General features: G+C 39.8%; 1 pseudogene; it reads left to right on the top strand.

Annotated features, from left to right (window-relative positions):
- Window positions 1-58,928: 58,928 nt before the first annotated feature.
- LOC134367985 (ferritin heavy chain-like) lies at window positions 58,929-60,982 on the top strand (annotated as a pseudogene).
- The last annotated feature ends 11,107 nt before the right edge of the window (window positions 60,983-72,089 follow it).

Genomic DNA, 72,089 nt, shown 5'->3' with positions numbered 1-72,089 from the left:
TTGCTTGCCCACATTGGTACAGGCAGATCTTCTTTACTCAGTCTACTGATTTGAATGTTAATCTTTTCCAGAACCATCTTCATAGATACATCCAGAAATGATTTACCAGCTATCTGGGCATCTATTGGCCCAGTTAAGTTGACACATAAAATTAACCATTATAACATGTATGAACTATTTTAGTATTATTATATTTTTGCCTATAGTAATTCCAAACTATAAATGTCTTCTGTATCAAAATATTTGTTGGCTTATAGTAATGGATTCTTCTTAGGAATTTATAGCCTTTTTATTTATTTATTTTTATTTCAATTTATCTATATACAATGTGGTTGATTTTCATGTCCCTTTATCAATTCCTCCTTTCCTCCTTCACCCTCTCCCCCCATCAACATCATATCTGTTCACTTGTCTTAACAAGTTCAAGGAATTGTTGTGATTGCTGTGTCTTCCCCCTCCATCATTAATTTGTTTCTATATTTATTTATTTTTAGCTTCCACAAATAAGTGAGAAAATAAGGCATTTCTCTTTCTGTGCCAGGCTTACTTCACTTAATATAATTTTCTCTAAGTCCATCCATGTTGCTGTGAATGGTAGTATTTCATTTTTTTAAATAACAGAGTAGTAGTCCATTGTGTAGATATACCACATTTTCCTTATCCACTCATCGGATGGTGGACATTTGGGCTGGTTCCAACTATTGGCCTATTGTAAATAGTGCTGTAATAAACATGGGAGTACAGGTATTCCTTCAACATGATGATTTCCATTCCTCTGGGTATATACCCAGCAGTGGAATAGCTGGGCCATATGGTAGATCTATCTGTAATTGTTTGAGGAACCTCCATACTGTTTTCTATAAAGGCTGCATGATTTTCCAGTCCCACCAACAGTGTAGGAGGGTTCTTTTTTCTCTGCAACTTTGCCAGCATTTATCATTCTCAGTCTTTTGGATATTAGCCAACCTAACTGGAGTGAGATGGTATCTCAAAGTGGTTTTGATTTGCATCTCCCGAATGCTGAGTGACTTGAGCATTTTTTCATGTGTCTGTGGCCATTCATATATCTTCCTTTGAGAAATGCCTATTCAGCTCTTTTGCCCATTTTTTAGTTGGGTTACTTGTTTTTTTTTTTTTTTTTTTTTACTGTTAAGTTGTTTGAGTTCCCTGTATATTATGGATATTAATCCTTTGTCAGATGTATATTTTTTTAAATAATTTTTTTCTCACAATGTTGGTTGTCTTTTTGCTCTGTTAATTGTTTGTTTACTGTGCAGAAGCTTTTCTTTTCTTTTTTTTTATTAAAAGATGACCGGTAAGGGGATCTTAACTTGGTGTTGTCAGCACCACGCTCAGCCAGTGAGCTAACCAGCCATCCCTATATAGGATCTGAACCCGTGGCCTTGGTGTTATCAGCACCACACTCTCCCGAGTGAGCCATGGGCTGGCCCTGAAGCTTTTCGATTTGATATAATCCCATTTGTTAATTTTTCCTTTGGTTGCCTGTGCTTCTGGGGTCATATTCATGAAATCTGTACCTAATCCTACATCCTGGAGTGTTTCCCCTATGTTTTCTTTAAGGAATTTTATTGTTTAAGGATGTATATTTAATTCTTTAATCCATTTTGAATTGATTTTGGTATATGGTGAGAGGTATGGTTCTAGTTTCATTCTTCTACATACGAATATCCAGTTTTCTCAACACCATTTGCTGAAGAGGCAGTCTTTTCCCCAGTGTGTACACTTGGTGCCTTTGTCAAAGATCAGATGATTGTAGGTGTATGGGTTGATTTCTGGATTCTCTATTCTGTTCCATTGGTCCAAGTGTTGGTTTTTATGCCAGTACCTTGCTGTTTTGGTTATTATTGCTTTGTAGTATAGTTTAAAGTCAGGTAGTGTTATGCCTCTGCCTTAATATTTTGGATCAGGATTGCTTTGGCTATTCATGGTCTTTTGTTATTCTACATGAATGTTATGATTTTTTTTTCTTCATTTCTGAGAAAAATCTCATTGGAATTTGATGGTGATTGCATTGAATATGTAGATCACTTTGGATAGTATGGACATTTTCACAATGTTAAATCTTCTAATCCAAGAGCATGTGAAATCTTTCCATCTTCTTCTGTCCTCTTTAATTTCTCTCAACAGTGGTTTGTAGTTCTCATTGCAGAGATTTTTCACATCCTTGGTTAACTTTATGCCTAGGTGATTTTTTTTTTTTTTTTGGTGATTATTGTAAATGGACTAGCTTTCTTGTTTTATTTTTTCTGCTAATTCATTGTTGTAGTATAGAAATGCTACTGATTTTTGCATGTTGATTTTGTGTCCTGCAATTTTGCTGAAATCATTTATCAACTCTAGGAGATTTTTGGTTGTTTGTTTTTTTGTTTTTGTTTTTGTTTTTTTTTTGTAGAGTCTTTAGGCTGTTTGATGTATAAGATGATATCATCTGCAAACAGGGACAGTTTGACTTCATCTTTTCCATTCTGGATGCCCTTTATTTCCTTCTCTTCCCTTATAGCTCTGGCTAGAACTTACATCACTATGTTGAATAGGAGTGGTGAGAGTGAGCATCCTTGTCCTGTTCCTGTTCTTAAGAGAAAAGCTTTCAACTTTTCCCCATTCTGGATAATATTGACAGTGGTTTTGTCATATATGGCTTTAATTGTGCTGGCATACTTTCCTTCTATAACCAATTTATAGACAGTATTTATCATGAATGAATGTTGAATTTTGTCAAATGCTTTTTCAGCATCCATAGAGATGATGATATGGATTTTGTCTTTGATTTTATTGATGTGGTGTATTACACTTATTGATTTGTGTATGTTGAACAAACCTTGCATCCCTGTGATGAATTCCACTTGATCATAGTGTATAATTTTATGTATGTGTTGCTGTATTCTATTAGCTAGTATTTTATTGAGGATTTTTGCCTCTATATTCATCAAAGATATTGGCCTGTAGGGATTTTTTTTGTTGTATCTTTGTCTGGTTTTGGTATCAGGGTGATGTTTGCCTTATAGAACGAGTTTGGGAGAATGGCCTCTGTTTCAATTTTTTGGAATAGTTTGTAGAGTGTTGGTATTCATTTTTCTTTGAAGGTTTGGTAGAATTCTGCTGTGAAGCCATTCAGTCCTGGGCTTTTCTTTGTTGGAAGACTGCTGATAACAGCTTCAATCTCTTTTATTGTTATTGGTCTGTTCATATTTTCTCTGTCTTCTTGGCTCAATCTTGGTAGTTTGTGTGTGTCTAGAAATTTATCCATTTCCTCCAAATTTTCTGATTTGTTGGTATATAGTTGTTTATAGTAGTCTCTAATGATTCCTTGCATTTCTGAGATATTGTTTATAATATCACCCTTTTCATTTCTAATTTTTGTTAGTTGGGCCTTCTCTCTTCTTTTCTTCATTAGCCTTGCTAATGGCTTGCCAATTTTATTTATCTTTTAAAAAAAACAACTTTTTGTTTTGTTGATCTTTTGTTTCAATTTTTGTTTTTCTACTTCATTTAGTTCTGCTCTGATCTTAATTATTTCTTTCCATCTAAAATTGTGGGTTTGGATTGTTCTTGTTTTTCTAGTTCTTTAAGGTGGAGTGTTAGGTTGTTTACTTGCCATATTTCCATTCTTCTGAACTAAGCATTTAATGCAATAAATTTCCCCCTCAGTACTGCTTTTGCAGTATCCCAAATGTTTTGGTATAATGTGTCATTATTTTCATTAGTTTCAATAAACTTTTTGATTTCCTGTTTAATTTCTTCTTAGACCCATATGTCATTAAGTAGAATGTTGTTTAATTTCCATGGGTTTATAGTCTCCAGGGTTTTGTTTGTTATTGATTTCTAATTTTTATACATTGTGGTCTGAAAAAATACATGGAATAATTCCAATTATTTTTTAATTTGTTGAGACTTGATTGTGACCTAACATGTGGTTTATCCTGTAGAATATTCCATGTGCTGATGAGAAGAATGAATATTCTGAGGTTGTTGGATGAAAAGTTCTGTAGATATCTGCCAAGTCCAATTGGTCTAATATGTTGTTTAGATATTGTGTTTCTATGTTGATTTTCTGCCTAGATGATCTGTCCAATGTTAAGAGTGGGGTGATCAGGTCCCCTGCTATTATGGTATTAGTGTCTAACTCTTCACTTAGGTCAAATAGTGTTTGCGGGCTGAGCCCGTGGCGCACTCGGTAGCGTGCTGCGCTAGCAGCGCGGCGACGCTCCCGCTGCCGCGGGTTCAGATCCTATATAAGGATGAGCGGTGCACTCCCTGGCTGAGCGCCGGTCACGAAAAAAAAAAAAAAAAAACAAAAAACAAAAAAAAAAAAAAAAAAAAAAAAAAAACAAATAGTGTTTGCTTTGTAAATCGGGGTGCTCCAAGGTTGGATGTATATATACTTATGATATTTCTTCTAGTTAGATCTTTTATCATTATATAGTGGCCTTCTTTATCTCTTTTTATGGTTTTTGGTTTAACATCTGTCTTATCTAAGAATAGCTACTCCAATTCATTTTTTTGTTTCTGTTTGCATGGTATACCTTTTTCCGTCCTTTCGACCTTAATCTATGTGTGTCTTTACATGTGAGGTGAGTCTCTTGAAGGCAGCATACTGTTGGATCCATCTTTTTAATCTAATCAGTCAGTCTGTGCCTTTTGAGTGGGAATTTAATCTTTTTCTGTTAAAAGTTATTATTGAAAGGTTTTGATTTACTCCTGGCATTTTATTGGTTTTTGTTTGGATGTTTTAAATATCGTTTGTTCCTTTACTTTTTGTCTTGTGTGTTTGTTGGTTTCTTGTGATGGTAGATAAACTTTTTTTCTCTTTATTGTTATCATTTTTATTTTATTGGTGGGATTTGTTCTTTCTTTAGTATTCATGGTAGTGATGGTTGTTTATCAGGTACCAGACCCAGTACTCCCTTGAGAATTTCTTATAAGGCTGATTGTGTGGTACTGAACTCCCTTAGTTTTTGTTTGTCTGAGAAATATACTATTTGTCCTTCATTTCGGGAGGATAGCCTTGCTGGGTAAAGTGTTCTTGGGTGGCAGTTTTTGTCTTTTAGTATTTTGAATATTTCATCCCATTCTCTTTTGGCTTTTAGGGTTACCGATGAAAAGCCTGATGTTAGTCTGACAGAGGCTCCCTTATAGGTGACTTGATGCTTCTCTCTTACAGCTTTTAAAGTTCTCTCTTTTCTTTGAGTTTTGCCAATTTGACTATAACATGTCTTGGAGAGGACTTCTTTGGGTTGAATGTGTTTGGGGATCTTTGAGCCTCCTGAATTTGAAGATCTGTGTCTATCCCTATATCTGGGAAGTTTTCTGCTATTATTTCATTGAATATGCTTTCAGGGCCATTTCCTTTTTCCTCCCTTTCAGATATACCCACGGGATTACTCATGATTAACCTTGAGCACTTAAGGTTTTCTGTTATCTCTCTTAGACTTTTTTTCAATTTTTTAAACTCTTTTTTCTTTTTTGTTCTGTCTGTGTTATTTTGACCAGGCCATCTTCAAGGTCAGAAATTCTCTCTTCCACTTGTTCTAGTCTGCTGGTTAAACTCTCTGTTCTGTTTTTTATTTCATTGAATGAGTCCTTCAGCTCCACAAGCTCTGCTACATTCTTTTTCAGGGCACTGATTCCTTTGTACGTTTCTTTTTTCAGGTTCTGTATACTTTTTCTCATTTTGTTGTGTTGTCTAAGTCTTCCTGTATCTCATTTAGGTTTCTTAGAATTGTTGCTCGAAATTCCTTGTCAGTCATTTCAAGTACTTTCTCTTCTATAAAATATAGAACTTGAGAGTTATTATACTCCTTTGGTGGTGTCCTACTTTCTCGGTTTTTCATATTTCTGTTATCTCTCTGTTGGTGTTTAGTCATTGTGGAGAGGGTTTCACAATCCACTCATTCTACCCTGTTGTCTGGCCTGGATCCTGCAGGGGCTGCCAGTTTGGCACTGCTGCCTCCGGGCCTGGGGGTTGGTGTGTTGGGCCTCTCAGGGGGGCAAGGACTCACCTGGGCTGGGTCCTGTGGCATGGCTGCAGCCCTGCCAATTCAGTGCTGCTGGCTTGGGGCCTGGGAGTCAGTGGGTCTAGCCTCTTGTGGGGCTGGGGGCTTGCCTGAGCTGAGTCCCATGGCACAGATACTGCCCTGCTGGTTTGGTGCTGCTCAGCCTTTTTAAAAATAGTATTTTTTCCACTCAGGAATCATTTTTAGCACGGGTGCCTCCCTCTCAAATGTAACTATAGGAGAGAAAATGGCACCGGGAGGGCAGCTGCAGTCATGGGCAACCTCTGTTCCATTCGAAGAGCATTCTTCTGTGACTGGGAGGGACCAGATTGCCTCTCTCTGAGGAGAAGAGGATGGAGTTCTCCCCATTTGGGGGCCTGGGGTTAATCATAGCTTTGTGCTGTGATGTCTTTCTGGCTTCTTCTGCAATTTACTTCTTCTCGTGACTTTGCAGGCAATAAAGAGGATCATAAAGTCACACAACACAGAAGTTCAAGACTGTAAGGACTTTAAAGTCCATCTTGTCAACTCCTCAAACACGATTCAATGGTATTTTCATATCAAGTGGCTATTTGAATATATCTTTCCCCTGAGAACAGCTCTCACTGTACCTACTTGAGGAGACCTTTATGAGGAATTTCAGGTGTTGCCTTAATTAAATGGGATAAACATGTACTTGAAAGACCTTTATAAACTGTAAGGTAGAATTCTAATCTAGGCAAAGATTCTCCTGGTCTGTCATAAACCTGGACTGGTCTGTCATAGTCCTGAAGACAGGACTGCATATCCGAGAAAATAATAATAATAATGCCAGCTAAACTTCTTGAATCTTTAGTATCAGCCCTGCACGGTAAAAGGTAAAGTAAGAACTTTACCTATCGACTCATACAATTTCAGCAATCTATGCCTGCAGAATGTACCATTATTTCCACGTACAGAGGAGCAAACCAAAGTTTCGAGAAGTTGCAAATATTGTTCAAGAACCTATTATAGAGGCTGCATGGTGACTGATGTTTTTCTAAAAATAATGTTCCAGGTGTATGTAAAAAGTTTAAAGTTTACAAACTTCTTTGATATACATTATTTCTACTTGATTTTCACCCCACATGCTCATGATAGTCTACTTCTAGTGTATGTTTCCTGCCATTTATATTTCTGTACCTGTCATTAGAGAAAGCATACAAAAAGCATATCCAAAGATGGAAAGCATTGTCTTTAGAACATCATCCACATTTTAGAAACAAGGGACTAAAATTTGGGTCTAAATGCTGCCTCAATAGTTTGTTCTGGACCAAAGAAAGTTTCTTAAGTTTTGGTAAAGAAGCAGAGTGTCCAGTATTCTCAATGAGCCCTTAAAATGGTTAGCAATTGAGACACTTAGCATAAACTGCTCACCGCTCCCCCCCACCCCCGCTTCTCACTAAGTCACAGTGAAGCCAGTCTAATCCAGGAGCCTGAGGTTCCCTTTTGACCACTAGAGGCCAGCAAGCCTGAGCCAACAACCTCTGAAATGGAGTGTGCTTCCTCTCACATCATGTGTCTAGTCAGTTCAATAAGAAAAGGATCCTGGAATGTTTTTAGAAAAAGAGACATGTGGTTTCAATGTGAACCACTGAGATGTCTCTCATTTTTAAGGCTTCCTAACACTTCCCTGAAAGTCAGCCTTAAGCAAATTAAACAAGTAGAGAATTTGTGTCTTTAGGGTGTTTCCCTACATCTTCCAAAAGCCCTCTGCTTTATTTTACATCATAATGCTTTTTTCCCTCCCCTTCCCTGTTTGAAACAACAACAACAACAAAAAACAACCAACATTAAGTGTTCCATTTTTCTCCACCAATGATTTAATTTCTGGAAAGCAATAATGTCTTCCCTCCTTCCTCACTTCTCTTGAGTCTATATAGTCTGTCTCTCCCCATTCTCCTTTCTATTCTTTTTATAACTTTTTTTTTAGATTTTATTTTATCTTAGAACACTTAGCATGAGAGCTACCTTTTTAACAAAATTTTTTTTAAAGATGACCGGTAAGGGGATCCAAACCCATGGCCTCGGTGTTATCAGCACCACACTCTCCCGAGTGAGCCACCGGCCCGGCCCTTTAAACAAAATTTTAAATGTACACTATAGTATTGTTGACTATAGGTACTAGGTACCATTCTCACTTTTTTCTTCCCCTTTGTGTTGAACTTTTCAAAAGGAATACACATTTCGTGGGTAGATAAATTCATTCTCTTTCAACTACTACCTATGAGCTGGTGACTCACAGGCCCCATACCTGTGACCCACATCTCTCTTGCAAACTTCAAAGTTCTATTCACACAGACATTTCCATGTGGGTGTCCCACCAGGACCTCAACTCAACCTCTCCTATACCCCATTCATCATCTTCAAGCCACTCGGCCCTTGAGGAAGGACCTCCATTAATACTGTTGAATTAGAGGACAGATCTGCTGCTACTCCTGAATTATTAGTCTCAGCTGCAAACAAGCATCATCTCGCCATGCACCCACCAGACCTGGGAATCGTTTCTTCCTTCCCAAAACCCATTGAATCACCGATCCAATAGCTGTACCCCTCCCTTGAAATATCACTCATATCCAGCCTGTCTTCTCCATTTACACTACCTTACCTAAGGCCCTAATCATCTCTTCCCAGGGCTCCCATGTGACCTCCCAACTTGATTTCCTTCTTCCTTTACTGTTCTTTTCAAAGTCACCATGCACGCAGCTGTACAAGTGATATATAATAAGTGTCAATAGAATGGCATCACTCCTAGCTTACACCCTTGAGTGGCTCCCTAGACCAGATGAGAAGGCAGAAACTCCTGGGTATGGCACCATACCCTTCCTGACCTGAGACCTGGCCTTGCAGACCTGGCCAGCCCCATATCTTCCCATTTGTTACCTTGCTAAAAAAAAAAAAAAAGTAATACAGCTGCAGTTTCCCCAAATATACTCTGCTATTCCTCCCCCTGACGCCTCTGTTTATATTCATCCCTTGGCTTGAATGCTCAATCCTGACCCCTTCCACTTCCCTTCATCTTGGCTATCTTCTCACCACCATCTGAGACTCACATAAAGACATGATGAAAGAGCATCAAGTAAAGATGTCTTGAGACTATAAAGATTGATTACTACTAGACCAGGTCCCAAAGTCATCAAGTCATTTATAAGGTAAAGTAACAGATCATGATTTCCAGCTTGTGTAACTCAGTGATGTAAGTAACCAATCTAAAAGTTTTTTTGAATATAACAAGTGATCTTGTGTAATCATTGGAGGAATGAAAAGGAACAAAAGAAAACTCAAATTTAGGCTGCATAAGGTCTGGTCACACAATAATAAGATATATAAAAGGTACTAAGTAGGTACAAAGAATCCAGAGTTCCCTGTTGTCATATAACATCTACTAACAACTTTAATTAACTTTAGTCTTCATGGTGAATCAGATTAATATTTACCTGCCTTTTAGGCTTGAGAACAACCTAATCAATTTGCTACACAGGTAGCAGAATAAGAATGTATTTTCATCTCTTATAAAGGCTACCTTTTCATTGCTAGGATCATACCTGGGACTTCAGGATAAGTCTTAGTTTGCTTAGTGCAGAAAAAAACACATCTGGATTTGGACACTACAAATTTAAGTAATAAAACAAAAGCACCTTGGTTCTTTGTATAAACTTACAATGAAAATGATACACAATGAGGAAATGTCCAACATCCAAGTGGTCTCTACCAAATAAAAGTGGTGCTGAATTATATTTGGTAATGAGGGAGAGATATGCAGAATCGAAACATTAAAGAATTTTATATCTCACTAATATCGCTAGTTGCCTAACCTTATCAGAGACACTATCAAGAAAATCCTGTGTGGTTTAGCTTTTGCTTAAGGAGTTCCCTCATTTTTGTGGCACATACCAAGGATCATAAAGTGGCTAACAGGCAGATCAATGAGGGAGACATATAGAGCCTGGGATTTGGAAAATGGGTTTTTGTTATACTAAATTTACAACAAAGCAATAATTGGTGTTAGTCAAGTAAGCCTGAAAAATGAAAGGATTTTGAAAAGCAAGCAGAATAAAAGCATTTGAGAGGTATGAAATTGGACTTTAAAAGAATGTTAGCCTGTTGGTCATTATTTGCTCCTTGGAGCATGCCACAAAGAATACATGTGTGTTACAATGAAAATAAACTCAGCATCATTTCAATTCATTTATTTATGAATTCATTCAATAAATATTTATTAAATTCTATTTGCAACAATTGGGAGAAAGAGAATTCTAAAGATAGCAATAACATACCCCTTTGACACTTCTAATGTAGCCACTGTGTTTTCCAAGGGGATTGTGGAGAGGTGTGATGAATAAAAGCAGAATTACATAACAGAATTAAATAATATATCTAGTCAGAAATAGGGTCTCCAAGTCTCCTTTGCTTTCATTTGAAGGTAAGCCACAGCTACAGAATAAAGGACAACAAAATATACATAGATAGGTACATCTAAAGGATTTAGGACAATCTCAATGTAAATATCCTTTCCCATTGTGTTGAAAAGTATGCTTGTATTTGTCAAACCGTATAGCCCAATTTTGATGTAGGAGATAGAGCCAACTTGCCAGGCACAGAGAGAGGGCATCTAATGATTTCCCAGGTCTCCTCAGAAGGAGGACAAATAATAATAATAATAATAATAATAACAAATCAAATTAAAGGCTCCTCAAGCAATACTAAGTTTAAGGGTCACAAAGGCAAAGATATGGATCTGAATACAGAGAAGATAGAGCAAAAGGAGTCAGACTGTTTCCAAGAGTGGAACTATTTAGAAATATTTCCATTTTTTTTTTTTGGCATTTGGAGGGAAATGAAAGTATAACAAAAGGCAGGGAGAATGAAGGAACCTCATCCTAAACTTTTCTTGAAGGTCAAGAAAACTTAGGAAAATTAAATCAACTTCATATCCCTCATTTTGTAGCTCTAAGCAGCTCTGGTGTAATTTTTTCTTGCTTTAAAGGAACAAACCATCCTAATATTGGAAAATGGTCATAGATATTTTACAGGGTAATGCAGGTATTGGTGAAAACACAAATAGATAAGCTCGTTTATACAGGAAAATCTTGCCATTGCAACTATTTTCTTGAGGTTATATAGGAGGGTTCTTCAAAAAGTTCATGGAAAACGCATATTCTGAAAAAACTATCCATGGACTTCAATTTTTTTTTTGCACCAAAATAAGCTTGTACTAACTTGCTATAAAATATCTGAACTGGGTCTAGTTTGAGGCACTAAGAAGGTAAGACATCAGTTTGAAAAGAGCCCCTATCAGAGCAACACAAATTATGCTAAAATTGAAGCAAGAACAAACATCAAATTTATGGTGAAGCTTGGGTGGAAGAATGGTGAAACTGTTGATGTTTTATGAAAAGTTTATGAGGACAATGTCCCAAAGAAATCATCAGTTTACAAATGGGTAACTCATTTTAAGAAGGGATGAGATGATACTGAAAATGAAGCCTGCAGCAGACCATCCACATCAATGTATGAGTAAAAGTTAATCTTGTTCGTGCCCTAATTGAAGAGGACTGATGATTAACAGCAGAAATAATAGCCAAACCATAGACATCTCAATGGATTCAGCTTACATAATTCTGACAAAAAATTAAAGTTGAGCCAACTTTCCACTTGATGTGTGCCAAAACTGTAGCATCCAGATCAGCTGCAGACCAGAGCAGAGCTCTCAATGGAAATCTTAAACAAGTGGGATCAAGATCCAGCATTTCTTCAAAGAACTATAACAGAAGATAAAACATGGCTTTACTAGTATGATCGTAAAGGCAAAGCACAATCAAAGCCATGGCTACCAAGAGATGAAAGTGACCCAGTCAAAGTAAAAGTGGACTGGTCAAGAGCAAAGGTCATGACAACAGTTTTCTTTTCTTTTTTTTTTGGATGTTCAAGGTATTTTGCTTGTTGACTTTCCAGAGAGTCAAAGAATGATAACACCTGCTTATAATGAGAGTGTTTTGAGAAATTAAGCCAAAGCTTTAGTAGAAAAAGGCCTAGGAAAGCTTCACCAGAGAGTCCGTCTCCACCACATCAAAGCTCCTTCTCATTCCTCTCATCAAACAAGAGCAATTTTTTGAGAGTTTCAATGGAAAATCATTAGGCATCCACCTTACAGTCCTGATTTGGCTTTTTCTGATTTCTTTTTGTTTCCTAATCTTAAAAAGTTTTTAAACGGCACCCCTTTAGTTAATACTGTAAAAATGACTGTATTGAATGCTTAAATTCCCAGGATGCTCAGTTCTTTAGGGATGGACTGTATGGCTGGCATCATCACTCACAAAAGTGTCTTGAACTTGGTGGAGCTTATGTTGAGAAATAAAGTTTATATTTTTAATTTTCACCTTTTAATTCCATTTTTCCACAAGCTTTTGGAAGTCCCCTCATTGATGACAGGAGTACACCAAATTTTGGCTGGGTTTGGGGATGGACAACCAGTGATGTTTATGGAATGACTTGTATTCATTCTCTTGTCCAAGGTAGAGATGATGACAGTAGTCCCATTATCCACGGTTTTGCTTTCCATGGTTTCAGTTACCCATGGTCAACTGGTCCGAAAATATTAAAAGGAAAATCCCAGAAATAAACAATTTGTATATTTTAAATTGTGCACTGTTCTGAGTAGGGTGATGAAATCTCACATAGCCCCAATCCATCCCATATGGGACGTGAATCATCCCTTTGTCCAGAAGATCCTCACTGTCCGTGCTACCCACCTGTTAGTCATTGAATAGACTTCTTGGTTATTGGATCTACTATCACAGTATCACAGTGCTTGGGCTCAAGTAACCCCCAAAGTGCAAGAGTAGCGATGTTGGAAATTAGGATATGCCAAAGAAAAGCTGTAAAGTGCTCCCTTAAAGTGAAAAGGTGAAAGTTCTCTACTTAACATACCCCTGAAGATAAGAGGGGGATTACTGTATTTTGAGTCAGAACATCTGAATTTGAACCTGGTCTGCCACTTGCTGACTGTTAGATCTGGGGCTAGATATTTTAAACTCTGAGCCTGGGATTCATGACTTATAGAAAGAAGAAAAGTTTTTCCTTGCACAGATTTTTAAAAATATATTACACAATGGTAAGAGAACTGACTTTAAACAGTCATATACTACAAATCATTTTTACATCTGGGCAACATCAAATTCTATTTACAATGCTAATTCTTCCTTTTTTCCCTATTTATGACCCCTATAGTAAAGATTTAGCATATAAGGATGTTAATGACTTTCTTCCGTACAGTAGATAAAAATGTTTAATCTACCATGGTCTCCATTGCCAAATGAAGTCTTAAAAATAAAGCCAGATATAAGGTTATCATTAAAACTAACAAAGTGTTAAAGATTTCCTCTTGGATGTCACTTGTGTGATATCTTTGCTGTATTCTTATTTTAGGTTTTTACCAAACGTTTCTTGAATACCCATGAAACATACATACTGTGTTAGGTATAGGGGACATGGAGATGATTAAGGCACAGTCCTTTCCCCAAAGGCACTCATCATCTAGTGAGAGGGAGGCACTGACAGTAACCAATTAAAAGACCACGAGTTTTCTGAGAAAGGTCTGAAGTTTTCTGGGAATATAGGAAAAAGATAGATTATTTCTAACTACAGGGATCTAGCAGGGGAAAGTTATTTTGAACAAGGTCATGTAGAACAAGTAGGTTTCTTTTGTCAGATATGGCAGCGGAGGACTGGGAATTAATGGAGTTTGGATGTGTTGTCCCCTCCAAAACTCATGTGGAAATTTGATCTCCAATGTGGCAATGTTGGATCCCCCATGAATGGATTAATGCTCTCCCTGGGGGAGGGGGGATAAATGAGTGAGTTCTCGCTCTATTAGTTCTCGCGAGAGCTCGTTGCTTAAAAAGACCCTGGCACCTCCTCTCTCCCTCTTGCTTCCCCTCTTGCTTCCTCTCTCTTGCTTGCTCTGGCCATGTGATCTGCTTGTCCCTGCTGGCTGCCTGCCACTTTCTGCCATGAGTAGAAGCAGCCTGAGGCCTGTGCCAGATGCCGCTGTCCCACAATCATAAGCCAAATAAACCTCTTTCCTTTATAAATTACCCAGTGTCAGGTGTTTCTGTTATAGCAACACAAAGCGGACTAAAACAGGGATTATCTCTAGACTGAGAAGCAGCTTTCACTTGACCCAGAGAGTGGATGAGAGCCAGATGTATTCAGAAATATTACCTACATGGCCAGAAGAGAAGGAGTACAAAAGAAGATGAAGTTGAAAAAGCATGTCAAGAGAAAATTGTGGAACGTTTTGAACGCCCAGCTGAGAAGCTGAATTTTTTTTCTACATGCAGAAATCTGAAGGGACAATGTTATGATGGGTCTTGGTGCTGGAAAGAGGTACCACTGGCACCAGTATGGAGGATTTATTGAAGGGGTGGAAAAGAGACTAAAGAGAAGCCAACCAGATAAGGAACTATGGCCATAGGTCAGAGTTAATAAGAGCTAGGAGGTGGGCAGTGGCAGCAGAAAGTGGTGAGTTAATAGTAGTTTGCTTTTTCATCTTGTGGTGATGTACTCTGAGGGCACTAGTCTCAGATACTGTGTTAACCTGATTAAGAGTCTTGGGCTAGACTGAAGAGATGAAAGTTATTTTAGTGCAACAAATTTGAACAAATGCTACTTTAAAGATTTGTCTCGGAGAACGGGGAAGGCGACAAACCAGAGGCAGAGAGTGAGCGCCCAAACTGACATAGCCCTGTGAGTGACCCCTGGCCCGGCCCTGCTCAGGGGGGCTGACGCCCACCCAGCTTCTGCCTGCATCACCAGGCCACTCACTGCCCTGGGGCTGCCTCCATTTTCCCAGGCGCTGGCAGCTCCGCCCGGCTCGGCTCCTCACTGAGCCTTCCTACTTGCTTGCCCTGGCTTCCCGGGGCCTGCGGACTGGCCTCCCCTCCCACTCCCTCCGTGGTTCTCTGGCGGGGCTGGTGGTGTGGGGCATCCCAGGCCAGGGATGGGAGGGCAAGGAAGTATGGGCGGGGCAGACTGTCACTCCACCACACTCTGGACTCCAGCTCCGGTAAACTTCCTGTTACTGGGAGGCAGATACCATCCCTGCAGCCACCAGTTCGGAAAAATGCCTAACCAATTTCTGGTTGGGAATAGTGTGGTAGGAGAGTTCCCAAGTCTGCTTGAACCTGCCGGAGAGCTGATTGCAGGTGGGCACTAGACTCGGTCCATGCCGGGGGGATACAAAGGTGAACAAGTCCCGAGAAAGATCTACAGTGCTACAAAGGCACCCAGAGTGACCGGTCGTCTGTGCCTAGCAGAAACCTGGTAGACTTCCTGGACGAGGTGGTGCTGAGCAGGGTCTTGAAGGCCCAGCTGATAGACGACGGTTGCAGAAGACATGTCCCAGCCCAGCCCACTGCACACAGAGTGGGGAGATGTGTGGTGAGGGAGGTGGAGACATGACAGAAACCACACACCCTGTGGGGTCGCCACTGCACGATCCAACAGCCTGGGCCAGAGCACACGGAACAGGGAGAAGTCCTGCACGGGAAGTGAAAGCTCAAGAGAGATCACACACCCTGTGGTACGTGATCCAGCAGCCCAGCAGAGTCCAAGCTGACCAGAAAGGAGGCTCCCCGGAGAGGACCAAGACCCGAGGCAACCATACACACAAGGCACAAGAGGCCAACTGAGCAGTCACAGAGGTAGCCATACCAAATTGGCAACCACAGCAACATCTTAATTAGTCAATAGTCTCAAACCAGTGGACTGTGAAACCCCCTGCCACAATGAAGAAACATAAAAAAAAAAGATACCAGAAATATAAAAAATCAAGAAAGTACACCACCAAAAGGTAATAAATCTCAAACTCTAGATGATATAGAACAAGAAGCCCTTGAAATGACTGACAAGGAATTTCGAGTGATAATTCTAAGGAAACTGAATGAGATACAACAAAACTCAGCTAGACATCATAATGAAATGAGGAAAAGTATACAGGATCTGAAAGAGGAAATATACAAGGAAATCAATGTCCTGAAAAAATATGTAGCAGAACTTGCTGAACTGAAGAAGTTATTCAGCGAAATAAAAAACACAATGGAGAGTTTAACCAGCAGGCTTGTCGAAGTTGAAGAGAGATCCTCTGAACTTGAAGATGGGCTGTTTGAAATAACACAAGCAGAAAAAAAGAAAGAAAAAAGAATCAAAGACATTGAAGAAAATCTGAGAGAGGTATCAGACAACCTTAAGCGCTCAAATATCCAAGTCATGGGTATTCCAGAAGGGGAGGAAAATGGAGATTCCATTGAAAACATATTCAACAAAATAGTGGCAGAAAACTTCCCAGGTATAGGAAAAATCACACATCTTCAGATCCAGCAAGCTCAACGATCTCCAAATGTATTCAACCCAAAAAGGCCTTCTGCAAGACATGTTATAGTCAAATTGGCAAAACTCAGAAACAAAGAGAGAATCTTAAAAGCTGTAAGAGAGAAGCGTCAAATCACCTATAAGGGAGCCCCAATCACGCTAACATCAGACTTTTCATTACAAACCCTAAAAGCTAGAAAGGAATGGGATGATATATTCAAAATACTAAAAGACAAAGATTGCCAGCCAAGAATACTCTACCCTGCAAGGCGATCCTTTCAAAATGAAGGGCAAATAGTATACTTCTCAGACAAACAACAACTGCAGGAGTTCACTACCACACGACCACCCTTACAAGAAATCCTCAAGGGAGTACTGGGTTTGGTTCCTGAAAAATAACTACCACTGACATAAAAACCCAAGAAAAATCTAAACCCACTAGTATAATAAAAATGGCATTCATGAAGAGAAAACAAGCAAACAAAAATGCTATCTACAACCTAGGGAACCAACAAACACAGAAACCAAACAGTAAATCAGAAAGAAAGGTACAAAAGACACCTAAGACAACCAAACAACCAATAAAATGCTAGGAATAAATCAATACCTTTCAATAACAAGTCAATGTAAAAGGCTTAAATTCCCCAATCAAAAGACACAGGCTGGCTGACTGGATCAAAAAGGAGGACCCAACTATATGCTGCCTACAAGAGACCCACCTCACATAGAAAGATTCACATAGACTAAGAGTGAAAGGATGGAAAAAGATTTACCATGCAAACAGAAAAGAAAAACGAGCTGGAGTAGCTATTCTTATATCTGACAAAATAGACTTTAAACTAAAAACCATAAAAAGAGACAATGAGGGACACTACTTAATGATAAAAGGACTGATCCATCAAGAAGACATAACAATCATAAATATGTACGCACCCAATGTGGGAGCAGCCAGATATATATAAAAAAACTCTATTAGACCTAAAGAAGGAAATAGACACTAATACCATAATAGCAGGGGACCTGAACACCCCACTGTCAATATTAGACCGATCATCTAGGCAAAGAATCAGTAGAGAAACAAAAGATCTAAACAAGACTCTAGACCAATTGGACTTGGCAGATATCTACAGAACATTCCATCCAACAACCTCAGAATATTCATTCTTCTCATCAGCACATGGATCATTCTCCAGGATATATCACATATTAGGTCACAAATTAAGTCTCAGTAAATTCAAAAAATTGGAATTATCCCATGTATTTTCTCAGACCACAATGGATTAAAACTAGAAATTAATAGCAAACGAAACTCTGGAAACTATACAAACACATGGAAATTAAATAGCATTCTACTTAATGACATGTGGGTCCAAGAAGAAATCAAGCAGGAAATCAAAAAATTTCTTGAATCTAATCAAAACAATGATACATCATACCAAAACCTGTGGGATACTGCAAAAGCAGTATTGAGGGGGAAATTTATTGCATTAAATGCTCACTTCAGAAGAATGGAAAGATGGCAAGTGAACAACCTAACACTTCCCCTTAAAGAACTAGAAAAACAAGAACAATCCAAACCTAAAGTTAGCAGACGGAAAGAAATCATTAAGATCAGAGCAGAACCAAATGAAATTGAAACACAAAAAACAATTGAAAAGATCAATGAATCAAAAAGTTGGTTTTTTGAAAAGATAAATAAAATTGACAAACCATTAGCATGGCTAACAAAAAAAGGAAGAGAGAAGACTCAAATAACAAAAATTAGAAATGAAAAAGGCGATATTACAACTGATTCATCTGAAATACAAGGAATCATTCGAGACTACTATAAACAACTATACGCCAACAAATTTGAAAATCTGGAGGAAATGGATAAATTTCTGGACACACACAAGCTCCCAAAACTCAACCATGAAGACGTAGAAAATTTGAACAGACCAATAACAATAAAGGAGATTGAAGCTGTTATCAGAAAGCTCCCAACAAAGAGAAGCCCAGGACCAGATGGATTCACAGCAGAATTTTACCAAACATTCAAAGAGGAATTGACACCGATTCTTTACAAACTATTCCAAAAGATTGAAACAGACGCAAATCTCCCAAACTCATTCTATGAAGCAAATATCATCCTGATACCCAAACCAGGTAAAGATATAACCAAAAAAAAAAAAAAAAACTACAGGCCCATATCCTTGATGAATATAGATGCAAAAATCCTCACTAAAACACTAGCAAACAGAATACAGCAACACATACATAAAATTATTCACCACGATCAAGTGGGATTCATCCCAGGGATGCAAGGTTGGTTCAAAATACACAAAACAATAAATGTGATATACCATATTAATAAAATCAAACACAAGGGCTACATGATCATCTCTATAGATGCTAAAAAAGCATTTGATAAAATTCAGCATTCGTTCATGACAAAGACCCTCTATAAGTTAGGTATAGATGGAAAGTATCTTAACATAATTAAAGCCATATGTAATAAACCCACTGCCAATATTATCCTGAATGGTTAAAAGCTTAAAGCTTTTCCTTTAAGAACAGGAACTAGACAAGGATGTCCACTCTCACCACTCCTGTTCAACATAGTGTTGGAAGTATTAGCCAGAGCAACCAGAGAAGAGAAGGAAATAAAGGGCATCTAGACTGGAAAATATGAAGTCAAACTGTCCCTGTTTGCAGATGACATGATCCAATATATCAAACAGCCTAAAGCCTCTACAAAAAAACTCTTGGAGTTGATAAATGATTTCAGCACAGTAGCTGGATACAAAATCACCACCAAAAATTGGTAGTGTTTCTATTCTCCCATAGTGAACATGCAGAAAGAGAAATCAAGAAAGTCGGCTCATTTACAGTAGCCACCAAAAAAAAAAAAAAAAAACTTAGGAATTCAGTTAACCAAGGATGTGAAAAATCTCTATAATGAGAACTACATACCAATGCTGAGAGAAATTAGGAGGATATAAGAAGGTGGAAAGATATCCCATGCTCTTGGGTAGGAAGAATCAACATAGTAAAAATGTCCATACTACCCAAAGTGATATTCAAATTCAATGCAATCCCCAGCAATATTTCAATGACATTTTCCCCAGAAATGGAAAGAACTATCCAGACATTTATATGGAAGAACAAAAGACCACACATAGCCAGAAGCAATGCTGAGCAAAATAATAATAATAATAATAATAACAATAATAAAAATAATAATAATAATAATAATAATAAAGCTGGAGGCATAACACTACCTGACTTTAAACTATACTACAAAGCCATAATAACCAAAACAGTATGGTACTGGCATGAAAACAGACACACTGATCAATGGAATAGATTAGAGAATCCAGATAGCATCCCACACCCCTTCAGCCATCTGTTCTTTGACAAAGGCACCAAGCCTATACACTGGGGAAGAGACTGCCTCTTTAGCAAATGGTGCTGGGAGAACTGGATATCAATATGCAGGAGAATGAAACTAGACCCATACTTTTCACCATACACTAAAGTCAACTTGAAATGGATTAAGTAATTAAATATACACCCTGAAACAATAAAAATTCTTAAAGAAAACATAGGGGAAACAGTTCACGAAGTAGGACTGGACACAGACTTCATGAATTCGATGCCAGAAGCACGGCCAACCAAAGGAAAAATAAACAAATGGGATTATATCAAACTAAAGAGCCTCTGCACAGTAAAAGAAACAATTAACAGAGTTAAAAGACAACCAACAGAGTGGTAGAAAATATTTGCAAAATATACATCTGACAAAGGTTTAATATCCAGAATATACAAGGAACTCAAACAACTTTACAAGAAAAAAACAAGCAACCCAATTAAAAAATGGGCAAAAGAGCTAAGTAGGCTTTTCTCTAAGGAAGATATACAAATGGCCAACAGACATATGAAAAAATGCTCAACATCACTCAGCATCCGGGAAATGCAAATGAAAACTACACTGAGATGCCATCTCACCTCAGTTAGGATGGCTAAAATCCAAAAGACTCGGAGGTTTTCAAGATGGCGGCGGCTGCGGCGGCTGGCGTGGAGTAGCTGAGGTGGAAAAGGCGGCCACTGGGCCTCAGGCAGCCGGGAAACTTGTGGACCTTCCTCTTGCCATCTCTTAAGGGAGGACCGCTGCTGCTGGCCGGTCGTGGGGGGTGACCGCCACTTTGCCCCCGGCAGGAGAGGCTGCCTCATTTACAGGCAACAGCTTTGAAGTGTGGAGCAGGAAAAGAACTGTTTCATAGCTGCAAATGCGAGTCTCGAAACAGGGAACACGGCGCCAGGGCTGCTGTGGATGCAGCCAGGATCCCGTAGGCCAGGGCTGCGCTGAAGGCGGCCAGCTGCCCTATTCAGGATTCGAGGTTTCAGGCCGGCATTAAAGAAGATTCCTGGGAGCGCCCGAGCCGCGCCGCGACTGAACAGCCCGAGGCGGCAGCGTCCAAGAACTGGGAAAGGTGACAAACCAGAGACAGAGAGTGAGCACCCTACCTGTCACAGCACTGTGAGTGATCCCTGGCACAGCTCTGTTTGGGGGGTGGATGCCCACGCGGCTCCCGTGCACCACCAGGCCACTCACCGCCCGGTGCTGCCTCCATTTTCCCAGGTGCGGGCAGCTCCGCCCTGCTCGGCCATCACTGAGCCCATTTGCTTGGCCTGGCGCGGGGCTTTCGGGAGCCTGCGGGCTGGCCTCCTCTCCCACTCCCTCCGCGGTTCTCTGGCAGGGCTGGGGGCGTGGGGCGTCCCCGACCAGTGCTGGAAGGGCAAGGAAGTACGGGCGGGCTGACTGTCACTCCACCACACCCTGGACTCCGGCTCTGGTAAACTTCCTGTTACTGGGAGGCAGATACCATCTCTGCGACCACCAGTTTGGAAAAAAGCCTAACGAATTTCTGGTTGGGAATAGTGTGGTAGGAGAGTTCCCAGGTCCGCTTGAACCTGCCGGAGAGCAGGCTGCAGGCGGGCACTAGACTTGGTTTATACCGGGGGGATACAAAGGTGAACAAGACCCGAGAAAGATCTACACAGTGCTACAAAGGCACCCAGAGAGACCGGTCGTCTGTGCCTAGCAGAAACCTGGTAGACCTCCTAGGCGAGGCGGTGCCAAGCAGGGTCTTGAAGGCCCAGCTGATAGACGAGGGGTGCAGAAGACACACCCCAGCCCAGCACAGTGTGCACAGAGGGGGGAGACGTGCGGCCAGGGAGGCGGAGACTCGACAGAAACCACACACTGCACGATCTAACAGCCTGGGCCAGAGCACACGGAACGGGGAGAAGTCCTGTACAGGAAGTGAAAGCTCAACAGAGATCACACACCCTGTGGTACGTGATCCACCAGCCCAGCAGAGTCCAAGCTGACCAGAAAGGTGGATCCCCGGAGAAGCCCAAGACCCGAGGCAACCACACACACAAGACACTAGAGGCCAACTGAGCAGTCACGGCGGGAGCCATACCAAATTGGCAACCACAGCAACATCCTAGTTAGTCATTAGTCTCAAACCGGTGGACTGTGAAACCCCCTGCCACAATGAATAAACACCAAAAAAAAGACACCAGAAATACAAAAAATCAAGAAAGTACACCACCAAAAGTTAATAAATCTCATACTCTAGATCTTATAGAACAAGAAGCCCTTGAAATAACTGACAAGGAATTTCGAGTGATAATTCTAAGGAAACTGAATGAGATACAAGAAAACTCAGCTAGACATCATGATGAAATGAGGAAAAGTATACAGGATCTGAAAGAGGAAATATACAAGGAAATCAATGTCCTGAAAAAATATGTAGCAGAACTTGCTGAACTGAAGAAGTTATTCAGCGAAATAAAAAACAAAATGGAGAGTTTAACCAGCAGGCTTGTCGAAGTTGAAGAGAGAACCTCTGAACTTGAAGATGGGCTGTTTGAAATAACACAAGCAGACAAAAAGAAAGAAAAAAGAATCAAGGACATGGAAGAAAATCTGAGAGAGATATCAGACAACCTCAAGCGCTCAAATATCCGAGTCATGGGTATTCCAGAAGGGGAGGAAAATGGAGATTCCATTGAAAACATATTCAACAAAATAGTGGCAGAAAACTTCCCAGGTATAGGAAAAATCACAGATCTTCAGATCCAGGAAGCTCAACGATCTCCAAACGTATTCAACCCAAAAAGGCCTTCTCCAAGACATGTCATAGTCAAATTGGCAAAACTCAGAGACAAAGAGAGAATCTTAAAAGCCGCAAGAGAGAAGCGTCAAATCACCTATAAGGGAGCCCCAATCAGGTTAACATCAGACTTTTCATCACAAACCCTAAAAGCTAGAAAGGAATTGGATGATATTTTCAAAATACTAAAAGATAAAGATTGCCAGCCAAGATACTCTACCCTGCAAGGCTATCCTTCCGAAATGAGGGACAAATAGTATATTTCTCAGACAAACAAAAACTGCGGGAGTTCACCAAAACATGACCACCCTTACAAGAAATTCTCAAGGGAGTACTGGGTTTGGTTCCTGAAAAATAACTACCACTGCCATAAAAACCCAAGAAAAATTTAAAGCCAATAATATAATAAAAATGGCATTCATAAAGAAAACAAAAAAGAAAAAGTCTATCAACAACCTAAGGAAACAACAAACACAGAAACCGAACAGTAAATCAGAAAGCAAGGAACAAAAGACACCTAAGACAACCAAACAACAATCAAAAAAATGCTAGGAATAAATCAACACTATTCAATAACAACTCTTAATGTAAAAGGCTTAATTCCCCAATCAAAAGACACAGACTGGCTGACTGGATTAAAAAGGAGGACCCAACTACATGCTGCCTTCAAGAGACGCACCTCACCCATAAAGACTCACATAGACCAAGAGTGAAAGGATGGAAAAAGATTTACTATGCAAACAGAAAAGAAAAACGAGCTGGAGTAGCTATTCTTATATCTGACAAAGCAGACTTTAAACTAAAAACCATAAAAGGAGACAATGAGGGACACTACGTAATGATAAAAGGACTGATCCTTCAAGAAGACATAACAATCATAAATATGTATGCACCCATTGTGGGAGCAGCCAGATTTATAAAACAAACTCTATTAGACCTAAAGAAGGAAATAGACACTAATACCATAATAGCAGGGGACCTGAACACCCCACTGTCAATATTAGACAGATCATCTAGGCAAAGAATCAGCAGAGAAACACAAGATCTACACAATATTCTAGACAATTGGAATTGGCAGATATCTACAGAACATTCCATCCAACAACCTCAGAATATTCATTCTTCTCATCAACACATGGATCATTCTCCAGGATAGATCACATATTAGGTCACAAATCAAGTCTCAATAAATTCCAAAAAATTGGAATTATCCCATGTATTTTGTCAGACCAGAATGGATTAAAACTAGAAATTAATAACAAACGAAACTCTGGATACTATACAAACACATGGAAATTAAACAGCATTCTACTTAATGACATATGGGACAAAGAAGAAATCAAGCAGGAAATTAAAAAATTTATTGAAACTAATGAAAACAATTGTACATCATACCAAAACCTGTGGGATACTGCAAAAGCAGTATTAAGGGGGAAATTTATTACATTAAATGCTCACCTCAGAAGAATGGAAAGATGGCAAGTGAAAAACATAACACTTCACCTTAAAGAACTAGAAAAACAAGAACAATCCAAACCTAAAGTTAGCAGACGGAAAGAAATCATTAAGATCAGAGCAGAACTGAATGAAATTGAAACCCAAAAAACAATACAAAAGATCAATGAATCAAAAAGTTGGGTTTTTGAAAAGATAAATAAAATTGACAAACCATTAGCATGGCTAGTAAATGAAAGAAGAGAAAAGATTCAAATAACAAAAATTAGAAATGAAAAAGGTGATATTACAACTGATTCATCTGAAATACAAGGAATCATTCGAGACTACTATAAACAACTATACGCCAACAAGTTTGAAAATCTGGAGGAAATGGATAAATTTCTGGACACACACAAGATCCCAAAACTGAGCCATGAAGACACAGAAACTCTGGCCCGAGCCCGTGGCGCACTCGGGAGAGTGCAGCGCTTGGGAGCGCAGCGACGCTCCCGCCGCGGGTTCGGATCCTATATAGGAATCGCCGGTGCACTCACTGTCTGAGTGCCGGTCACAAAAAAGACAAAAAAAAAAAAAAAAAAAAGACATAGAAACTCTGAACAGACCAATAACAATAAAGGAGATTGAAGCTGATATCAGAAAGCTCCCAACAAAGAAAAGCCCAGGACCAGATGGATTCACAGCAGAATTTTACCAAATATTCAAAGAGGAATTAACACCAATTCTTTACAAACTATTCCAAAAGATTGAAACAGACGCAAATCTCCCAAACTCTTTCTATGAAGCAAACATCATCCTGATACCAAAACCAGGTAATTATATAATCAAAAAAGACAACTACAGGCCGATATCCTTGATGAATATAGATGCAAAAATCCTCACTAAAATACTAGCAAACAGAATACAGCAACATATGCATAAAATTATCCGCCACGATCAAGTGGGATTCATCTCAGGGATGCAAGGTTGGTTCAACATACGCAAATCAATAAATTTGATACACCATATGCATAAAGTCAAACACAAGGACCATATGATCATCTCTATAGATGCTGAAAAAGCATTTGATAAAGTTCAGCACTCATTCATGACAAAGACCCTCTATAAGTTAGGTATAGAGGGAAAGTATCTCAACATAATTAAAGCCATATATGCCAAACCCACTGCCAATATCATCCTGAATGGGGAAAAGCTGAAAGCTTTTCCTTTAAGAACAGGAACTAGACAAGGATGCCCACCCTCACCACTCCTATTCATCATAGTGTTGGAAGTACTAGCCAGAGCAATCAGAGAAGAGAAGGAAATAAAGGGCATTCAGATTGGAAAAGATGAAGTCAAACTGTCCCTGTTTGCAGATGACATGATCCTATATATCAAACAGCCTAAAACCTCTACAAAAAAACTCTTGGAATTGATAAATGATTTCAGCATAGTAGCAGGATACAATATCAACACATGAAAATCAGTAGCATTTCTTTTCTCCAATAGTGAACATGCAGAAAGAGAAATCAAGAAAGCCTGCCCATTTACAATAGCCACCAAAAAAATAAAATACTTAGGAAGGGAGGACCGCTGCTGCTGGCCGGTCGTGGGGGGTGACCACCACTTTGCCCCCGGCAGGAGAGGATGCCTCATTTACAGGCAACAGCTTTGAAGTGTGGAGTAGGAAAAGAACTGTTTCTTAGCTGCAAAAGCAAGCCTCTAAACAGGGAACACGGTGCCAGGGCTGCCGCGGATGCAGAGAGGATCCCGGAGGCTGGGGCAGCGCTGAAGGCTGCCAGCTGCCCTATTCAGGATTCGAGGTTTCAGGCCGGCATTAAAGAAGATTCCTGGGAGCGCCTGAGCCGCGCCGTGATTGAACAGCCTGAGGCGGCAGCGGCCGAGAACAGGGAAGGCGACAAACCAGAGACAGAGAGTGAGCGCCCGACCTGGCAAAACCCTGTGAGTGACCCCTGGCCCAGGTCTGTTTGGGGGGATTACACCGACCTGGCTCCCACCTGCATCACCAGGCCACTCACTGCCCTGGGGCTGCCTCCATTTTCCCAGGTGCTAGCAGCTCCGCCCGGCTCGGCCCTCATTGAGCCTTCTCACTTGCTTGGCCCGGTGCGGGGCTTTACGGAGCTTGCGAGCCGGCCTCCCCTCCCACTCCCTCCGTGGTTCTCTGGTGGGGCTGGTGGCGGGGGGTGTCCCCAGCCAGTTTCCGGAGGGAAGGAAGTATGGGCGGGCCGCCTGTCACTCCACCACACCCTGGACTCCGGCCCCCGGTAAATTTCCTGTTACTGGGAGGCAGATACCATCTCTGTGGCCACCAGTTCGGAAAAAAGCCTAACCAATTTCTGGTTGGGAATAGTGTGGTAGGAGAGTTCCCAGGTCTGCTTGAACCTGTTGGAGAGCTGGCTGCAGGTGGGCGCTAGACTCGGTTTATACCGGGCTGATACAAAGGTGAACAAGTCCCAAGAAAGATCTACACAGTGCTACAAAGGCACCCAGAGCGACCGGTCGTCTGTGCCTAGCAGAAACCTGGTAGACTTCAGGGGCAAGGCGGTGCTGAGCAGGGTCTTGAAGGCCCAGCTGATAGACGAGGGGTGCAGAAGACACGCCCCAGCCCAGCACAGTGCACACAGTGTGGGCAGACGTGCGGCCAGGGAGGTGGAGACTCGACAGAAACCACACACCCTGTGGGGTCGCCACTGCATGATCCAACAGCCTGGGCCAGAGCACAGGAACAGGGAGAAGTCCTGCACAGGAAGTGAAAGCTCAACAGCGATCACAGACCCTGTGGTACATGATCCACCAGCCCAGCAGAGTACAAGCTGACCAGAAAGGTGGCTCCCTGGAGAAGCCCATGACCCGAGGCAACCACACACACAAGGTACTAGAGGCAAACTGAGCAGTCACGGAGGGAGCCATACAAAATTGGCAACCACAGCAACATCCTAGTTAGTCATTAGTCTCAAACCGGTGGTCTGTGAAACCCCCTGCCACAATGAATAAACACCAAAAAAAGATACGAGAAATATAAAAAATCAAGACAGTACACCACCAAAAGTTAATAAATTTCAAACTCTAGATCATATAGAACAAGAAGCCAATGAAATAACTGACAAGGAATTTCGAGTGATAATTCTAAGGAAACTGAATGAGATATAAGAAAACTCAGCTAGACATCATGATGAAATGAGGAAAAGTATACAGGATCTGAAAGAGGAAATGTACAAGGAAATCAATGTCCTGAAAAAAACTGTAGCAGAACTTGCTGAACTGAAGAAGTTATTCAGCGAAATAAAAAACACAATGGAGAGTTTAACCAGCAGGATTCTCGAAGTTGAAGAGAGAACCTCTGAACTTGAAGATGGGCTGTTTGAAATAATACAAGCAGAAAAAAAGAAAGAAAAAAGAATCAAGGACATTGAAGAAAATCTGAGAGAGATATCAGACAATGTCAAGCGCTCAAATATCCGAGTCATGGGTATTCCAGAAGGGGAGGAAAATGGAGATTCCATTGAAAACATATTCAACAAAATAGTGGCAGAAAACTTCCCAGGTATAGGAAAAATCAGAGATCTTCAGATCCAGGAAGATCAATGATCTCCAAACGTAATGAATCCAAAAAGGCCTTTTCCAAGACATGTCATAGTCAAATTGGCAAAACTCAGAGACAAAGAGAGAATCTTAAAAGCTGTAAGAGAGAAGCGTCAAATCACCTATAAGGGAGGCCCAATCAGGCTAACATCAGACTTCTCATCACAAACCCTAAAAGCTAGAAAGGAATTGGATGATATTTTCAAAATACTAAAAGACAAAGATTGCCAGCCAAGAATAATCTATCCTGCAAGGCTATCCTTTCAAAATGATGGGCAATGAAGGGAAAATAGTATATTTCTCATACAAACAAGAACTGCAGGAGTTCACTACCACACGACCACCCTTACACGAAATCCTCAAGGGAGTACTGGGTTTGGTTCCTGAAAAATCACTACCACTCCCATAAAAACCACAGAAAAATCAATACCCACTAGTATAATAAAAATAGCATCCATGAAGAGAAAACAAGCAAACAAAAACACTATCTACAACCTAAGGAACCAACAAACACAGAAACCAAGCAGTAAATCAGAAAGCAAGGAACAAAAGACACCTAAGACAACCAAAGAACCAATAAAATGCTAGGAATAAATCAACACCTTTCAATAACAACTCTTAATGTAAAAGGCTTAAATTCCCCAATCAAAAGACACAGACTGGCTGACAGGATCAAAAAGGAGGACCCAACTATATGCTGCCTACAAGAGACCCACCTCTCCCATAAAAATTCACACAGACTAAGAGTGAAAGGATGGAAAAAGATTTACCATGCAAACAGAAAAGAAAAACGAGCTGGAGTTTCTTATATCTGACAAAATAGACTTTAAACTAAAAACCATAAAAAGAGACAATGAGGGACACTACCTAATGATAAAAGGACTGATCCATCAAGAAGACATAACAATCATAAACATGTACACACCCAATGTTGGAGCAGCCAGATTTATAAAACAAACTCTATTAGACCTAAAGAAGGAAATAGACACTAATACCATAATAGCAGGGGACCTGAACACCCCACTGTCAATATTAGACAGATCATCTAGGCAAAGAATCAGCAGAGAAACACAAGATCTAAACAATACTCTAGACCAATTGGAATTGGCAGATATCTATAGAACATTCCACCCAACAGCCTCAGAATATTCATTCTTCTCCTAAGCACATGGATCATTCTCCAGGATAGATCACATATTAGGTCACAAATCAAGTCTCAATAAATTCCAAAAAATTGGAATTATCCCATGTATTTTCTCAGACCACAATGGATTAAAACTAGAAATTAATAACAAACGAAACTCTGGAAACTATACAAAAACATGGAAATTAAACAGCATTCTACTTAACGACATATGGGTCCAAGAAGAAATCAAGCAGGAAATCAAAAAATTTATTGAAACTAATGAAAACAATGATACATCATACCAAAACCTGTGGGATACTGCAAAAGCAGTATTGAGGGGGAAATTTATTGCATTAAACGCTCACTTCAGAAGAATGGAAAGATGGAAAGTGAACAACCTAACACCTCACCTTAAAGAATTAGAAAAACAAGAACAATCCAAACCTAAAGTTAGCAGACGGAAAGAAATCATTAAGATCAGAGCAGAACTAAATGAAATTGAAAACTAAAAAACAATTCAAAAGATCAACGAATCAAAAAGTTGTTGTTTTGAAAAGAAATAAAATTGACAAACCATTAGCATGGCGAACAAAAAAAAGAAGAGAGAAGACTCAAATGAAAAAACTTAGAAATGAAAAAGGCGATATTACAACTGATTCATCTGAAATACAAGGAATCATTCGAGACTACGATAAACAACTATACGCCAACAAATTTGAAAATCTGGAGGAAATGGATAAATTTCTGGACACACACAAGCTCCCAAAACTGAACCATGAAGACGTAGAAAATTTGAACAGACAAATAACAATAAAGGAGATTGAAGCTGTTATCAGAAGGCTCCCAACAAAGAAAAGCCCAGGACCAGATGGATTCACAGCAGAATTTTACCAAACATTCAAAGAGGAATTGACACCAATTCTTCACAAACTATTCCAAAAGATTGAAACGGACGCAAATCTCCCAAACTCATTTTATGAAGCAAACATCATCCTGATACCAAAACCAGGTAAAATATAACCAAAAAAGAAAACTACAGGCCGATTTCCTTGATGAATATAGATGCAAAAATCCTCACTAAAATACTAGCAAACAGAATACAGCAACACATACGAAAAATTATTCATCACGATCAAGTGGGATTCATCCCAGGGATGCAAGGTTGGTTCAACATATGCAAATCAATAAATGTGATACACCATATTCATAAAGTCAAACACAAGGACCATATGATCATCTCTATAGACGCTGAAAAAGCATTTGATAAAGTTCAGCACTCATTCATGACAAAGACCCTCTATAAGTTAGGTATAGAGGGAAAGTATCTCAACATAATTAAAGCCATATATGCCAAACCCACTGCCAATATCATCCTGAATGGGGAAAAGCTGAAAGCTTTTCCTTTCAGAACAGGAACTAGACAAGGATGCCCACCCTCACCACTCCTATTCATCATAGTGTTGGAAGTACTAGCCAGAGCAATCAGAGAAGAGAAGGAAATAAAGGGCATTCAGATTGGAAAAGATGAAGTCAAACTGTCCCTGTTTGCAGATGACATGATCCTATATATCAAACAGCCTAAAACCTCTACAAAAAAACTCTTGGAATTGATAAATGATTTCAGCATAGTAGCAGGATACAATATCAACACATGAAAATCAGTAGCATTTCTTTTCTCCAATAGTGAACATGCAGAAAGAGAAATCAAGAAAGCCTGCCCATTTACAATAGCCACCAAAAAAATAAAATACTTAGGAAGGGAGGACCGCTGCTGCTGGCCGGTCGTGGGGGGTGACCACCACTTTGCCCCCGGCAGGAGAGGATGCCTCATTTACAGGCAACAGCTTTGAAGTGTGGAGTAGGAAAAGAACTGTTTCTTAGCTGCAAAAGCAAGCCTCTAAACAGGGAACACGGTGCCAGGGCTGCCGCGGATGCAGAGAGGATCCCGGAGGCTGGGGCAGCGCTGAAGGCTGCCAGCTGCCCTATTCAGGATTCGAGGTTTCAGGCCGGCATTAAAGAAGATTCCTGGGAGCGCCTGAGCCGCGCCGTGATTGAACAGCCTGAGGCGGCAGCGGCCGAGAACAGGGAAGGCGACAAACCAGAGACAGAGAGTGAGCGCCCGACCTGGCAAAACCCTGTGAGTGACCCCTGGCCCAGGTCTGTTTGGGGGGATTACACCGACCTGGCTCCCACCTGCATCACCAGGCCACTCACTGCCCTGGGGCTGCCTCCATTTTCCCAGGTGCTAGCATCTCCGCCCGGCTCGGCCCTCATTGAGCCTTCTCACTTGCTTGGCCCGGTGCGGGGCTTTACGGAGCTTGCGAGCCGGCCTCCCCTCCCACTCCCTCCGTGGTTCTCTGGTGGGGCTGGTGGCGGGGGGTGTCCCCAGCCAGTTTCCGGAGGGAAGGAAGTACGGGCGGGCCGCCTGTCACTCCACCACACCCTGGACTCCGGCCCCCGGTAAATTTCCTGTTACTGGGAGGCAGATACCATCTCTGTGGCCACCAGTTCGGAAAAAAGCCTAACCAATTTCTGGTTGGGAATAGTGTGGTAGGAGAGTTCCCAGGTCTGCTTGAACCTGTTGGAGAGCTGGCTGCAGGTGGGCGCTAGACTCGGTTTATACCGGGCTGATACAAAGGTGAACAAGTCCCAAGAAAGATCTACACAGTGCTACAAAGGCACCCAGAGCGACCGGTCGTCTGTGCCTAGCAGAAACCTGGTAGACTTCAGGGGCAAGGCGGTGCTGAGCAGGGTCTTGAAGGCCCAGCTGATAGACGAGGGGTGCAGAAGACACGCCCCAGCCCAGCACAGTGCACACAGTGTGGGCAGACGTGCGGCCAGGGAGGTGGAGACTCGACAGAAACCACACACCCTGTGGGGTCGCCACTGCATGATCCAACAGCCTGGGCCAGAGCACAGGAACAGGGAGAAGTCCTGCACAGGAAGTGAAAGCTCAACAGCGATCACAGACCCTGTGGTACATGATCCACCAGCCCAGCAGAGTACAAGCTGACCAGAAAGGTGGCTCCCTGGAGAAGCCCATGACCCGAGGCAACCACACACACAAGGTACTAGAGGCAAACTGAGCAGTCACGGAGGGAGCCATACAAAATTGGCAACCACAGCAACATCCTAGTTAGTCATTAGTCTCAAACCGGTGGTCTGTGAAACCCCCTGCCACAATGAATAAACACCAAAAAAAGATACGAGAAATATAAAAAATCAAGACAGTACACCACCAAAAGTTAATAAATTTCAAACTCTAGATCATATAGAACAAGAAGCCAATGAAATAACTGACAAGGAATTTCGAGTGATAATTCTAAGGAAACTGAATGAGATATAAGAAAACTCAGCTAGACATCATGATGAAATGAGGAAAAGTATACAGGATCTGAAAGAGGAAATGTACAAGGAAATCAATGTCCTGAAAAAAACTGTAGCAGAACTTGCTGAACTGAAGAAGTTATTCAGCGAAATAAAAAACACAATGGAGAGTTTAACCAGCAGGATTCTCGAAGTTGAAGAGAGAACCTCTGAACTTGAAGATGGGCTGTTTGAAATAATACAAGCAGAAAAAAAGAAAGAAAAAAGAATCAAGGACATTGAAGAAAATCTGAGAGAGATATCAGACAATGTCAAGCGCTCAAATATCCGAGTCATGGGTATTCCAGAAGGGGAGGAAAATGGAGATTCCATTGAAAACATATTCAACAAAATAGTGGCAGAAAACTTCCCAGGTATAGGAAAAATCAGAGATCTTCAGATCCAGGAAGATCAATGATCTCCAAACGTAATGAATCCAAAAAGGCCTTTTCCAAGACATGTCATAGTCAAATTGGCAAAACTCAGAGACAAAGAGAGAATCTTAAAAGCTGTAAGAGAGAAGCGTCAAATCACCTATAAGGGAGGCCCAATCAGGCTAACATCAGACTTCTCATCACAAACCCTAAAAGCTAGAAAGGAATTGGATGATATTTTCAAAATACTAAAAGACAAAGATTGCCAGCCAAGAATAATCTATCCTGCAAGGCTATCCTTTCAAAATGATGGGCAATGAAGGGAAAATAGTATATTTCTCATACAAACAAGAACTGCAGGAGTTCACTACCACACGACCACCCTTACACGAAATCCTCAAGGGAGTACTGGGTTTGGTTCCTGAAAAATCACTACCACTCCCATAAAAACCACAGAAAAATCAATACCCACTAGTATAATAAAAATAGCATCCATGAAGAGAAAACAAGCAAACAAAAACACTATCTACAACCTAAGGAACCAACAAACACAGAAACCAAGCAGTAAATCAGAAAGCAAGGAACAAAAGACACCTAAGACAACCAAAGAACCAATAAAATGCTAGGAATAAATCAACACCTTTCAATAACAACTCTTAATGTAAAAGGCTTAAATTCCCCAATCAAAAGACACAGACTGGCTGACAGGATCAAAAAGGAGGACCCAACTATATGCTGCCTACAAGAGACCCACCTCTCCCATAAAAATTCACACAGACTAAGAGTGAAAGGATGGAAAAAGATTTACCATGCAAACAGAAAAGAAAAACGAGCTGGAGTTTCTTATATCTGACAAAATAGACTTTAAACTAAAAACCATAAAAAGAGACAATGAGGGACACTACCTAATGATAAAAGGACTGATCCATCAAGAAGACATAACAATCATAAACATGTACACACCCAATGTTGGAGCAGCCAGATTTATAAAACAAACTCTATTAGACCTAAAGAAGGAAATAGACACTAATACCATAATAGCAGGGGACCTGAACACCCCACTGTCAATATTAGACAGATCATCTAGGCAAAGAATCAGCAGAGAAACACAAGATCTAAACAATACTCTAGACCAATTGGAATTGGCAGATATCTATAGAACATTCCACCCAACAGCCTCAGAATATTCATTCTTCTCCTAAGCACATGGATCATTCTCCAGGATAGATCACATATTAGGTCACAAATCAAGTCTCAATAAATTCCAAAAAATTGGAATTATCCCATGTATTTTCTCAGACCACAATGGATTAAAACTAGAAATTAATAACAAACGAAACTCTGGAAACTATACAAAAACATGGAAATTAAACAGCATTCTACTTAACGACATATGGGTCCAAGAAGAAATCAAGCAGGAAATCAAAAAATTTATTGAAACTAATGAAAACAATGATACATCATACCAAAACCTGTGGGATACTGCAAAAGCAGTATTGAGGGGGAAATTTATTGCATTAAACGCTCACTTCAGAAGAATGGAAAGATGGAAAGTGAACAACCTAACACCTCACCTTAAAGAATTAGAAAAACAAGAACAATCCAAACCTAAAGTTAGCAGACGGAAAGAAATCATTAAGATCAGAGCAGAACTAAATGAAATTGAAAACTAAAAAACAATTCAAAAGATCAACGAATCAAAAAGTTGTTGTTTTGAAAAGAAATAAAATTGACAAACCATTAGCATGGCGAACAAAAAAAAGAAGAGAGAAGACTCAAATGAAAAAACTTAGAAATGAAAAAGGCGATATTACAACTGATTCATCTGAAATACAAGGAATCATTCGAGACTACGATAAACAACTATACGCCAACAAATTTGAAAATCTGGAGGAAATGGATAAATTTCTGGACACACACAAGCTCCCAAAACTGAACCATGAAGACGTAGAAAATTTGAACAGACAAATAACAATAAAGGAGATTGAAGCTGTTATCAGAAGGCTCCCAACAAAGAAAAGCCCAGGACCAGATGGATTCACAGCAGAATTTTACCAAACATTCAAAGAGGAATTGACACCAATTCTTCACAAACTATTCCAAAAGATTGAAACGGACGCAAATCTCCCAAACTCATTTTATGAAGCAAACATCATCCTGATACCAAAACCAGGTAAAATATAACCAAAAAAGAAAACTACAGGCCGATTTCCTTGATGAATATAGATGCAAAAATCCTCACTAAAATACTAGCAAACAGAATACAGCAACACATACGAAAAATTATTCATCACGATCAAGTGGGATTCATCCCAGGGATGCAAGGTTGGTTCAACATATGCAAATCAATAAATGTGATACACCATATTCATAAAGTCAAACACAAGGACCATATGATCATCTCTATAGACGCTGAAAAAGCATTTGATAAAGTTCAGCACTCATTCATGACAAAGACCCTCTATAAGTTAGGTATAGAGGGAAAGTATCTCAACATAATTAAAGCCATATATGCCAAACCCACTGCCAATATCATCCTGAATGGGGAAAAGCTGAAAGCTTTTCCTTTCAGAACAGGAACTAGACAAGGATGCCCACTCTCACCACTCTTATTCAACATAGTGTTGGAAGTACTAGCCAGAGCAATCAGAGAAGAGAAGGAAATAAAGGGCATTCAGACTAGAAAAGATGAAGTCAAACTGTCCCTGTTTGCAGATGACATGATCCTATATATCGAACAGCCTAAAACCTCTACAAAAAAACTGTTGGAATTGATAAATGATTTCAGCACAGTAGCAGGATACAAAATCAACACACAAAAATCAGTAGCATTTCTTTCCTCCAATAGTGAACATGCAGAACGAGAAATCAAGAAAGCCTGCCCATTTACAATAGCCACCAAAAAAATAAAATACTTAGGAATTGAGTTAACCAAGGAGGTGAAAAATCTCTATAATGAGAACTACAAACCACTGCTGAGAGAAATTAGAGAGGATACAGGAAGATGGAAAGATATCCCATGCTCTTGGATTGGAAGAATCAACATAGTGAAAATGTCCATACTACCCAAAGTGATATACAAATTCAATGCAATCCCCATCAAAATTCCAAAGACATTTTTCTCAGAAATGGAAAAAACTCTCCAGACATTTATATGGAATAATAAAAGACCACGCATAGCCAAAGCAATGCTGAGCAAAAAAAATAAAGCTGGAGGCATAACATTACCTGACTTTAAGCTATACTACAAAGCTATAATAACCGAAACAGTATGGTACTGGCATAAAAAGAGACACACTGACCAATGGAATAGAATAGAGAATCCAGAAATCAACCCACACACTTACTTCCATCTGATCTTTGACAAATGCACCAAGGCTATTCACTGGGGAAGAGACTGCCTCTTCAGCAAATGGTGCTGGGATAACTGGATATCCATATGCAGGAGAATGAAACTAGATCCATACCTCTCACCGTATACTAAAATCAACTCAAAATGGATTAAGGATTTAAATATACACCCTGAAACAATAAAATGTCTTAAAGAAAACATAGGAGAAACACTTCAGGAAATAGGACTGGGCACAGACTTCATGAATACGACCCCAAAAGCACAGGCAACCAAAGGAAAAATAAACAAATGGGATTATATCAAACTAAAAAGCTTCTGCCCAGCAATAGAAACAATTAACAGAGTTAAAAGGCAACCAACAGATTGGGAGAAAATATTTGCAAAATACACATCTGACAAAGGATTAATATCCAGAATATAAAAGGAACTCAAACAAATTTAGAAGAAATAAACAAGGAACCCAATTAGAAAATGGGCAAGAGAGGTAAGTAGGCATTTCTCTAAGGAAGATATACAAATGGCCAACAGACATATGAAAAAATGCTCAACATCACTCAGCATCTGGGAAATGCAAATCAGAACCACACTGAGATACCATCTAACCCCAGTTAGGATGGCTAAAATCCAAAAGACTCTGAACGATAAATGCTGGCGAGGTTGCGGAGAAAAAGGAACTCTCATACATTGTTGGTGGGACTGCAAAATGGTGCAGCCTCTATGGAAAACGGTATGGAGGTTCCTCAAACAATTTCAGATTGATCTGCCTTATGACCCAGCTATCCCACTGCTGGGAATATACCCAGAGGAATGGAAATCATCAAGTTGAAGTTACACCTTATCCCCAATGTTCATTGCAGCACTCTTTACAATAACCAAGTGTTAGAACCAGCCCAAATGTCCATCTTCGGATGAGTGGATATGGAAAATGTGGTATATCTACACAATGGAATACTACTCAGCCATAAAAACGAATGAAATACTGCCATTTGTAACAACATGGATGGGCCTTTGGAGAATTATATTAAGTGAAACAAGTCAGGCACAGAAAGAGAAATACCACATGTTCTCACTTATTGGTGGGATCTAAAAATAAATAAATAAATTCACACACACACACACACACAGACACACACACACACACACACACGCACACTCACAAAAACCGGGGGGGTGGAAGAAGACATAACAACTACAATTCGTTGAAGTTGATATGATAAGCAAACAGAAAGGACATTGTTGGGAGGGTGGGGGGAGGGGGAGGAGGGAGGGTGGTATCAGTAATGGGCCACAATAATCAACCACATTGTATATCGATAAATAAAATTAAGAAAAAAAAAACAGAAAGAAGAAGAAATAAAAAAGAAGTAACTAGACAAAAGAAAAGAGGTTGGGCTTTTTAGGTTGGTAAATTACAGGAAGGTGAATATGTGAAGGAACTAATGGAAAATAAGGATTATTTAGTATGGTTTGTTATGTAGAGTAAAGTTGATGCCTTCTCCATTGATAAGAGTCATCTCCAGTGATTAATAGTCATTCCTGGTATATGAGAGGAAGACAGCTTTATAAATGTAAACTTATGTTACCTTTACAAAGAGAAATTATACCCTGCTTTTCAAAATGAGGGCGGGGGCAGAGACATTTTCCAGTATCCGTTGTTACTTGATTGCCTTCAGCTCAAAATAAGCCTTGTGCCAGAGTGACATACTTTACTTTAATATCCTTCACAACACATTGTAGTTTGGAGTAATCACTATTCAAGGTCTCAATTGCCACATGTGATAGGGCCTATAGTGTTGGGCAGAGACAACTTTTAGAGGCAAACATGGCCCAGAGTTTACCTTGGAATAGGGTTGGAGGAGACAAGCTGAGGTGAGCACAGGTAAAGCAGACGCTTGTATCAACTCCAAGGGACTACAAACAGAGAATCAGCAAGACATCACAGGCTGTTGGTGTCTGTAGAAAGTGAGGAAGTGTTTTATAATGTATTTTATGAAAAGACTAAGTAGTTGAGGACCATGAATAAAGCAGGGGTGCAGGAAGTTCGATCTTGTTGGGAATTGATCCCAAGGAGAGCAAAGTGCATCCACTTTAAGGTTTATGGCTGGGCTGGTCATTTGGAAGAAAGATCTATATGAGACTCTCTTTTCCATTATGCCAAAGATATCAGGCCAAAGATATCAGACCAAAGAGCCTACCAGGAACACTTATTCTTTAATCCATTCTGAGTTGTTTTGGTACATGATGAGAGGTACGTGTCTAGTTTCATTCTTTTACACCTGGATATCCAGTTTTCTCAGCACCATTTATTGAAGAGGGAGTCTTTTGCCAATGTATGTTCTTGGTACCTTTGTCAAGGATCAGTTGGTGTAAATACATGGATTGATCTCTGGTTCTGTATTCTGTTCCACTGGTCTATGTGTCTATTTTTATGACAGTACCATGCTGTTTTGGTTACTGTAGCTTTGTAGTACAATTTGAAGTCAGCTAGTATAATGCCTCTGGCTTTTTTTTTTTTTTTTTTTTTTGCTCAGGATTACTACTAGAAAATTTAAAATTACATGTATGGCTTACATTTGTGGCTCACATTATATTTCTAGTGGTCAGCGCTGCTCTAAATTCTCTGAGTTATAATAATTAGACATACCCTTCAGAAATTGTATTTTAAAGTGAGAAAGTAACTTTGAATTAGGTACACATGAATTCATTTTCTAGTTCTTCCAGTAGCTATGGCTGTAGGCAATTCAGTTACTTTGTGGAGACTTGCTTTCCTTATTTGTCAGATGGGGCCATTAATAACTGCCAATTTTACATGCATATGTGGTCTCATTTTACATATTTGCTATTCTCAAGTTCAAAAGGGATAAAGTTTTTACACAGCTCAGTGCCTGCAAAGTGGTATGTAGATACTCATTAGCACTTCCCATCCTAAGCCTATATAAATTTACCAAATGGTCTTTTGAAATCTTAGGTTTCCTTAGGGATTGATTTGTCCATAAATCTTTTGCTACTCCATTTCTGATCTGGTGTTCTTTGCACAAGGTTTTTCTCTAAAATGTTCTACGGTTTCCCCATAAAAATAATTTCCTATAAAGCGTACTATATATTCAAGAGCGTCATGCAAATAAGAATTTTCATGATAGAGGATTTCCTTTAGTTTGTGTTTAGCCATATGCAACTCCAGAATTTTACAGAATGCTGCGGGCACCATTCCTTTAATTATCTTCAGTTTTTCTTTTATGCTACAGACTTTTTTTCTATCTAGAAAAAATATCTCATTTTCTCTACACAGGCAGGGCAAAACATAAACTTACAAATATTATAAACTCCTTTGCGTAAAGGGAAACATCATTAAACTCCCCTATCATTTCCTGGATACAATGAGGAGAAGGCCAAAGGGACTATACAAGAGTTATCAAAATAGAAAATATGTATTAGTTACTGTTTCTGTTTTTCTAAAAGTGAAGTTACTGTGTCTTATACAATACATTATATCATTTCAGCATGTGTTGGTCCGGAAAGTACTTCTAAAGTATTATTTATCCATATTTTAATGTGGAAAAATTTAGGCTTTTTAATCTGTAGCACATGACATGTTTATCCAGAAACTGGGGAAGAATTAAGCCAGACTATCAATAGTTCTCAGCATAGTTATAATTTTTGTTATAAGAAGTAATCATTGGTTTGATGTCTTTCTAGGGCATCAGTGGATGCTGCGAATATTACTGTGCATGAATGAATGTATAATTTTTGCATATTTCTTTGTAAATGCTGTTAGGTTTTATACATGTGTGTGCACATGTGTGTGTGTGTTGTGTTTCCGTGGCTAAAATCCTGAAGTTTCTTCTCTTCCATCCCTATGAATTTTTATTTTAAGAATTAGAGTATAATTTACATAAAGTAAAATTCACATTTTTTGATGTCCAGGTTAGAGGGTTTTAACAAAAGCATATGGTTGTGTAACTATCACCACAATTAAGACATAGAATGGTTTCATCACTCCCCAAAATTCCCCATCTGTTTCCCCTAGTAGTAAACCCCTCCCCCACATTGCGATTTTTATTGCTATAACTTCTTTTCAACTTGGTCTTTAGGTCTCTCTTGAGAGTGGCCATAAGCCAAGTTAGCCACTATAGAAGAGTCCTGACTGGGGTGATAGGAGAGGGGAGTCAGGTTTATGTGTGTCGGTCAGGTGAGACACATAAGGGGCAGCACAACAAAACACATGAAATAACAGAAGCTATTTATTACTCACAGATCCAAGAGAGAAAAGGGGTGCCCATAGAGGCTGATGGGAAGTTCAGAGACAGAAGGGAGCTCAAGCAGCAGGTGGGGAGCATGAGAGGACCTCTGAGACAATGCCTTTTTTATAAGGTCCATGCGCATTATCCCTTAGGCTTTCTCTTGAGGATTGACTAGTTTAAAAAAATGCAAGAAGAGGGAAACTTATTTACATGACGAGTGTTGAAAATTGTTTTATTGTGGTCAGCAGCTGTGGGGTTGTTTTGGGTTTTAGGTCAGTGAGATGAGGGAAAAATGGACTATATAATGAACAACTACACAGAGAGGGGAGGTTTTAAGTAGGTCAAAGGTGATGGTGCATGACTTGGTTTCCAACAACTTATGACAGGCATAAAAATAAATGCCAAGGCAGCAACTATATTTTATATAAATATAAATATAAATATAAATATAAATATATGACACTATGACACCATCTGCAGGAAACAGATCTGTTCTCTGTGTCTAAACCTTTGCCTTTTCTAGAATGCCATATAAATAAAATAATTTGTAGCCTTTTGAGTCTGCCCTATTTTGCTTAACAGAATATAGTACAGCCTTATGCATGTTGTTGCACGGATCAGTAAATTTATTTATTTTTTGTCACTGAGCATAATTCCATGGTATGAATATACCACAATGTGTTTGTTTATTCATCAATTGAAGGATACTTGTCTTTGTACAAGTTTTGGCAATTACAAAAAAGCAAGTATAAACATCCACATAGAGGTTTTAGTGTGAAGAAATGTTTTCCATTTACTTGAATAAATACCAAGAAATAAGATTGCTAAACTGTTAAAACATATTCCAATGTGTCTATCTCATGTCTCACTCTCACTCAAAATATATCAGAGTTCCATGTACTCTGTATTCTTATTGTCCATGTTTGGATTTTAGCCCTTCTAACAGCTGTACTTTGATATCTCACTGTGGTTTAATTTGCTTAATGACTAAGAGGCTCAATGATCCTCAAATGAATAAAATCCAAAAAGGTCCTCTATGAGACACATTATAGCCAAACTGCCAAAGCTCAAAGACAAAGGAAGAATCTTGAAAACTGCAAGAGGAAAGCATCAAGTCACCTATACAAAAGTCCCCGTCTGACTAACAGCAGTTTTCTCAACAGAAACTCTACAGGCCAGAAGAGAATGGGATGGTATGTTCAAAATATTAAAAGAAAAAAAATATAGGCTAAGAATACTATACCCAGCAAGTCTGTCCTTCATAAATGAAGGAGAAATAGTGTGTTTCCCAGACAAACAAAAACTGCAGAAATTCATCACCACATTACTAGCCCTACAAGAAATCCTCAAGGAAGTCCTGCATCTGGAATCCAAAAACTGATAATCACTACCATGAATACACAAGAAAGAACAAAACCCATTGGTAGAACAAAAATGCAAATGGAAAAAGCAAAGAAATTTATCTAACTACCTCAGAAAACCAACAAACACAGAAGACAAATAATGAAATGGGAAGAAAAGAAAAAAAGATATTTGAAATGTCCAAATAGAAATCAATAAAATACCAGGAGTAGGACAATACCTTTCAATAACAACCCTAAATGTAAATGGATTTAATTCCCCACTCAAAAGACACAAACTGGCTGATTGGATTCAAAACCTAGACCCAACTATATGCTGTCTTCAAGAGACTCACCTCTCCTGTAGAGACACACAGAGACTCAAAGTGAAGGGATGGAAAAAGATATACTGCACTAATGGAGACCAAAAATGAGCAAGAGTAGCTATTCTTATGTTGGACAGAATAGACTTTAAGCCAAAAAAAAAAAAAAAAAGAAAGAAAAAAAAAAAGAAAAAGAAACAAAGAAGGCCATCACATAATGATAAAGGGTTCTATCCTACAAGAAGACATAAAAATCATAAATAAATATGCACTCAACACTGGAACACCCAGATATATAAAGCAAACACTATTAAACAGAAGGAAAGAGATAGACCCCAATATGATAACAGCGAGGGACCTGAACACCCCTTTCCAGCACTGGACAGATCACCCAAGCAACAAATCAAGATAGAAACACAGAACTTAAGCTACACTTCAGACCAATTGGACCTGGCAGATATCTATAGAACATTTGAGCCAACAATAACAGAATATACATTCTTCTCATCAGCACGTGGAATATTCTCCAGGACTGACCACATGTTAATTCACAAATCAAGTCTCAACAAATTTTTAAAAAACTGAAATGATTTAAAGTATCTTTTCAGACCTCAAAGGATTAAAACTAGAAACAAATAACATGTGAAACTATGGAAACTATAAAAATACATGGAAATTCAACATGTTCCTGAATGACCTATGGGCCCAAGAACATATTAAATAGGAAATAAAAAAATTTTGTGCAACTAATGAAAAGAAAAATACATCATACCAAAGCCTGTTGGTCACTGCAAAAGCAGCTCTAAGAAGGAAGTTTATTGCATTGAATGCTTACATCAAAGGAATAAAAGGATTTCAAATAAACAACCTAATGCTACACCTCAAAGAAGTAGAAAAACAAGAACAATCCAATCCCAGAATGAGTAGATGGAAAGAAATAATTAAGATGAGAATAGAACTAAGTAAAATAGAGAACATAAAACAATACAAAAGACAAATGAAACAAAATGTTGATTTTTCAAGATGATAAGCAAAATAGACAAACCATTAGATAGGCTAACAAAAAAAAAAAAAAAAAAAAAGAAGAGAGAAGACCCAAATGAAAACAATCAGAAGTGAAAAAGGAGGCATTACAACTGATACCACAGAAATACAAAGAATCCATACAGACTATTATAAACAACTGTACATAAACAAATTTGAAAGCCTGCAGGAAACAGATAAATTTCTGGACACATACAAAGTACCAAGAATAAACTAAGAAGAAATAAAAAATCTGTACAGATCAATAATAAGCAATGGGATTGAAGCAGTAACCAGCCATCTTCCAACCAAGAAAAGCCCAGGACCAGATTGCTTTACTGCTGAATTCTACCAAACATTTAAAGAGGAATTAAGACCAATTCTTTTCAAACTATTCAAAAAAATTGAAACAGAGGACATTCTCCCAAACTCATTCTATGAGGCCAGCATTACCCTGATAACAAAACTAGACAATGATAAAACAACAAAAAAGAAAATTATAGGCAAATATACTTGATGAACATAGACACAAAAATACTCAACAAAATACGAGCAAATAGAATACAGCAATATATCAAGAATTTAAAAATCATGATCATGAGGAATTCATCTCAAGGATGCAAGGATGGTTCAACATAAGCAAGTCAATAAATTCTATGTACCATGTCAACAAAATCAAGGACAAAATCCATGATTATCTTAATAGATGCAGAAAAAGCATTTGATAAAATTCAACATCACTTCATGATAAAGACTCTCAGCAAATTAAATATAGAAGGAAAGTATCTCAAAATAACAAAAGCCATATATGACAAAACCACTACCAATATCATACTGAATGAACAAGACAAGAATGCCCATTGTCACAACTCTGTTTAACATAATATTGAAAGTACCAGCCAGAGCAATCAGCCAAGAGAAAGAAATGAAGGGCATCCAGATCAGAAAAGATAAAGTCAAACTGTCCCTGTGTTGCATGTGGCATGATCCTATATGTAGAAAAACCTAAAGACTCTACCAAAAAACTCTTATTGCTGATAAACGATTTCAGTAAAGTTGCAGTATACAAAACCAACACTCAAAAATCAGTAACATTTTTATACTCCAAGAACAAACTAGAAGAAAAAGAAATCAAGAAAGCAAGCCCATTTACAATAGTCACCAAAAAATATAAAATATATAGTAATAAATTTAACAAAGGAGGTAAAAGATCTTTATATTGAGAAATACAAATCAGTGATGAAAGAAATTAAAGAGAATACTAAAACATGGAAAGACATTCCACGCCCTTGGATTGAAGAATTAACAGTTTGAAAATTTCCAAACTACCCAAAGTGATCTGCAGATTCAATGCAATCCCCATCAAAATGCCAATGATATCTTCATTGAAACAGAAAAAAACAATCCTAACACTTACACAAAGAAGAAAGACCCTGAATAAGCAAAGCAATCCTAAGCAAAAAAATAAAGCTGGAGGCATAACACTACCTGACTTCAAATTGTACTACAAAGCTATAGTAACCAAAACAGCATGGTACTGGCATAAAAACAGACACTTGGATCAATGGAACAGAATAGAGATCCCAGAAATCAATCCACATACTTACATCCCACTGATATTTGACAAAGGAATCAAGAATATACACTGGGGGAAAGATTGCCTCTTCAATAAGCACTGCTGAGAAAACTGGACATCCATATGTAGAGGAAAGAAACTAGACACATACTTCTCACCATATAACAAAAATCAACTCAGAATGGATTTAAGACCTGAAACTATGAAACTCCTAAAAGAAAACATAGGGACAACACTTCAAGAAGTGGGACCTGGCAATGACTTTATGAATAAGACACCAAAAGCACAAGCAACAAAAGAAAAAACAAACAAATGTGATTATATCAAACTAAAATGCTTCTGCACAGCAAAAGAAACAATTAACAGAGTTTAAAAGTTTACAGAATGTAAGAAAACATTTGCAAACTATGGATCTGACAAGTTATTAATACCCAGAATATACAAGGAACTCTAACAACTTAACAGTAAAAAAACAAAGAACCCAATTAAAAAACAGGCAAAGGAGCTTAATAGGCATTTCTCAAAGGAAGATATACAAATGGCCAACACATACATGAAGCAATGTTCAACATCACTAAGCATCAGGGAAATGCAAATCACAACCACACTGATAAATCATCTCACCCCAGGTAGACTGGCCATTATCAAAATACGGAGAATTACAAATGCAGGCAAGGACAGGGAGAAAGGGGAACACTCTTACACTGTTGGTGGGACTGTAAATTAGCACAGCCATTGTGAAAAACTGTATGGAGGTTTTTGAACAACTGTGGATAGAACTGCCATACGATCTAGCAATCCCACTGCTGGGTACATACACTTAAGGAATGGAAATTATTATGTGGAAGGGATTCCTGCACTCCTGTGTTTACTGCAGCTCTTTTTACAGTAGCCCATAGGTGGAACCAACCTAAAAGTCCATCTCAGATGACTGGATAAGGAAAATGAGGTATGTATACAGAATGGAATACTTGTCTGCCACAAAAAAGAATGAAATTCTGCCATCCGCAGAAATATGAGTGAATTTAGAGAAAATTGTAAAGTGAAATAAGCCAGGCACAGAGAGAGAGAAAAAGGAAGAAAGAAAGAAAAAAGAAAAGACAAAAAGAGAAAGAATGAATCACAGTAATTTGTTGAACTTCAATAGGTGAGAACAGAATTGAGGCCATCAGAAGTAACAAAGGGAAGGATGAGGGGGGTTAGAAAGAAATTGTTAAGGGGCCACAAAAAATGATTACATTGTGTCATGTTGAATATACTAATTATCCTGAATTGAGCATCACATATTCAACACCGTACCCCACAGATATGTACAATCAATTATGTTTCAATAAATATATATTTTTTTAAAAAACAAATGACCAATAAGAATATGAAAACATCATTTTAGTCATCAAGGAAATGCATTTCAAAACCACAATCTGCTACCACTTAAGCCCCGGAAAGATGGCTATAATAAAAAACAAAGCAAAACAAAACAAAGCAAAGGAAAAAGAGAATAGTGTTGACAAGGATGTGGAGCAATTGGAGCCCTTACAAAATGCTGGTGGGAAAGTAAAATGGTGCAACCATTGTGGAAAACAGTCTGGCAGTTTCTCAAAAGGTTAAATATAATGTTGACATGATCCATCAATTCCACCCCTAGTTATATACCCAACAGAATTTAAAAACATCTATTCATGTAAAAACTTATACAAAAATGTTCATAGCAGCTTTACTCACAATAGACAAAATGTAAAAACAATCCAAATGTCCACCAACATATGAATGGATAAATAAAAGTTGGTATGTTCCTACAAAGGAATATTATTTGACAATAAAAAGTAATAAAGTACTGATATGTGCTACAACATGGGTGAACCTTGAAAACGTTGTAACTGCAAGAAGCCAAAAACAGAAGACTACATATTGTATGAATCCATTTATAAGAAATATCCAGAACAGGCAAAGCTACAGAAACAGAAAATAGATTAGTAGCTGCTTAGGGATAGAAGTTTGGAGGGAAATGGAGAGTGACTGCTTATGGGTCTGAGGTTTCTTTCTGGGGTGAAGAAAATATTCTAAAATTGATTGTCTTAATGGTTGCACTACTCTGTAAATATGTATACTAAAAAACATTTTATTGTATGCTAAAAACCATTTAAAGGGTATAAAGTATATAGTAGGTTGGACAAACATCCTCGAAGATGTTAATCTTAATTCTTGAATCTGTATATGTGACCTTATATGAAAAAAGATGTGATTTTTGTAGATGTCATTAAATTAAGGATTTTGAGATGGGAAAGTTATTCTGAATTATCCAGTTTGTCCCTAAATGCAATCGCATGTATCCTTATAAGAGGAAAATTTCTCAGACAGAAGAGGAGGAGGCAATATGATGACGGAGACAGAGAATGGTGATGCAACCACAAGTAAGGAATGCCAAAAGTCACCAGATGCTCGAAGAGACAAGGAGCAAATTCTTCCATAGGTCCTCCAGGGGATGTAGTCCTCCCAACAACTTGATTTTGGCCCAGTGATACTGATCTTGGACTTCTGGCCTTCAGAACTGTGAGAGAATAAATTTCTTTTGTTTTAAGCCAAAAAAAGTATTACTAGTTTCCAAATACTTGGGTATTTATTTATTGATTTATATTTATTTTTATTTCTTTATTATTATTAGCATATCCATCATTACAAATCATAATCTTTCCCCATGCCCTCCACCCAACTTATCACTCCCCAACCCCCTCAGTCCCTCCCTCCCATCTCTAGTATCTTTAAGTTTGTTTTCCCCTTCTAAAATTTCAACATATTTTTGTGGTTTGTTTGTTCATTTTTTCCTTCGTTCCCTCTGTCCCTTCCTCCCTCCTTTCTTCCTTTCCTTCTTTCTTAGCACCCATTTATGAGTGAGAACATGTGGTATTTCTCTTTCTGTGTCTGGCTTATTTCACTTGACATAATTTTCTTCAGGTTCCTCCATGTTGCTGCAAGTGGCAGAAATTCATTTTTTTAAATGGCTGAGTAGTATTCCATTATGTATAGAGAGTATATATCCAAAGGAATGGAAAGCATCATGTCTCTTGGGATGGTAGATAAATTATTTTTTCTCTTTATTGTTAGCATTTTTATTTTACTGGTGGGATTTGTTCTTTCTTGGATATTCATGGCAGTGATGGTTGTTTTTCAGGTACCAAACCCAGTACTACCTTGAGAATTTCTTGTAAGGCTGGTTGTGTGATAGTGAACTCTCATAGTTTTTGTTTGTCTGAGAAATATACTATTTATACTTCATTTTGGAAGGATAGCCTTGCTGGGTAAAGTATTCTTGGCTGGAAATCTTTTCTTTTAGTATTTTGACTATATCATCCCATTCCTTTCTGGCTTTTAGGGTTTCCAGTGAAAAGTCTGATGTCAGTCTGATAGGGGCTCCCTTATTGGTGACTTCATGCTTCTCTCCTGCAGCTTTTAAGATTCTCTCTTTGTCTGTGAGTTTTGCCAATTTGACTGTAACATATCTTGGAGAGAACCTTTTTGGAATGACCATATTTGGGGATCTTTGAGCCTCCTGAATCTGAAGATCTGTGTCTTTTTCCCTATACCTGGGAAGTTTTCTGCTATTATTTTGTTGAATATATTTTCAATGCCATTTCCTTTTTCCTCCCCCTCTGGAATACCCATGATTCAGATATTTGAGTGCTTAAGGTTGTCTGTCATCTGTCTTAGATTTTCTTCAATGTTTTAAACTCATTTTTCTTTTTCTTTTCTTTACTTTTTTTTTTTTGTTGTTCTGCCTGTGTTATTTCGAACAGGCCATCTTCATGGTCAGAAATTCTCTCTTCTGCTTGTTCTAGAATGATGGCTAAACTCTCATTGCATGCATCCTTAAGCTTCACAAGCTCTGCTACATTGTTTTTCAGGGCATTGATTTCTTTGTACATTTCTTCTTTCAGGTCCTGTATACTTTTTCTCATTTCATTGTGTTGTCTAACTGAGTTTTCCTGTATCTCATTTAGTTTCCTTAGAATTGTTGCTTGAAATTCCTTGTCAGTCATTTCAAAGACTTCCTGCTCTATAGGATCTGGAGCTTCAGAGTTGTTATTTTCCTTTGGTGGTGTCTTACTTTCTTGATTTTTTATAATTTAGGTATCTTTCCTTTGGTGTTTAGTCATTGTGGCAGGGGGTTTCATGGTCCACTTGTTCCACCCTGGTGTCTGGCCTGGATCCCACAGGGACGGCCAATTAGGTGTGGCTGGCTCAGGGCATGCGGGCCCAGAGGCTCTCAGGCCTCTTTGGGTGGCAGGGACTGGCCTAGGCTGGGAGTCCTGTGGCACGGCAACTGCCTCTTCCGATGCAGCTGGCTCAGGGCCTGGTGGCTCTTGGGCTTCTCAGGGCAGTGGGGACTGGCCTGGGTTGGGGGTCCTGTGGCACAGTGCCTGCCTGTTCTGAAATGGCTAGCATGGGGCATGTGGGCCTGGCAACTCTTGGGCCTCTCTGGGTGGCAGGGACTGGCCTGGGTTTGGGGTTCCATGGCATAGTGCCTGCCTGTTTCTGATGTGGCTGGCTTGAGGCATGTGGGCCCAGCAGCTCTTGGGCCTCTCTGAGACAAACAGTAAACCAGAAAGAAAGGGAAAAAAACTTAAGAAATCCAAACAAAAATCAATAAAATGCTAGGAGTAAATCAACACTATTCAATAATAACTCAATGTAAAAGGATTAAATTCCTCACTCAAAAGACACAGACTGATTGGATTAGAAAGGTGGACCCAACAATATGCTGTCTTCAATAGACTCACCTCACCTGTAAAGACACAGATAGACTAAGAGTGAAAGGATGGAAAAAGATATACCATGTGTTGAGCTAGGGCTGGAGTCTGGAGCTCACAGATTCCCTTGAGCCCATTCACAAACCCTTCACATGTAGGTCTATGAGCTAGGTAACTGGACAAAAAGGTCCTTGGAGCCTTGGTTGAAGAAGGAATAGTCTTTATTCAGCACACACACATCTAGGAGCTAGGCAGTATAAAGGAGAAACTCAGAAACTCAACTGCTATCAGCAAAGTCCAAAGAAAAACTAAAACTGAGCAGCTGCCAGCAGAATAAACATGCTCTTTTGTTAGACATGAAGTCTCTGCCACCAGCCTGCTTCACATACTGCAGAACACACAATAGCTACAAAACTAAAAAAGATACATTGGTATACATTTGCACTAACTCCACCCACACAATTTGTTTACAAGAAATGTCAAGGGAGCCTGAGTAAATCATCCTATTTTCCCCACACATATAAATAGAAATGAAAAATGAGCTGGAGTAGCTATTCTGATATCAGATAAAATAGACTTTAAACCAAAATCCATAAAAAGAGATAAAGAAGGCCAGTATATAATGATAAAAGGATCTATCCAACAAGAAGAAATAACAATCATAAATATATATGTACCCAACAACAGAGCAGCCAGACATATAAAGCAAACACTATTAGACCTAAAGAATGAGATAGACACTAATGACACTAATACCATAATAGCAGGGAACTTGAATATCTCACTATCAACAGTGGATAGATCATCTAAATCAAAAGAGAAACACAAGATCTAAACAACACTAAATTTACTAAAATTTTAATTTACTAAAATTGGACTTGGCAGATATCTATGGAACATTCCATCCAAACAACATCAGAATATTCATTCTTCTCATCAGCACATAGAACATTCTTCAGGATAGACCACATGTTAGGTCACAAATCAAGTCTTAACAAATTCAAAAAAATTGGAATTATTCCATGTATTTATTCAGATCACAATGGATTAAAATTAGATATCAATAACAAACAAAACTCTAGAAACTATGCAAATACATAGAAATTAAACAACATTCTACTTAATGACATATGGGCCTAAGAAGAAATTAAACAGGAAATCAAAAAATTTATTGAAACTAATGAAAATAATGACACATCATACCAAAATGTGTGGGATACTGCAAAAGCAGTACTAAGGGGGAAACTTATCACATTAAATGCTTACGGCAGAAGAATGGTAAGATGGCAAGTAAACAACCTAACACTTCACTTTAAAGAACTAGAAAGACAAGAACAAACCAAACCCAAAGTTGGTAGATGGAAAGAAATAATTCAGATCAGAGCAGAACTAAATTAAATAGAAACTGAAAACATGATACAAAAATCAATGAAACAAATAGTTGTTTTTTAAAAAAGACAAATAAAATTAACAAACTTTTAGCAAAGTTAATTAAAAAAGATAGAGAGAAGACCCAAATGACAAAAATTAGAAATGAAAAGGCGATATTACAACCAATACATCAGAAATACAAGGAATCATAGGAGACTACTATAAACAACTATATTCCAACAAGTTGGAAAATCTGGAGGAAATGGATAAATTTCTGGACACACACAAACTACCAAAACTGAGCTAAGAAGGCATAGAAAATCTAAACCGACAAATAATATTAAAAGAGATTGAAGCTGTTATAAGAAGTCTCCCAACAATGAAAGCCCAGGACTGGATGGGTTCTCTGCAGAATTCTACTAAACCTTCAAAGAGGAATTGATACCAATTTTCTACACAGTATTCCAGAAGATCGAAACAGAGGCTGTTCTCCCAAACTCATTCTATGAGGCAAACATCACCCTGATACCAAAACTAGACGAAGATACAACAAGAAAAGAAAACTTCAGGCCAATATCGTTGATGAATATAGATGTAAAAATCCTCAATAAAATATTAGCTAATGGAATACAGCAACACATACACAAAATTATACACCATGGTCAAGCAGGATTCATCCCACATCCCAGGGATGCAATATTGGTTCAACATATTCAAAACAATAAATGTGATACACCACGTCAATAAAATCAAAGACAAAAACCATGTGTTTATCTTTATAGATGCTGAAAAAGCATTTGACAAAATTCAACATTCTTTCATGATAAAGACTCTCTACAAGTTAGGTATAGATGGAAAGTATCTCAACACAATTAAAGCCATATATGATAAGTCCAATGCCAGCATCACCCTGAATGGGGAAAAGGTGAAAGCTTTTCCCTTAAGAACAGGAACTAGACAAGGATGCCCCCTCTCACCACTCCTTCTCAATATGGAGTTGGAAGTACTAGCTAGAGCAATCAGAAAAGAGAAGGAAATAAAAGGCATCCAGATTGGAACCAGCCCAAATGTCCATCATCAGATGAGTGGATAAGGAAATTGTGGAATATCTATGCAGTGGAATACTGCTCTGCTATAAAAAGAATAAAATACTACCATTCGCATCAATATGAATGGACTTAGAGAAAATTATATTAAGTGAAACAAGTGAGGCACAGAAAGAGAAATACCACATGTTCTCACTTATTTGTGAGAGCTAAAAATGAATAAATAAATAAATATACAAACAAATAAATGGTGGTGGGGGGGAAGAAGACACAAAAGTCATAACAATTCCTTGAACTTGTTAAGACAGGTGAATGGACATGATGTTGATGGAGGAGGAGTGGGGAGAGGCAGTGCAGAAAGCGGAACTGGTAAAGGGGAATGAAAATCAACTATATTGTATATTGATAAGTTAAAATTTAAAAAAATAAGAAATCATCACGTTGAAGGGATACCTGCACTCCCATGTTCATCGCAGCTCCATTTACAATATATATGGGAATTTAAAAAATACCTTTCTGTTAATGATTTCTAATTTGATTACATTCAGGTCAGAGAACATTAATGATATGAATCCTTTTATATGTACTGAGATTTGTATCATATGTATACTTGAAAATAATGTTCTTCTAAGGAATATTTTTCTAAAGTTTCTTCAGCTGACTTTGATTTTTCTTTACATGAGTACGACTTCTTTTTCATCCTTTCTCCTTATGATTATAAAAAATAATATCACACTGATTGACTGCACTGAAAATAACTGACTTGAACCATATGAAAGTATTGCCCACTCAGGAAACAGACATATTCATTTTTAAAAAGCAGAAAAAAATTTAATCATGGTGTTGGACTAAATACAAAAATCACCTACATAAACACACTAGAAAGGGTGCCATAAGCAGAGTAAAAATTGTGAGGAATACTTGGAAGACAGGAAAAGTAGATGCTATCAGATTGGTTAAGGCAGAGAACTTAAAATATCTGCAGTAGTAAAATAGAGCAAAGTCAGGCAAAATGCGAGAAATGAGTCAAGAAAATTGAAGCACCTCAGAAGGACCTTGGTCAACTGTGACTTTAAGGAATTACTATCTCAGAGCAGATCTGCCTGCTCCTGCCCTGCTCTGATCCTCCTTCATCCCTGCTTATACTAGGCAGTAGGCACCAGTGGTATATGACCCCTTTTAATACACAGAAACTACATTTCAAAGACAGTGAATTACTTGACCAGGATGAGATTCCAAATTAGAGCAGAGCTGACCACAACACCAAAACTTCACAGCAGGCGTGGTAGAGCATCAAAATGGAAGCACACATCTCCCTAGGTGGGAAGAACACTAAAGCCTAATATCAGAGAAATCCCATACTTTTGACATTTAGGATAACTCCTATCATACCTGCAAGCTCCATACCATGTATCCCCAAAGGAGAAGACCACGCCCTAATTGACACATCTGTTGTAACATTCACAGGAGTGGCTTGTTAGTGAGATTGACATCACACTGGTAGATAAGACCCAGGCTAATTACCCAGGCTAATTGATCTAGTACTTTATTCCCAGTTATTAATTCACAAAGGCTTGCTAGATATTTGAGGAAAGTCAAGAGGAGATCATGATGAACAAATAGAACTAATTCCACAGGGGAAAAACAAATACAAAAAACACAGAGAACTTTACCAAAAAATTAAATTCATTTTCTCAGAATTTTCAGGAAGACAATGGGCTCATAAAATGAGAAAAGGCTGCTAGAGAAGGGAACAACTAGAGGACTAGAGAAAGTCTTTGGACACTGTCAGACTGGATCACAGACCCCTCTTCCACATCCTGTGCAGGTCCTGAGTCAGGTAAGCGAAAGAAAAACTGAGCAGCTGCCACCAAAGTGGATATGCTTTATTACAGATGTGAGCTCCACCAACGAGCAGTTCAGAGCTGCTGCCTTCTATACAGAAATGTATACACTAATGGCAATGAGCCAAGGGGTACACAGGCACACATGCACATTAACTCCACTCTTAATGTAACTTGTTTACAGAGGATATGCTGAATCATACCCAGTCGGATATGAGACAAGAGGGACCAACCAAACCAACTCCATTTTCCTCACACTCCACCCCTTCAGGGTCTCTCGCCAAACAATCTACGTGTTTATGATCTTCTGTAGTGTTTCCTTAATGAGGATGGCTGACACTTGAATCCATATAACCTCCATGCTTATTGTACATTCAATACACCTCAAGGCTTGTCCCCATAACTGTATCCTTTCAACTATTAGCCATGAAAACCCCACCCATATAACCATCCAGTTAGCAGTCATCACTGGGATGATTTTCCACAGGAATCCTGTAGCCACACTGGTAGGAAATTTGGGGCATATTCAGAAAGCTGACACATTGGCCACATGAATGTATGTATGTGTCCAGTTGGCTGATGACTGAAGCCACAATACTATGAGCAAAAAGACAAAAAGGTTATTGGCACCAATAAAGGGAGTTCTCGTCCCTCTGGCAGAACACATGCCAGCTTACCATCTTGGAAAGAATGGTTGCAGGAAAAGGTGCTGCAGCTTTATGCAATAGAGCCTCCACTGAAGAAGGCCTGTCCTCATGGGGTCTCTCATTTAAGATCTTGACTGCCACCATAACCACCGTGTCCACCCCTTCATGGATGGGGGTTGGGTGGATAGCCTTAGTCCCATTTTCAGAAGACCATTGTACCGTTCAATCATTCCCACTGCCTGGGGATGATACAGCACATGTAACTTCCACTGAAAGGACAACTGAGAAGCCCACGTCTGTACTTCATGTATAGTAAAGTGGGTTCCATTATCAATCTTTATGACCAGGGGCTGACCATACATGGTCGTAAGGCTACTCAACACCTTAATAGTGCTTACCTGGTCTGGGGCCTTACTAGACCATACAAACAGAAGACCAGTAGACATAACAATGGCTGTGAAGATATACCTATAGTTCTCTGACTTTGGCAGTGATCCCACATGATCCACCTGCCACCATGTTAGGAGCATCCTTTTCTCAGGTTTTCTGCCTATCTGCATGCATCACCTGGCAAGACATCAAGGGTACCTCTGCCCATCTGGGGTATTCTTTCTAAGTTTTATGCAGCACCCAGCAAGCCACCAACCACACGGTCTTGCAGCCAGCATGCTTCATTCTCCAATGTAGCCACACAGCTACATCAACTGCTGCAGCTCTCTCCAGCCATCTTAACTTAGCCAATGCATCAGCTTCATTATTGCCTGGACTGGCTAAGGAGAAATGTCCTGTGACATGGAAAAGACCTACTTCCTTCCCATTTCCTAATTCCCAGAACTCTTGCCTCATGGCTTGTCCCCACAGGGGTTGGTTACCTAACAGCCATCACTAATACTTCTAAGTAGATATTCAAAGGGTAAGACCCTTATATATGTCCCAGTCACATTGTTCCAAATGACCTAGCAGCACTGGAGCTGCCTTGGTTAAATCTGCAAGAAAATCAAAGGTTAATAAGACATCATCTATATAAAGAAACATTGTAGCCATGCTGGGCCTAGTCCACTTGGCTAGGTCCCCAGCCACTAAACCATGACAGATGGTCGCATTATGCATGTAGCCTTGGGGCAACACTTGAAAAGTCCATTGCCTTCCTTCCTGAGTGAAGGCAAATTGATCTTGGCTATCAGCTGAGATTGGAATAGAGAAAAAAGCATTTGCAAGGTCCAGTACATAATGATAAGTTCCTAGCTTAGTCATCAGCTGATCCTTCAAGTCATGAACTGAAGGCATGGCTGCATGCAAAGGAGGCACTACTTTGTTCAGTTCCTGATAGTTCACAGTCACCATCCAGATGCCATCAGGTTTTTTTCACTGGCCACATCAGGGTGTTAAAGGGACTGTGTGTGCGATGAATGATGCCAACCTTCTCCAGCTCCAAGATAGTGGCATCTATCTCTGCATGTACTCCCGGCAGGCGATACTGTTTTACATTGACTTCATGCCTTGGCTTGAACAACCTGTGGGTCATGTTTAGCATGTCCCCATAAAACAGGCTTCACTGTCCATATCTGCAGCTGGAAGTCTCCAACTGTCATTTGCAGGTGCAAACTACAGAGTACGTCCACACGCAAAATGTATTCGGCTACAGGAGATAAACAGTATATACATGAGGGGGCAATCCTTCAATTCTCAGTGGCAAAGATACAGCTTTGGCTGTAATAGTCTGTCCCCCATAGCCATCAACATTCACTGTGGCCCCTGGAAACTTATCTGGGTTTCCATGTAACAGGCTGCATTCTGTGCCAGTGTCCACCAACACTAACACATGCTGCACATTTATCCTTGACCAATGTACTACCAATTCAACAGAAGGCCTCTGGTTCTCATCTGCCCCCAAAAGATGAGCAGCTTGGTCTGCTCCCTAGCCAAAAGAGAACAATCCATCCACCTCCACAGAAGTAGCCATAAAATCCTTCAAATACACTGGGTGTACCTTGCCACCTGTTTCTGGACATTTAGTGAAACACTATTTGGGGCAGAATTGTTGCCACAAGGCAAAAAGAGTGCATTTGGTTGCCAGCCAATTTTTTCCCTATCAACTCCTGCTGTAAGCACATCAAATAACATCTTCATATGGCTGGTCTTGCTCAGGGTACACCTTCAGGGTAAAATCCCAAGCATTTCTTGGGGATTTAGTCTTAACCACCTTTCTGACTCCCTTTGCTTGTCTCCACCCTCTGCTTCACCCAGACTGGCCATCATGGTCATTACTTCATGTATGGGATGCCCAACATATAGGGCCAATACAGCCACAAGCAACCCAAAGGATGCTGATGGAGCATTTTGCGGCACTTGGACATTTATTAGTCTATTTGTGTTGCTATAACAGACATACCTGAGACTGGGTAATTTATAAAGAACAGAGGTTTATTTGGCTTAGGATTCTGGGACAGCTGCATCTGGCACAGGCCTCAGGCTGCTTCTACTCATGGTGTAATGTGGCAGGCAGCCGGCAGGGACAAGCAGATCAAATGGCAAGAGGAAGCAAGGGGGGGGGGAGGTACCAGGGTCTTTTAAACAACCAGCTCTCCTGGGAACTAATAGAACAAGATCTCAATCAGGTCCCCCTCCCCCAGGGAGAGCATTAATTCATTCATGAGGGCTCTGCCCCCATGACTCAGCTTCCAAAATTGCCACATTGGGGATTAGAGTTCTATATGAGTTTTGGTGGGGACAACACATGCAAACTCTATCATTTCACCCTTGGCCTCCCAAAACTCATGTCACTCTCACATACAAAATACAATCATTCCATCCCAACAGTCCCAAAAGTCTTAGCTTCTTTCAGCACCAACTTAAAAGCTCAAAATCCAAAGCCTCATCTGATACCTAAAGCAAAAGTCCTTCCAGCTGTGAACCTGTAAAGGTCAAAACCAAATTTATCTGATACCAAGGTACAATGGTGGAACAGACGTTGGGTACACATTCCCATTACATAAAGGAGGAATAGACCAGAAGGAAGGAGAAACAGGACCAAATAAGTCCAAAACCCAGCAGGGCAGACATTATGTCTTAAAGCTCCAAAATAATCTTCTTTGACTTCAACTCCTGCATCCTGGGCACAATGGGCCATCTGGGCACCGAAAGTATCAGGCAGCCTCACTCTCACATTTCTGCCAGGTACAGCACAGTGGACAGCACTGGTGCTTGCAGCTTTTTCAGGCCTGCATTGCATGTTACCACTGGCCCTGGACTTCTGGGGTCCTAGTGGCAGCCCCAGTGCCTTGGCTCTATTAAACATTTCCCTCGGGGGTCTCTCTGTGGGGGCTCTGCTTCTGAGGAAGGTCTCTGCCTGGGCCCCCAGGCTTTTCCACCCATCCTCTGATATCTGGGTGGAGGCTGCCATGCCTCCACAGCTCTCATGTTCTCCTGGCCTACAGACTTAACACCACATAGATGCCAAGGTTTTCAGCTTGTGGTCTCCAGAGCTGCTGCACCAACCACACTTGGGGCTGCTTGAGGCAGGGCAGCTCCAGCTAGAGCAGCTGGGATACAGGGAGTAGGTTCTTGAGAGCAGCTGTGCCCCAGGTCTGTCCTCCTGGACAACTCAGTCCTTCTAGGCCTCAGGGTCTGTGATGGGAGGCGCACCCTCCCAGACTTCTGAAATGTCTTCAGGGCTTTTCCCCTGTTGTTTTGGCTATTAGCATTTGGCTGCCTCACTGCCAAGCTAATGTATTTAGTAGCCAGTTTATCTCCTTCACCCTTGCGTTTTTCTCCTGCTCTCTGCTTCTCTATCACATGGTCAGGCTGCAAATTTTCCAAATCTTTATGCTCTGTTTCCCTTTTAAATTCTGACTTTATTTACATCATACTTTTTCTGCCAAAACTCAGAGTAGGCTGTTAAAAGTAACCATGCAGCTTCCTTAATGCTTTGTTGCTTAGAAATTTCTTCCACCAAACATTCTGGTTCACAACTCTTAAGTCCCACCTTCCACAAAGTATAAGGGCATGGACACAATGCAGCCAAGTTCCTTGCTATGATGTAGCAAGGGTGGTCTTTTGTCCAATTCCTGATAAGTTCCTCATTTCTATCTGAGACCTCATCATCAGCATGGCCTTTTACTGTCCACATTTCTATCAACATTCTGGTCACAACAATTTAACCATTTAACTCTAAAATGTTCCAAACATTCTCTCATCTTTTTGTCTTCTAAGTCCTCTAAACTCTTCCAACTTTTGCCTATTACCCAGTTCTAAAGCTGATTCCACATTTTCAGGTGTCTGTATAGCAACAGCCCACTCCTTGGTACCAATTTTCTGTCTTAGTCCATTTTGTGTTGCTATAACAGAATACCTGAGACTGAGTAGTTTATAAGTAAGAGAGGTTTATTTAGCTTATGATTCTAGTACAGCTACATCTGGCATGGGTCTCAGGCTGCTTCTACTCATGGTGGAAAGCACAGGCAGCTGTTGGGTACAAACAGATAGCTAGAGGAAGTGTGTGTGTGTGTGTGTGTGCGTGTGTGTGTGTGTGTGTGTGTGTGAGAGAGAGAGAGAGAGAGAGAGAGAGAGAGAGAGAGAGAGAGAGAGAGAGAGGAAGTGCCAAAGTCTCTTAAACAACCAGCTCTCATGGGAACTAGTAGAGTGAGATCTCACTCACATCCCCCTTCCCCAGGGAGAACATTAATCCATTCATGAGAGATTCATACCCAAGACTCATCTTCTAACATTGCCACATTGGGGATCAGATTTCTATATGAGTTTGGTGGGGGACAACACATCCAAACTCTTTCAATGTCCCTCATGCTGCCTGTAAAGTGTTCATTGTCTGGGCCATGGGTGTTCACATTAAACATGGACTGTCACATCCCCAGCTTCCTAATCACTTGGACTAGCTTGGCATACATTTGCCATTTACTCATGGTTTCAGGCATTTATCTGGCGTTCGTCCACATGGTATGGACAGCTGCATTCATCAAGGAGTGGTTATCCTATCCCGGTGCATATCTACGGCTGCTCTGTAACTGCTACCACAGGGATGGGTCCATGGTGATGGAAGCCAGCTTTTCCATCTCCTCACCAAAGCACATCACGTCATCCACCCCTAGGTCCCACAGGCACAAAAGCCAAGCAGCTAGGGGTTCACCCTGTTTCTGGCAAAACTGTTTCCTCCAGTTCACCAACTCAGCTGGAATGTAGGGGACATAAGTAGTGAATTGGGTCACTTTTGGATTGCCTACTGGTTGCCCACCTTGTCCTATGGGCTGTTCATGCTTCAGTTTCTGATGCACAAGAGGTTGTGCCAGGGGACACATAGTCTCCCCCAACTCACCATTGGTTTTGTCATCTTCCCTGGTTTTGGAAGCAGGAGTGACCTGTTACTGTACTTCAGCCTCCAGAACAAGTACCTCTGCTTCCAACAAGACTGCTTTCTGCTGCAAATCTTGAAGCTGCGCCACTTCATGGAGTATCTGGTCAATGTTGACTCATAGTACAGTGAGCAACAGCCAGACTCCAGTCAACAGGAAAGTAGCCACCGGATACCACACACTCTAGGGTAGCCACATTTCCTCCCCCTCCCGAGGAGCTAGTGGCTCCCTTACCTTCTCAGAATCCTGCTGACAACTGTGCCAGTTGTTGGGCTGGATCATAGACCCCTCTGCCCCATCCTGTGCAGGTCCAAGTCAGGTAAGTGAAAGAAAAACTGAGCAGCTGCCGGCAAAGTGGACATGCTTTATTCCAGATGCGATCTCTGCTGATCAGTGGTTCAGAGCCACTGCCTTCCATACCGAAAAGTACACACTAATGGCAATGAACCAAGGGGTACATGGGAATGCATGCACACTAACTCTACTATTACCTAACTTGTTTACAAAGGATATGCTGAGTCATACCCAGCCAGATATGAGGTGAGAGGGCCTGGTCAAACCAACTCCGTTTTCCTCACAGACACTAAAAATGCTACTGCATACTTAAAATCTCAAAAGTGGCCAGACAGTGCAGTCGCAGGGGTTGTAGATGGAACTCAGCACTCACATCTGCCCCTCCCACCCTGCCTTGAGTCCTTGACTCTCAACCCCCCTGATCCCAAATCTCCAGACCCAAACTGATCACACCCCCACAGCCTCCATGACCCTTGCCCCTTGCTCCCCCAGGCCCCTGATCCCTGATCCCAGCTCCTCCAATCCTCCAAGCCCACCCCACCCCACCCCTGCCTTCTGACCCTCAACAGCCTGACCCTTGACCCCTCGATCTCCTGACTACATGATCCCTGAACCTCTGACACTCGCCCACCGGATTCCCCCTCCCCGCCCCTTAACCAACCCCACTAGCCACGTCTGATTCCATCTTCAGACCCTCTGCCCAACGCGCCCAAAGCCTGCCCACAGCTGGCTGCCATTTGCCCACCCTGGTTTTTGCACCAAGGTCCCTGAGGTCACAGCCATTGCTGCTGCCACCAGCAATATGGTTGCCCACACCGCCTTTGCTGTCATGCTCTTTGGGCCTGCCATGGCCGTGGCCGCAGTCACTGCACCGTTGCAGGTACGCCAGAACTCTACACCGCCTACTTCTACCTGTCTATGGCCTTCTACTTCGACCATGACAACGTGGCCCTCCAGCACTTTGCCTGCTATTTTCTGTGCCGGTTGCACAAGGAGTGCGAACATGCCAAGAAGCTCATGAGGCTGCAGAACCAGTGCAGGGGCCGCATTTGCCTGTAGGACATCAAGAAGCCTGACTGCTACAACTGGGAGAGCTGCCTCAGGGCCATGTGCCTTCCACCTGGAGAAGTGCATCAGCCAGATGCACTCCTGGAGCTGCACGGCCTGGCCGCCAACAAGTTTAACATGCACCTCTGTGACTTCCTGGATAGCCACTACCTGCCTGAGCAGGTCACGGAGCTGGGGGGCCACCTCATCAACCTGCGCCAGATGGGGGTCTTGGAAGCCAGCATGGCAGGGTACCTTGTTGACAAGCTCACCCTGGGCAGCAACAAGGAAAACTGAATTGAGTCTGTCCCCACGGCCACAGGAAGCTTTCCCTGGGTCACCAGGCTAGGCGTGCACGTTGCCCTTTCCAGTGTTCCCTTAAGTTTTTCCTTCCAGTTTTGCCATTGCTCCCAATAAAGTTATTTGGTTTGCAAAGAAATAGAGGTGTCCAGTTGATTTGTGTGTGCAAAACTCTCACCTTTTAAGGGTAAGGGCAAATCCCTATGCAGGTTTAAAATGGGTATCCAGGGGGTCTCTCTCCACCCACACCCACCTGTCCACATGCAGCTCAGGATCTCTGCGGGTGGAGGGGAAAGGTATTCCATGGGCACCTGACAAACACAACATTAGTCCTTCTCTTATATACAGTGTGGGTGGGTGGGTGGGGTGGGTGGTAAAAGTATAAAACATGGTACCTCTTGGAAGAAGTGAGGGAATGTGATTGCGCAGGGATGTGAGTAAAGGAGTCTTCAATTTCACCTGAAAACTTTTGTTTTTTAAAATATGCAAATGTTAACGTTGGTTGATTCTAGGTAGCACAAAGAGGACTCCTTTGACAGACTCACTCTGGGCGACAGTGATATTGGGAACTGAGCCTTAGGCTGGCTTCCTTGCAGGGGGTGATCTCCTACATATTGCCCTTACAAAACCTCCACTTATGTTTTTTTTTCCCTTCAATTGTTCCATTTCTCCCAAGAAACATGTTTTTTTTAAAAAGGAAAAAACAAACAAACAAACAAACAAACAAAAACCTCACTAGAAGGGCTGAAAAAGTCAAGGCTGAAGGTCAAATTTGTGATATTCACTACAAAGTAGAATAAATGTTTCTGAATGTTACACCAATGACTCTGGGAATGTTGGGAGTGGGAGAGAGTGGATAGTGGGAAACCAGTTAGGAGATACTGTATTAGGTCTAGGTAAGAGGCTAGTGTGGCTTGAACTGGAGTAGTGGCTAAAGAAATGAAGAGATATACATAAATTCTAGATGGATTTTGGACAAGTCAACAAGATTTGCTCATGAAAGTGAGATGAGGGATGTGAGAACAGGAAAACAATCTGGGTTTTAAGGTTTGAACATCTGGGTTGATGATGGTGGCATTATTAATCTGAGGTTATTTGCAGAGAGAACACCTAGGGCAGAGAGGTGAGGAGGTCATGTCTTCTAAAATCTGAGATTCTATTAGACATCCAAGTAGAAATTTTATGCAAGTAGCTGGAAAAATGAAATCTCTCCACCACAGCTAATGGGAAGATGTCAGGTTTTGAAATATACATATGGGAGACATGATCCTATAGATGATATTAAAGTCATGTGACTAGATAAGCTCAGCAGAAAGAGAATATAGAGAGAGTACCGCACAGCCACCCCAAGCCCAGGGCACCTAATACTGAGAGAATGGTTGAGGTGTTGTAACACCAGACAGCTTCTGGTTCTGCCTTGACCATTACCTTATTCCAAGCTGTGGCCCTCATGTCTGCTCCCAGTGTATAACAAAGTCAGTTTAACTTTGACCTCAATGTGGCCTCTGGTTTCTCTGTTCAGGATGTGGACAGAAGTTAAAGTTTTACTTTATCTTCATGGCTATGGTAGAAAAAAATTATTTTCCAGTAAAAAGAAGATTGACCAAGAAAATGATAAACCTGTTTCTCTATCTTTTTCTCTTTTCAAAATTCACCTTTAAAAATCCTGTCTTGCCATCCATTGTCTATTTAACTAGATGAAATCTCCACCCATGTAAACTCTAAGGTTGTCCGTGTTTAGGAAAAAAGTACTTAAAATGTTTTGTTTCTTCTGTGCCACGTGTGGGTTATAAATATCAAAGTTAAAAATTTATAGACTTTATATTCTATATTCAAAGTGTTTTAAAGCTAGCAGATTGCTTCAAAGCATTTAGTAAAGTATGAATATTTAGTTATGCAGTAACTGTCTTCCATATTTTCCCCCTGATTACACTTTAACACTTTCTTAAATGCCGGAGACCAGCTCCCCAGGATTCGTTGGACCTGAATAGGTGGTGTGGCGTCAGCGAGGAAAGAAAGAGATGGACCACAGATGTCTAGTGCAAGTGTGGACAACAACCACAAGAATCTTGCTTTATTTATATGTTTTTACGTAATCTTTTACATATTGATTTATTTTTTAATCAAAACATTTTTTATTTTGTTTCTATTGAAAAAGAAAGGTCAAAACATTCCAAGGCACTCATGTTGTGACAAGAGCGTTTACTCATGCATCAATAGTTCACCCCAAAGCCTGTGGCTTGTGGCCAAAAAAGTATACAATAGCAGCACGCTTGGCATTAGAGAGCGTCAGACTTTTGGTCTGACTTTTTAAACTTACACAAACTTATATTCTAAATTCTTATAAAATCTTACTTATATTTAACAATTTAATAGCTTATGTTTATATTTATTATTTTAATTTATGACCAAAATCACAATATATACAACATGATTTTATATAATGAAACTTGATTATAACGTTCTATTATATTTTATACTATTATTAAAAACAATTATACTATAAACTAATCTCAACAAAATCTATTAATATCAAAAACCTTATTATATATTTTTACTATTTCACCTATTTATCTTTATAGTAAAACTTTTTAATTTTTTACCAATCGACTCTGGGAACAGTACAAGGAACAAAGTGAAAAATTAAATGATCCTACTTGAACTAACAAAAATGCAATATATCATTATTATTATTACTAGGGAAACAACTGTTCATGGTAAATCAAGTGAAACTGTGGGAGTGGGGAGAAACAAAGAAATCTGTAACTAGTTGATGATCAATTAATTATAAACATTACTGCACTGGACCCACCATCTCCCTGGGGGAATGTAAATAGAAACCTAATATAATAGCTTCATTCCACAGGTACAAAAGCATGACCACAGCCACAATGGGTAAATGCACAAATCACTAAGAAGGAAGATTAATAATGAAATTAAATAGAGCCAACCCATACCGAGAACATTCATCAGAAACACCTTTAGTACTGACAATGTCTTTTTAAATAAACCAGTTAATTTTGATGTACTTTAACATGTCCTTTGAGAAACTCCAGGGAATTTCCCAAAGCCATACTAAGCCAAAAGGTTAGGCTGTTTAATTCTGGGAAACCTCATCAAGTAAAGGTGAAACAAACAAGAAATCTCCATGGAGCCGTACCACACACATGGTACTCCCTCCTAGCCTGCAGAACAAAGGGTATCACTCAGGCTCACATGCTGTTCCCTATAGCAGGATGGCTCACGGCACTTAAAAATTAGGTTTATAGTCCTTTCAGTTTAGTTTCCAGAAAATTTAATCAGCCCTTTATTCTTGGTCTAACTTGGTCTTTTCACTATATTTCTTTTTCTGCCTGCCTTGAGGATCTCTCTTCATTCTGACTTTATCTCAGATTTCACACACACACACACACACACACACACACACACACACACACACACACACCCCTAGGGGTACTTCAGAAAGTTCACCTGTGTGTATGTGAGTGTGTGTGTGTGTGCGTGTGTGTGTGTGTGTGTGTGTGTGTGTATGTATACTGTACACTGTTCTCCCATAGATATGAGGAAGAACAAGGTGATCATCTATTTGTGGGTTTTTTAAACTGTCAGTTCACCACTAGGGATCCTTTTTACTTTCCTGTTTTGTAGAGGCAGTTTGCTGTAGTGGTTTCTTAACCTAGATTGCTGGGGTTCAAGTCCCAGTTTAGCTACTTATAATCTTGGGCGAACTTGGTAAAGTTATTTAACTTTTTTGTGCCTCAGTTTCCCCACATGTAAAATAAAGATAATTGTTTTACTGTGAAGATTAAATGAGTTAATGTATTCAAATAACTTAGAACAGTGCCTGGCACAGTGTAAGTACTTTATGTTAGCCATATTTATCATCATTGTTATCCTAATCATTGTCATCATCATCTTTATCATCATCCTCCAGTCACTTCTAGGTTCTTTTGTGTTGTTGATGCTTTGGGAAAAAGCATGTCTATATTTTGCCACTGGGGTGGGGGAGGGGTGTGTGTCTCTTGCATTTTAGCCACTTTGCCTATTGACAAGAAAAAAATCTGCCCTAGCTCCTTTGATTGTCAGTTGCTGCCAGGAGTCATGAACAGAGATTTTGTTTTTGCTGCTTCAAGCTTAGGCCAAGACTAGAGGTAAGTTTTATTGTGACAACTTTCCATAGTAATCTCTCATTTTGTTTCAACTAACTGCTTTTAAATAGTCTAGAACACCTTTTGCTTATTCTTTCCCAAACCAGGTTGCCTGCTCCTTCTGTTTCCTTCCTGTTTCGACTATTCAGAGAAGGAAAATACTAAAAGGAAAAACAGTGAATTCTCATCCCCACTGTGCATACAGATGCTTAGACATAAAAAGGTGTGAAATGGGGCAGGAGATATGCAAACGGGACCATATTAGAGTTTGTAGAGGGTTAGAAATCTTGATTCTCATTTGATTTTTAGAATAGGGCTTTTAGGTAAATTCACGTATAGGACAAAAGTTCTCGATTAGGAGACAACAGTCTACAGACAGTGTGGCAACAACCCATCTAATCAACTCTAATCACTGCTTAGGTTTGGGATTGTATACTTTAATGATTTTTAGAGCTAACAGGTGGTTGTCATACCGATCCTGTTAAGAGATTTTAAGAATTGCTGAAGGGAAAGATGTGAAAAAATGTTTGCTTTGGGCAAGCTGTCTGTTGGTGGAAACTTTAGAGATAATTATACTTACATTTAATCATAAGAATGTAACTTTGCTGGGTAGTTCTAGCTGCGGCTGCGGAGCGTGGGGCCTCAGCACGGTGGTTAAGGGGGTGTTTTTGTCGTGGGCATGTCGCTGCAGGCAGGGAATGGAGCGAGTGGGCGACGGGTGTTCCAGGTCCTTGGGGGATGTCCCAGCCACTGCGTGAGGAGGATGTCGGCCGTGTATCTCCACCCCACCCCGGCTTGGGATAGCTGAGCCGGATCCGGCCAGCCCGCGGCCGGCTGACTCAGGCGCAGCCCACCGGGTCAGTCCACACCGCGTGTCGACCTGCAAACGCCCACCCTCTTGGGGCTTTGCTGCCGTTGCCTTTCACTGCGTCATTCAGCTAACCCAGGGTTTCTTAACCACAGCATGATTGTCATTTGGAGCTTGAAAATTCTTTGTTGTAGGAGGCCGCCCTGTGCAGGGTAGAAGGTTTAGCAGTATCCTGGTCTCTACCTTGTAAATGCCAGCACCCCTCCATCAAGTGTGATAGTCAAAAATGTCTCCAAAAAGGTTGCCAAGTGTCCTCTGGGAGGCAAAATCGCCTCTGGTTGACATCTACGGAGCTAAACTTTTTACAGTACCCGTCGTTGTGTGCTATGAGGAAGAAAAAGAAAGGTGAGCCTGGTCCCCAAGATGCTTAAATCCAATTAGAAAGAAAAGGAATCGATCTCACGGCAGCAGTGATAAAATCATAACAGCCAGAGAACTGGACAAGAACTAAGACGCATTATAGACTGGGTAAATAGTTTAGAAAAAGTAAAGGGGGTTGAAGCTGGATGTGATCAAGGACAACTCTATGGAAAAAGTGGAACTTTATCAGGGCCTTGCTGGGTAGGATTTAAATGTTGTGCAGAAAGGAAAGCATCGCAGGAAGGGGGGAATGAGAGAGGGAAAGAAATGTCAGGACCCTCTTGGGGGCAATGAGGAACCTGTCCTGACTCCAAAATTGTGTGCTGGGGATATAAGGTGTGTAAGTTCTATGAAGACAAAATTGGGGTAGTGTGAGCCTTGTGCACAGAGCTGAAGAAGAGTATGATGAGTTTGATCCTTGGCTGTGAAAAGCTTGAAGTATTTAAGAGGCAGCAAGAGTGACAGGACTTCATAGAAGGTGGAGAACCTGTAGGGTTTTTTTTGTTTGTAATTTTATTTTATTTTGTCAATATACAATGTGGTTGATTATTGCGGCTCATTGCCGAGGCCTTCCTCCCTCCCCCCTCTCCCCCCTCCCCCTTCGCTCCCAACAACCTCATATCTGTTCGCTTGTTGTGTTGACTTCAGGGAATTGTAATTGTAGTGTCTTCTTCCTCCCCCTCCCCAGTTTATTTGTGTATTCATTTATTTATTTTTAGCTCCCACAAAAAAGTGAGAACGTGTGATATTTCGCTTTCTGTGCCTGACTTGTTTCACTTAATATAACTCTGTCTAGGTCCATCCGTGTTGTTGCAAATGGCAGTATTTCATTCTTTCTGGTATTCCATTGTGTAGATGTACCACATTTTCTGTATCCACTCATCTGATGATGGACATTTGGGCTGGTTCCAACTCTTAGCTATTGTAAAGAGTGCTGCAGTGAACACTGGAGAGCAGGTATACCTTTGACTTGATGATTTCCATTCCTCTGGGTATATTCCCAGCAGTGGGATAGCTGGGTCATATGGTAGATCTATCTGCAGTTCGGAGAAAGGACAGGAGCCGTGACGGCCCACTTCAGGGTGTGACTTTGGAACCTGGGCACTCCTCATCCCAGACGCTGACCCCACCCGAGCTGGCACAATTGCCTAGGGGGCCCCTGGCCAAGCAGTACAGACCTTGGCCTCCAGGACTTTCAGGAAAAGCTAAGGCAGGCCAGGGAGTGCACCACTCAAACTCAGAGCCCTCTGCCTCCTACCGCCTGCCTCTGCAACCCTTCCCCACTAGAAAACAATTTTATGTGAATATTCAAAGTCTAATATACACTCATTAATGACGTCCATGTTCTTTCCAGTCAGGTTTTCATCCTTGTTTAGGAAGATTTATTAATAAACCAAAAGGAAATAGGAAAAAAAGAATTGAGGGAAAAGTTCAGGGCTTCTATTTTGTTTTCAAGAAGTGCCAAAGGCCTATTCGTGATATGAAAGGACCTTTGCCCATTGAAGATACTACAGCAATATGAAAAGGCGCACTTGCAGAGCTGTGTTCTCATTAACCCAACTACACTGCACAACCCATGACACCACTTTCCATCCAGCTTGAGCTCTTATGTACTTCAGGATAAAAAGGCTAGTCTTCCAGTAACCTAGCACCAGAACTGACTTAAAAAGCAAATATTTCTAACTGGGAACAAAGAACCAAATGTTACAGGGCTTTTGATTTTCAAATAATCCAACAGTGACACACCGTGGACCAGATAGGAAACACTTAACCACCTATTTTTCTTTCATGGAAAAATGTTTTTCAAATTTTTATTTTTTATTATTAGCATATTCATTCATAGAAATTGTGGTATGTCTTTATGCCCTTTACCCAACCTCTAAATCACCCTAAAATATTTTTTTGGAAGAAGGCAGGGTATAAATAAGTAAATAGTTAATAACTATTATATTTCAATATAATAACTCTTTACTCGAAGGATGAATTATGGACTGTAAGAATAATCTTAATAAAATCATACCAAGTAGTTATCAATGTCTTTGTTTGAAAAAACATGAAAAAAAACCCCGAATTAGACCTGCATTAGGAACATATTAGGAAACAAAATTACATGAAATTGTAATATAAATATTTATTAACACAATATTACCATTTTACCCTCATAGAGTGCTTCATGCTTTCCAAAGTGCTTTCACATAATTATGACGGAAACCATGACACTTGATGAGCAAGTAACATCCCCAAAGATGAAACTAGTGGGACTGATAGAAGTTGAGAATTGCCTTTGTTACTTATGTGGTATTAGTATCCACACCCTTACATAAGGATTTTCTGTTCAGCCAAATTATATGTACTTTAATACTCTATTTATTTAACTTCAGAGATCAGGAAACAATGGCCAAATGTCACGGTAATATAAAATAGTACAACCACTTCAGAAAACTGTTTGGCAGTTTCCTATAAAGTTAAACTTTCATCTCCCCCATCACCCAATACTTTCACTCTCAGGTATTTGCTCAAATTAAACGTAAAAATAAGTTCACAAGGAGATTTCCATAAGTATATTCATAGCCACCTTACTCATAAGAGCCCAGAACTGAAAACAACCCAAATGTCCATCAGAAAAAGAATGGATCAACCAACTATGGATATTCATAAAGCAGAATACCACTCAGCAATGAACAAGAGTGAAATATTGATACTACAACATGAATCTCCAAAACATTATTCAAAGGAAAAGAGACTGTGACACAAAAGAGTACATACAGTATGATTCTATTTATATGGAGTTCTAGAATAGGCAAAACTAAACTAGGAGGAAAGAATATCAGAATGTTATTACTCCCAAGGTTAATAGAGATGGGGACCTGCTGGGAAGAGGCATGAGGTAACTTTCCGAGGTGAGGGAAATGTTTGTTATCTTGATGGGGTATAGGTGTACATATTTAGCAAAACTCATTAAACTGTACACTTAAGCTCTGTGCTTTTCACTGGAAGAAATTAGACTCAATTTTACAAGAAGAAATATAGCAGAATGAAAAAAAACAAAAGCTTTCACTTTAATATACAAACCGTATTATTCTCCTTTACAGTAGATGGTTGTCCTTTTCTGTTCAATAGGATAAACTTGACTGAGTTAGAGTTGTATCTTTTAAAATTCGCTGGACGTTTCATTTGTAAAACTGCTTGGCCACCCTGGACTCCTAAACCTTCAGCTCCTGTAAATCAACACATGAAAAATTTATTTCACACACTTACGATCTTAATAAACTTAGTATGGATATGCTCTCAAAAATAAAATAAAATAAAATAAAAAGAATGTAACTTTGCTTAGATCATTTGAGGAGAGGTTATATTTTAGGTAATGATTGCAGTCTGACCAACTTAGCTTTTCACAAATTGTACTTTGGAATGTCATGTGTTAATTTTAGTGATGTCACTAATTTCCATTGTTTAAGCTATGCATATAACTTTTGTCACACTGCCCATGTCTTTGTCCCGTTTTGAAATGATTGAATCAACTGCTTTTTCTTGTGAAACTTCCTTGTCTTTACAATAAAAAGCATAAGCTAACTTTGAATTGGGGCTGTACCCAGTTTTCCTCTTCTAACAGAGTAGCTGCTGAGGTGTAGTCCCTTTGGGCTTCTCATCGCATTCATGGTGCTTTGAGTAATCCTTTTTTTTGTCTCTGTTACACAGTGAGAAGTGTAACAAGAGTTACTGATAATATAATAACTTAAGTTTATGAAACACCATATATTTTAGTACTGCGGTTCTTAAGCTTTTCCACACAGCAGAGTTACCTGCAGAGGTTTAGAAAACCTTGATGCCCAGGCCACATGACAGACCAAGTACATCAGACTTATTCAGGGCAGGACCTCCATATCCTAGGAAATTAAAACCAGTGGGAGCACCATGGTACTTAAAGTGTGTTCTGTGGACAAGCAGCATCAGCCTCCCTTGAACACTTGTTTAACAAACTATAGAAATGATTTCTGAAAGTATAGTCTTGAGCACTTATTTAAAATGCAAAACCTGAAGCCTCATCCCAGACCTGGTGACTCAGAATCTACATTTTAAGAAGACCCCAGGTGCACACTGAATATGCACACTGAAGTTTGAGAAGCACTGCTTTAGCATTCCGGTCCTCAAACTTGTCTGTACCTTGAATCACCTGGGGAACTGGGCAATAATACTCCAATAGAATGAGTTGGGAAATGGTCCCTCTTCTTCCATTTTGGAAGAGTTTGTGAATAAGTATTAATTCTTCTTTTAAAATTTGAGAGTTCAACAGCATGGTCATTTGGACCTGGGCTTTTAATTGTAGGTGGTTTTTAAGTTACTAATTCAATTACTTTATTTGCTATAGGTTTATTCACATATTCTAGTTCTTCTTGAGCCAGTTTCCATAATCTGTGTCTTCCTAAGAATTTGTCCATTTAATTTAGGTGGCATACCTAGTTTTATTGTATAGTATTCCCTCATTAACATTTTTATTTCTGTAAATTGTATAGTGACGTCCTTCTTATGTTCTCTATTTTAATAATTTGAGTCTCCTCTCATTTTTTTGTCAGTCTAGCTAGAGGTTGTCAATTTTGATTGTTTTAAAGAACCCCCTTTGTTTTTGTTAATTTTCTCTATTGTTTCTCTGTCCTCTATTACATTTATTTATTTATTTATTTTTGGCTACGAGAGCTGGTTGTTTATAGGACCCTGACACCTCTTCTCTCTCTCTCTTGCTTCCTCTCACCATGTGATCTGCTGTACCCGCTGGCTGCCTGCCACTTTCTGCCATGAGTAGAAGCAGCCTGAAGCTCATGCCAGATACAGCTGTCCCAGATTTGTAAGCCAAACAGACCTCTGTTCTTTATAAGTTACCCAGTCTCAGGTATTTTTGTTATAGCAATACAAATGGACTAACACAATGCCATTGTGTATATATACTACATTTTCCTTATCCAGGCATTTGATGATGTACATTTAAGTTGGTTCCAACTCTTGGCATTTGTAAATAGAGCTGAGGTAAACATGGGAGTGCAGTTATCACTTCAATATGATGATTTCCATTCCTTTGGGTATATACCCAGCAGTGAGATTGCTGGATCACATGACAGTTCTATCTGTAGTTGTCTGATGAAATTCCGTGCTGTTTTCCATAATGGCTGCACCAATTTACAGTCCCACCAACAGTGTAGGAGGGTTCCCCTTTCTCCATATCCTTGCCAGCATTTGTTATTCTCTGTCTTTTGGATAATGGCCATTCTAACTGGCATGGGATGGTATCTCAGTGTGGTTTTGATTTACATTTCCCTGATGCTGAGAGATGTTGAGCATTTTTTCAAGAGTCCATTGGCAATTCGTTTATCTACCTTTGAGAAATGCTTATTCAGCTCCTTTGCCCATTATTTAATCAGGTTACTTGTCTTTTTACTATTAAGTTGTTTGAGTTCCTTGTATATTCTGGATAGTAATCCCTTGTCAGATGTATAGTTTGCAAATATTTACTCCCATTCTGTAGGTTGTCTTTTCGCTCTGTTAATTGTTTCTTTTGCTGTGCATAAGCTTTTCCGTTTGATATAATCCCATTTATTTTTCCTTTTGATTCCTGTACTTTCGGGGTGTTATTCATGAAGTCCTTGACGGACTTACATCCTGATGTGTTTTCCCTATGTTTTCATTCAGGAGTTTAATTGTTTCAGGTCTTATATTTAAATCTTTAATCCACTTT

Source organism: Cynocephalus volans, chromosome X (genome assembly GCF_027409185.1).
Source record: "Cynocephalus volans isolate mCynVol1 chromosome X, mCynVol1.pri, whole genome shotgun sequence".
NCBI lineage: Eukaryota > Metazoa > Chordata > Mammalia > Dermoptera > Cynocephalidae > Cynocephalus > Cynocephalus volans.
This window is presented reverse-complemented; position numbering and strand designations above follow the sequence as displayed.